We start from the raw sequence: 60,948 nt of genomic DNA, 5'->3' as shown, positions 1-60,948 counted from the left end.
TTGAGTATTGCCAAACAGATAAATAAGTCAAAATCAGCTTTTAAGTCAGTTTGACCAGCTTTTAAGCTGAGCCAAACAGGCTTTTAAAAGTGTTCCTTTATTAGCTTGACAAATGGGTCCCATCTATATTCATTTGTCAATCAAACAATGTCTTATACAAGTATGACATGACGTGCCTCATACATAATAAAATATTTCTCATGCTTTGGAGAAGATCAAGCTAATAAAAGTGTAACTAAAAAGTAATTAGAGTCATTATAAGAGCTTGTTTGGATGGACTTAGAGCCTGTTTGGCTCAGCTTAAAAGCTGGTCAAACTGACTTAAAAGTTGGTTTTTGACTTATTTAGCTGTTTGTCAATACTCAAAATAACTTATTTTAAGTTAAAAAAAAATTATTTTAAGCCAAAAGTTAAAAGCTGGGTTAGGGGTGCTTTTTTTTTTTTCCAGCTTATAAGTTGTTTTAAGTTGACCACATTTTTATCTTTTTGCCCTTAATATTTTTATACAATCTCCAAATTACCCACATAACCTTAACATCTCTTTCTTCTATTTTTCCTTTTTCACGTGTGGATGATAGACAACTACTATTACTAATGAATGAAAATAAAATAAATCATAAATCTTTCAAATGATCTATTCAAATTATATATTAATAAAATGTAAAATTAGTTGCACATATAACTTGAATAAAAATTTATATTCCTCTTATAAATAATTTGTGATAATAAAGAAATATGTGAATGATAAACAATTATTATTACCTATGGATGAAACTAAAATAAAATCTTAAATCGTTCTTTAATCTATTCAAATTATATATCTTTAAAATCTATAATAAGTTTATATTCCTCTTATAAATAATTTGTGATGAGAAAGAAATATGTGAATGATAGCAAAATATAATTATTGATGGCTGTAAAATATAAATTAATTAACTTTTATTATGTTAACAATTTTTAAGGGTATTTCAGACATTTTGATTTAAAAAGCTGTTTGTCAGCACTTATTTGCCAAACACATCAACAATTTTTTTTTTAACTTCAGCACTTTTATCCAAACGCATAACTGCTTATTTTAAAAATAAGTTTCAGCACTTTCAAAAGTACTTTTTTAAAGTTGTTTTTATTAAGCCCATCCAAACTGGCCCTTAAAAGCTGATTAAACTGACTTGATTTTTAACTTATTAGATTGTGCAGCAATTATTTCATTTGATTTATTTATTTAAGCCAAAAGTTAAAAGCTAGATGAGGAGTTTTTTTTTTCCAACTTAATATTCATTTTATGTTGACCAAGTATATTACATTTTTGTCCTTAATTCTTTTATTATTGTTATAATTTTTTTTTTATTGTTACATTATTTTTATTTTTATTATTATTATTAAAATTTGTGATGATAAAGAAATATGTGAATGATAGAGAAATATTATTACTTATGAATGTAAATACTTTTTAAAAGTTGTTTTTTTAAGTTCATTCAAACAGGTTTGCGCAATAATTTAGAATCTGATGCGAGTCTAAGCTACGTTAGTTCTTATAGGATTTAACACAAAATTAGATTAATGAATTATGAAGTTGAATTATCTGCAGAACTGCCTCTGATTCATTCAAAATTTCATATATTAGTGTTGTGAAAAATTCTTCCATGGCTGTGTTATTGATGAAATCAGAAAAAAGAATTTGTTTATGTACTATACTAACTATTGAGAGGATGATTATATAAACCTAACTACCGAGTGGATGATAGCCTCCACATGGGGTGTAGAATTCAACAAAGTTTCTTTAATTGAACAATCTCATAATTCTCAAATATCCCATAAATATATACACAAACCTCATGACATTGCAATACTCATAGTATAACAAAAATAACAATTTTCATGATTTTGTACTGAACATGATCTCCATGTTCAATCAATGAATTTTTTCCAATTTGAGCCTCCAAATACATAATAAACATTTCCAATTAAATGAAGGTATTAATTTTATTTAATCTGAAATTGTTAGATTAGTATTAAAAAAAAAAAGAAAAAAAAAAAGGAAAGAGAAGGGGTTATAAAGGTAATTAAAATGAGTAAGGAAGGAGAGGTGCGGAAATTGGAGAGGTTGGTTCACGAGCGGAAGCTAAACCCAACTTGGTTTGGTTAGATATGGGCTTTGAGTTTGAAAAGAAGTGTATTATTACAACAACAACAATAACAACTACTACTCTGTAAGTCGGGTTCAATTACGAATTGATTTTGTTTCTTACAATTCCCTTCGCCGCTACTCACTTCTGCTGCATTCTGGTTTGTCTTTCTTCTTCCTTTTTTTGCCCCCACCTTATTCTGATTCTAGGGTTATATATATTTTTTTAATTCTTGATTTTTCTTGTTTGCGAGCTTCTTTAACCCTAGAAACCTAGGAATTGAACTCACATGCCAATTCTGATATGTTAGTTTTTTTTGTTTTTTTTTAAAAAAACTTTTCCTTCTGTTCTTTTTTTTTTGTTTAGACTTTAGAGAGAAACTTATAAGTAAACATAAGTAATCCAATGTTCAAAGGCTAAACATCCAATCTTTTCTTAACTGGGGCAGCAAATAGACCCTATCTGTTTTTTCAAAATTCCAAAAGGTAGGATTGGGATGGCTGGTGATTAATTCTAACTTTTAGAAAGGGTACAATTGGACATTAAATGTTATTTCAACTATTAAGTTGATCAAAAGAATGGTATTTTAATTGTTAAAGCTTGTCTAAATTACAATTTTGATTTTTCAAAGATTCTTTGCAAGTTATGGGAGTGAATGTGTGTTAAATTGGTTCAGTTTGCTATATTTGCTCTAGTTAAACAGAGATGCACACAATGTGTGTATGGTATCTTTTTATCCTCGAAAAAAGCGTTAATGGTATAATAGAATGAATTGCAACTGCAAGCATGGAATATATTAGAGGGCAAACATTATAATACGTTTTACATCTATGTATCCTTTATGAGATCTGAAGAGCTATTCGGTAAATGAATCTTAGGGGAAATATTCAGCTGCCAGAAATCCAGAAATCATCCCCATACTCCGTTGGGAGATCCCCTTTTTTTTAAAAAAAATTTGGTAGCTTTTTAGGAACTACTTGTAAGGACTCATTTTTCAGGAGCTATCCTTAAGTGGTCAGGACACATAACAGGCATCCTGGAATGCAATTTGTGGACTATTCTATATTGTTAAGAGACTAACTGTAAACATAGACTACTTATTTGCTTCGAAACATTCTTGTCCGCTTCTTCAACATGGATCCTTTGACCCATAAAAGTGCTTCCTTTTTCTAAATTTGGCATCATTCTCATGTCTATACTTGTGATTTGACAGGATTTGTCCTACTAAATTATTATTATCTAGTCAAATTCTTTTTCTTCGCTCCCACAAAAGTGATATTGTGCTTATTTAGTTTGTTTATGGCAGAGTGTTCTTTTCTCATAAAGGTCTGCTTGCGGCTTACTAGTTGATGAATATTGCTTCCGAAACAATGGGGAGCACATTCAATACGCAAATTTTGGTGGATAAGCTGGAAATGCTTAATAGTTCACAGCAAAGCATTGAAAGTATCCATTAACTTCTACATGCTACTTAGATAATTGTTTGATCTTAAATTTTTTCTTTTTAAGTAAAATAATAATTTGATCTTATGGTATCCCCTCGATCCAGTTTTTCAGGAAACAAATTGGTGGGGCATGGAAATTAACTCCATGTTTGAAAACTAGGGAGAAACAAAGGAGATTATAATGAACAAAAAATAAGTTATTTTCTTTTTGTTTAATTTGGTGGATAAGAAAAAGATTGAGGACTAGTGTTGGACTTTCGTCATCCCTTCGGGGTGTCCTAGTGGTTTGGGCTTGGGACATACATGTTGGAGGGCTCAAGTTCGAAAACCCTTGCCGGCGAAAACATGGGGTTGTTTGTGTTTTGGGTTGAGCTCGTTGCATCAGACTTGCCTAGTACGGGTAACATCTCCTGTGTGGTTTGCGAGCTATTACATAGAACCAGAGGTTTTACCCTGTGCGCACCCAAAGGGTAGCGGCTGTGACTTTTCCTTATCATAGAATATTGGACTTCCGTTCTCTTGAATTTGAATTTGTGGGTACAGTAGGAAAAAATATTCTCTCATTTATTTCTTTAGCAATTATTTATTTAACTAATGCTTGCTTTTGTAATCCTCAACTCCAACTAGCTTTATCACATTGGTGTATTTTTCACATGACCAAAGCAAAACAAGTTGTGGAAACCTGGGCCCAGCAATTCCATTGCTCACCACGTGAACAGAGATTGTCATTTCTTTACCTTGCAAATGACATCCTTCAGAATAGTCGGAGAAAGGGTGCAGAATTTGTTGCTGAATTTTGGAAGGTTCTTCCAGATGCTCTTCGTGATGTTATTGAAAATGGAAATGAGTTTGGAAGAAACGCTGCTTTGCGGCTGGTATGTTTCTCTAGCTCCTTATTTTTAGCTCCACTATGTAGCCATAAGGGGGTAAATGAGTTTGATTAGTTTTAGTTCACCCATTTGTGTGTAGCATTTGAGACACATATTTGTGGATGATTAGTATTCCGAGAGGAAGACCTATGCATCTAATTCTGAATTTCCTGACAAATCTCTTCTTTGAGTTGTTAAGATTCCCTAAGATTTCCCTATACATGGTGTTCTGATCAAGTAAATAGGTAACATTCAATCAAGAGGGAGGTGTATTTAGTTTCACTATACTAGATTGTAGATTTATCTGAGAGAGAAGCGATGATAGTACGATAGCATCAAATTAAGGAGAATACAAAAGGTGTATTGCTCAAATGATGAGTAATCATGAATATGTCACATGATACCCACAACAAGGTAAGAAAATAAATACAAGTCTACGTCAGACTACTTGCTACTTGAGAGATTGAACTTAGGAGCTTTGAGCCTTGAATCCTCATTGTCAAAGATATGCAAGCCCATTATTGAAGTGAAAAGCCTTATTACCCAGTTTGCAAGATATGAAACTAGAAAACTTCGGCTAAAAAAACTTAACCGAGTCTCCTATTTATTTTGTGATTTTTTTTCATTCTGAAATTGGCAACTGTTTCTATTTCTGTAAATCAGTACATGGTTGTATTGATATTTACACAAGGAACTCTGAGAGAACTGCCCTATCCCTATAATGAGTGTAAAACATCAATGATAGAGACCGTTTCATTAGAGTAAACCTGATTACACCAAAAATGCGAAGTCAGATTACAATTACCCTCACTCTCAGAAACTCTAAGCTAGCATTTGACCATAGATTTCCAAATATTTTTGGGAAATATTATTTGGGTGAAATTTCACTACGTATTTGGCCTATATTTCACCTTTTTAAGAAATATAATTTCTACTCATAAGTTTTAAAAACTACCAAAACTAACCATATGTTTGTATAACATAGCACATGACTTTGCTACCCTAAATGGATTGTTCATCATTTTCATCAACAACCACATCATCACTTTTATATTTACGGTATATTCCATCACTACTTTGATGTTCACGTAAAAGAATTATGTAAAACAACGAAAACAACTACTATAAAGGGTATTCTTGTAAAAGATAAAAGTCTGGTGTAGAATATGAATTATTAAAAGTTCCCAAATAATGAAACTTGACCCAAATACTAATTTTTTCTAGTATTTGGGAATTTGGGTTATTTGCCAAATAATGGTAAATTTTATGGACAAACACTATTTGCCAAATTTTCCCTCCAAATTTTATTTGGGAAGCCTATGGACAAACGGGCCCTAAGATTCCTCTCTGTCCATATAGTCCACCAAGTGTGCTTGGATTGTTTTTGTTGTAAGAAGTGGGACGAACCTTCATTTTTCTACAGATCTACGTGCAACAAAAATAACAACTACTTCTCAACTCCAAGCTAGTTGTGGTTGGCTACAGAAATCCTCTCTATCCATTTCACTCAATTGGGCCTTTCACTCCGATGATCAATAATTTGTTGTACTTTAATAATTATTGGTTTTCAGACTTTATTGGGATACAAATATCCAAACAGACTAATTCTTAGCATTTATTGAACTTAAGCTTAAATCACAACTAATTGGTATCGCCTATATGAATCTTATGTTCCCATTGTGTTAACTTCTTGAAAAGTTCACATGGAATTTAATAGATTATAGGTCTTTTTGGACAACTTCCTTTCCTTGTGATTTCAAGATTTATGTATCAACCTTTTATTTTATAAGCTGCTGGTCAAGTCTTAGCCATGAATAAGCAGGAATATGGTCAATGCTTTCTGATCATATGACATTGTCCTATCATATTGAGTGTCCTGCACGGTTTTGCACTAAGTTTTAGTAGTTCGATTTCTTTTTGGAGTAACATTTGTAAGAACAGTAGTTGTGGAAAATGGAAATTGAGTATGATTCTTATTACTGTTGTGTATCTAGGCAATGCGGCTGGGCTGCTCCTTTCAAAACAGTTATTGCCGGCTAAAAATGTGTGGAGTCGAAACAACACCTTTTTGTGCTTTATGATTGTTGGTCAGAGATGAAATAACAATTATTAGTAGATTTATCTGTTCTGGTAATTCGACAAATAAAGTAATTGTTCCCTGCATTCACATCTCTTACCCTTGAAATACTTGCGTTCAGGATGAAAGTTTCTTCAGGATAAACACGAACACTATTGTATGGATATGAGTTACACATCGAACGCCCTCCTGGTTTATCTTAGTTGACCTTGTTCTAGATCATAGATATAAGATGTTTGATTCCAGCACTTAGCTAAACTACATTTTCAAGGTGATTCCTATTGCATTTTCATCTTCAAGAGCCTACAAATATATTGAGGACTGACAAGATGTTCTTGAACTTATGATATGTACATGCATTGCGAGGCCTATACTATGGTTATACTGATTGCAATTCTTGTAGCCATGAGTTTTAATTTTGATTAGCCACTTATTTTGTAATTTGACCTGAATAGCATGAATAAATTAGATGCAAATTTTCTTTGATATCAAATCTTTTATCCTGGGTAGAGTTTATTCTGACTTGGCATTGTGGGACTGACATGCTGCCCGTCTTAATGCTCCATTTTATTCCTGATAACCACAGATCAGTATCTGGGACGAGAGAAAAGTCTTTGGTTCTCGAGGGCAGATCCTGAAGGAAGAGTTTGCTGGAAAGCATGTTGGGAATGGAAAGCATAGTGGAGGCAAAGTGGTAGATCTCGCTTTTCATCCTGGTCTTTTGTTCCTGATTTTTTTTAGCTGTTCATTCTATTTTCTATATATTTGAAGATGATAGTACCTTCTCATTGAACTCTTTGGTATGCAGAGAAACTCAGCTGGAGATGCCCTTGACAAAATAGTTTCAAGCTATCAGATATTGTATGGTGGTCAAATTGATGAAGATGCGATATTGAGCAGAGCTAAAAATGCTATTAGCTGTGTTGCAAAAATAGATAAGAAGATTGGGAGTGATTTAAATCCAGGTGCCCTTTCTTTTCCACTTGTAATATGTGCCTAACATAGTTTGGCTTGTCCAGTTCATGTTGCAGTGGCCCAAAGAAACAACTCATTCCTTTTGCGAGGGTTTCCCTAGTTGCCAGACAATTGTCTTCCAATTGATCCATACAACTCTGTTTTGTTTAAATGAATAATTTCTGGGGTTAATTACTTGGATTCCCTTTAATTCCACAAAACTAAAGTGACCTCACTAATATATGGTAGTTTTCTGTCTAAATATTCGAATTGGATGTTTATAGCATTTGCTGGCCGGCGAGTGAAATTTTTATGCCTAGCTTAAACAAAAGTAGGAAGAAGGGGCTTCCTTCTTCCAAGAGTGTGTGCATGTCTGTGATATTTTACTTCTTTATTTATTTGGCTTATCATCATTTGTTGGCTTCCTTTATCCCCAATTGAAGTTTCCTTTTTTCATTGCCATTCTGCTTCTTCCGATTTCTTAATTTTACCAATCAAAAAGCTACATTCAATTGTTTTGCTTACATGTCTAGTTTCAAATTATTTGTTTTGCTTCTATATCTGGCTGATTAAGAAGTTCCATAGAGAAAAAAGCCTTGGGATACCTTATCAGGAAAGGGATGACTGAGAGTCTGAGCCGAAATACTTTTTTGATTTCAGTACAAGGACTTGAATCTTTTCATGGAAAAAGAGTTATTAGAAAAAAGATCCTCATTTGAATTTTCATGGAAAAAGACTTATTAGAAAAAAGATCCTCACCAGAGAAGTAAAACTTACTCGAAAAAATATTTAAAAGGTTAAACATGCTTGAATATGTAATCTCACAGACAGAGGTTGGCACTCGAGTACTACGTGGCAGACCAGAGGGTTGTAGGTACGACTGCTGAAATAGAAATGGAAAGAGGAGATTTTTTTTTTTTTTGTAATAATGATGTCCGGTTTAGCTTGTGTGTTCCTCGACTATTTCACTGGGTACCTACTACTTCCATTCAGCACAGGCACCAGGTAGCTTTGCCCACCAAGGCTTAGGCAGATTGGTAGAAACCAGTGTTTTTCTTCATCAGAAAAAAAAAAAGAAACCAGTTTTTTGGGCGGCTGCTGGAATTTAAACTTGATACCTCATGGTTCTGTACCTTCTTTTTTTGACACTTCTTTTAGGTCTGGACAAAGATAACTGAGGACCAAGTTTTACTTCTTCAAATAAATAATGTAATCCTAGACTGGTTTGGCAGATATTTTCCTATTTCTCAAAATTCCAACATCTTTCACTCTTCTCTTTTATTCTAATACAATAACATATAAGTTGACTTATACAACCCGGTATGTGATCAAGGCGGAGATAGAATGTGATTACTAAATGTTGGAAATTTCCTGTTTTGGATTCTTGCGTCAAAATTATTCTGCTGGGAGCATCATATATGCATTGCTTATTATGACAAAATAGCAAATGAAACAGAAAAATTTGGTATCAATTTTAGCTAAAAGTGCTCAAACACTCAAATCTCTTGAAGTTACTTGTTGTGAGGACAGTAGTTGTTTAAAATTTGCTTAGGCTCATGCTCTGTATAATCTTTTTGAAAATAAAAATGTGTTGCCTACTGTTTGCTGTAATGGTAACCAATTCAATTAGTCTTCAACTCTGGGGAATTAAGGAAACTGTATGTGTTTTATTATTGTAGAGGAGGACATGACTGCATATAGGATAATTATCTGCAAAAATTATTATTCCTTTCCTCTACAGAGAAACTTTTCTTCCCAGTCAATTCACCATTAGAGCCATTTATCATCTTTTGCAGTCTTACTTGGAGAAAAAGAGAAAGTTATAAAGCTTTATTTAAATCGTGTTTCTTAGGTAAATGTATAGGGATTATTTCTAGTCAGAGGAGCCGATTTTCATGGGCATGATTGAATGTAATACTTAACCACACAGTATTATGGTCTTTAGTTTTCAACTATCTAATCCATATTATGATACCTTATATTTCCTCTGTTAAAATGTAGTTTGATTTGTTTCTATTTGATACTTGTTATTTGTCACACTAGACTTTCTATTGACCTCCTCCCTTTCCCTTCAGGCCATCTTAATGGATCTGGTATAGTGGATGAGCTCAAGGGGCAGCACACAATATTGAAGGACTGTGTTGAGCAGCTAACAACTGTTGAGTCATCCAGGGTAAACCTCATCTCTCATCTCAGAGAGGTCCTCCAGGAGCAGGTTAGTCATCCCATTGTTGTGCATCATTTCCATCTTTCTGTTTGTTTTTGTGTTTTTGCTCCTGATTAAGTGGTCCGTGGGTTTTTCCTCAGGAATATAAGTTGGATCAAGTACGCAATCATCTTCAGGTAAATAATGTGCTTATTTATATCTGTTGAAATGGTCATTGCTAAATTCATGATATACGTCTTTGTGGGATGGCCAGTTGTGTCATTTTTTGAGTTCTGTAAATGTCTGTGATGCACCTCCTCTTTGATGTGTTATGATATTTTGGTGAACTTTTGATTTTGCTCTGTCATAGATTACATGATATTGGTTTCAAAGAGAATCAAATATAGTTGAGTAGACGATGAGAGATATACCTCATGCTTACTTGCAGAGTTATTTTCCTTTTTTATTTGATAAGAAAAAAATTGTAGGGAAGGGAAATCCTATTGGAGCTACCAGCTTTCCTATTCATCAAAAGTCACAATTTAGAGAAGGAATAGCCAGTGCATTTTTTTTTTACTTTCCCAGTAAAGAAGTGATACTTCTCACATTAGTATATAATGCTATCCTGCTAGCTTTTCTGGGTCACACATATTCCTAATAAACAGTGTAGTGACGTTTCATTACTTGGATTTTAGGCTGCTCAGTCCCACGCAGATCAGGTTGGGAGTATTTGCGGACAGTTGCTGAATTTTGATGGCAATGGGCAAATCTTGGCTGAGCAGAATATAAAGGAAGCTAACACCTCCCAAGCTCCACATTCGTTCATATCTGGAAATCGCGAACAATCTGCTCCAGTGATGTACACTCGACAGGTATCTTATGAAAAATCTGGCAACCTTGAGGAAGATATGAAGTCTGCGGCTGCTGCAGTGGCAGCAAAGCTGACTGCATCAACATCTTCAGCCCAGATGCTGTCTTATGTCCTCTCATCCTTGGCATCGGAGGGTGTCATAGGCAACTCAACTAAAGAATCTTTGCATGATAATCAACCGGAGAAAAGGATGAAGCTTGAAAATGATGGCTCTTGTTATGCTCCCTCTCAGAATCCTCAAGAAGCGGTTACATTTTTCTCTCAGCCAAACTCAGTACAACACAATCTTGCAAGCACTGGGCGGGAATCAACTCCAACTGAACCACCTCCTCTACCATCATCGCCTCCACCATTGGCACCGTTGCCTCCTATGCAGCCATATCCAGCAGGTCAGATCATTCAGACATCTGGGCAGTTGCCTAGTTCAACGTTTGTTTACGCAACAAGCCAGCAAGTGCAACCAGCTTCAACATTGGGTGGTTTTGTCCCTCCAGTGAATGGGATTTCTCCTTTCACATATCCGGCGACAATTGGTTATCAAGGTTATTCAAGTGATAGTAGTTTATATAGCCACCAGTCTTCATCCCTGCCGATGGCACCAGTTAGCCGTCCGTAGGTTGTTATTTTAGAGCTATACATAGCTTGTGTTGGTTAACTGGTCTGATGTACAAGAAAGATTAGGCTGTAACTATGTAACTTTATATTGTGTTTTTGTTTCTAGATTGGAGGTTGTTGTTGGTGTTATTGCACTAGAAAGAAGTCGGTGTGGAAATATTAGTAAAATGTTCAATTGCTAATTAATTCTCCAGTTTATTATAAAGGGAGATTCAATGAATGTTGATTTTGGTTTTTTTCCCCATATCTCGGGAGAAGAAGGTAATTATTCCGCTGTCCTGCTGCTGTTGGTACTAGGAAGAAATCAGACACCATTTTTGCTGCTCTGCTCTAGTATTATAAAAAAAAAAAACCCACAAATGCCATACCCGTTTTTCTCCAAAAGCAAAAGTAAGTAGTAGAAGAAATGGCTTCAAAGAATGCAGTGGTTGTATTACATGTTGTATGTGTCATGCCATAAAGAGACTCTTGTACAATTACGCGGTAGAATTGTGAAAACTGCCCTCCCGCATTCATATTCCTATCAGGCAGACTTTTCAGATTCTTCTTCTTGTCCTCGCCATCCGTCAAATTTCATTATTAAGGTGAGAACAAGGAAGCCTTATTTCAACTTTATAATGATGACCAATAATTTGCAAATTAATTGTGTAGCGACATAGATGGAGACATATCTCTTCGTTAGATTTTTAAATTTATTTGGTTGACAGTGTACTTGTGAGCGTAAGAAACTACAGTTTAGTCGAACCTGCAATTTGGGAATAACATTCACGGCTAAAGTTGCATAGTCTAATACTGCTGACCTATCTTTTCCCTTTGATTTAGGTGATCCAAAATTAGTGTATTGATATTAAAGGGTTAGTAGAGTCCCCATTTTCATGTGTGGGGGTTGTTGGGTCACTAATCACGTGAGCAAATGTCCAAAAGGGTTACTTTAACATGGCTCTATAATTAACATTTAATTCATTTTATCAAACCACAATGTACAAAATACTACTAACTCATCCAAACTTAAAGTTATACCTTCCTCCGCTAAAAAGTTTAGTCGGTGAACCCCATAACATGTTGGAAATTGGAGAATTAAAGGGGAGACACAGTAAGTAAGTTAGACGCGATTGATCGAGCACCTATTAACTTTAATTTTTTTTTATATATGTAGAAAATATGATACATACGTTGTTAAAATTTGAATGAGCACCCTTAAAATAAAAGTAGTTATTGGTCTGCTGATTTATACCCTAAAGTAAAAGACGTGCGAAGCCAATGACAAGGGTTCGATTCCCACCAGCCACATTCCTTTTTCTTAAATTTTTTCTAGCGAATTGTACACCTTTTTTATTTTTTTTAATTAAGAGCTTATTTAACTTCGAATTTTGTACTTTTTTTTGCTATTCTTTTTTTTAAAAAAAAATTTCCAACGAATTTTACACCTTTTTTTAATTTTTTTTCTAATTAAGGGCTTATTTAACTCTGAATTTTGTACTTGTTTTGACCTTATCAATTCTTACTTGTTTTGACTTAAATGTAAGTAATGATGCTATTATTTATCGTTTTGAAACATGAAAAGTCGTCGAAAACAATTATGACTTGATAATTAGTAATAGATCATTGTGACTTATCAATAAAGGTTATTTCTTTATGATGATAATATTGATGAATTGTTTTATTTATTTATTTTACTTTTTTTTTTATTAAAGAGTTTGAGTTAATATACATTTATTTTTTTATTAAAGAGTTTGAGTTAGTATACATTTACCATAGGTAATTGCTAACATGTTTATGTTAATTTACCCTATGTGTTTGCTAACGTATTTATATGTTAAAGAAAGTGAACACCACAACCTTTAAATCGTGGATTCGCCACTGGACAAAATTACTTAAAAGATATAAACAACATAGCAATATGCAGAGTGCTTATTTGAGCATGAAGCAATGCTATTGTTTTATGTAAGTGAGTGTTAATTTAAGGTTTTCAGATTGCAAGTGAATAATGAGCGTTGGTTATACAGATTTGTTTACTTCCATTCGTGTGATACCCTTAAGTCACTATCATCAGGAAAATGCTGAAAGTTCCAATCATGTCAAAGAAATTAAGGAGGAAGAGAGAGTTGTGAAATACATGTGAAGTTGCCACACAGTTAGGAGCTAGCACAACTCAAATAAACAGGGAAATGACCTTGGATGAAACAGGCATGAGCCGTATGCTTCAACAGAATATATAGATATATTAATGGCACACTTTAAAATAAAAGACGCTGGTGCTTTAATTTCATCACCCAACTTCACACTATTCAAATCTAACCTTTTTCCGTCTCTTTTCTTATTCTACTAACTAATTTAAAAGTAATACACCAACATACCTATGTTATTATGAAATAGAGATGCAAAAATAATGCCCATCTCATCACTACTAATTACCAGAGAACCTATTCTACTTTTTAAAATGCAAGTAACATGTTATTTATTATTGTAATTTTTTTTTAATAGAAAAAAATTCAGATGTTAGCAAATTCAAATACGTACAGTCTTTTTTGCTCAACTGTAAAATAGTGTCTGGTTCTCACAAGTCACAATCTACAATTACAAAGAAACCTCATCCATTGATTATTTATCAAACTCAATTTCAGATGTTATAAAAATAAAAAAGGGAAATTTATAACTGCTGGTATGTATGTATATATTATTTTATTAAAAGAAAACGAAAAAGGAAAAAGAAGTCGTCGCGTTCTCTTTTTCCTTGATAAATTTGATTGGGTTCTAGGGTTCCTCCCTCTCTTTTACTGTCTAATTATTTATACTTGGTAGTAGCTTAGAAAAATAATAGGGAGTCAAGAGGTTGGAGGTTCGTTTGTTAAACAGAGTGCTGGGGATTTCAAATGCCGGAGGAGGACTTAATTGAACTCAAATTTCGGTTGTATGATGGATCAGATATTGGTCCTTTTCAATACGCACCCACTTCCACCATAGCTATCCTCAAAGAGAGGATTGTCGCCGACTGGCCCAAAGGTTCTTTTTCTGCTTTCCTTTACTCTTTTATCTTCGCATCGCTGACCTTTCTCTTCATCTTCCCCTATTTATACAATGTTTCCTCTCATCCCTCTGCTTTGAAAATTTGTTTGTAAGTTGACTTTTGGTATACACTCTTTTTGACTAACTCTCTTGTCATAATTTCTAAGTTACAAGTAGAGAACCCAAAAGTGCTAATGCCTGATTCTGAAGTAATGAGAGAAAGTATCTTTCCCCGGAATTTTATGAGGCAAGAATTGTAGTGAGGTATTCTCTGTTTTAAGTTAAATTATGATGAAGTAGAATCTCATGCTATGTATTGCTAGTTTCTTTATCCAAACCAGTAGCTCATGCAGGCATATGCCTTCCATGATAGAACCTTATCTAGCATACCCTTAGTTAACTATTCATATAAGCCAAACATTCTTGCACCTATGATTGCTCGCTCGTACATATTATCTGTGGAAAAATCACATGAAGGCAATGCATTCATACATACTACTACAGTTATATATTCCAGTGTTTAGATAATCAACCGGCAGCAGGGATATATTGGTTATCCATCTTTAAGATCAAAATCAACACCATCACTGGAGTGACTCAAATGTAGATCTAATGAGACCAAAGACATTTAAAATTGCATGACTGATATTGTCTTACGTGAAAAGTGGCACATGTATGCCAAGTGTAAGATATGTACTGAATTCTACAAGTGTATTATACTCATACAATGTGTACCATTGGAGGCTATCCAGGGGTACTTATGACAGCCTTGCTAAGTATTTGTTGAGAGTACCAACAAATATGAAGAGAGTATTTGTAGAAAGGGGACTTATTCAAGGTAATGACATAGAAATGATTCTTATTGAAGATTGACAAGCACTTTGGTCCCTACTTATTTTTCCTGGGAAATCATGAAGAAGAACCCACAGACCTTTGGAGTTATTGTTCGTGGGTAAGCGCATTGTTGTCAGTGGCCAGAAGCGTAGAAAAGCACCATGGTCTATTGGTTCTTAGCTAAGCACAATCCAAGTACATTGCTCAATAGGTGCTGACCAGCAGCAAAAACAAACAATTTATATCTAATACCAGGAAAATAACTCTAACTATGATAAATAACTATATGGATGATAACATAGGAAAGAATGCTATGTTAAATGATGTCAAAAATTTGTTCAAATACCGTAGGGTAAGTCTCCCCATTTGTGGGATTACACTGGGTTTGTTGTTTTTGTAGGGTGAGCCTAAGTGAATCTTTTGATGAGGGACTTGGATTTGAAGATCCTGGACAAATATGTCCCTTCCCTCCCGCACACTCAAATACAAAAGTAAAGAAAAAAGATCACCCAAAAATTAAAAGCTCTCTGTATTAGCTATAGGTAAAGTTCTTCTAGAGCCAAAGTCAGGGACACAAGATCCTTCCGAATTAGAAGAGACAGTTTTAGGTTTCTATACTTAACGAATGAACCTTCAATATGTCTTAAATTAACTCCTATCTAACTGGCGGTAAACCCAAGACCATATATTTTCAAACTATAAACATATATTGGTAGAAGAGATTTAATTTTGATCCTGGTTAAAACCACCTTAATGTTTGCTCTGATACCGTGCAAGATTGTGAATAGACATCTGAATTTTGACATTTGACATCTTCCTCTATAGTCTATATTATGCTTTGTTGCTTTATGCACGGTCCATTTTTTCTGCAGCGATTTGTGAAAACAGGTCTTCATCCGAGCTGGTTTATTATATGGTTACTAGGCTATGTTTTGATAATATTCAACTGCTTTTGTTGCAGATAAAAAAGTTGCACCTAAGGTGGCAAATGATGTAAAATTGATATGTGCTGGTAAAATTTTGGAAAACAGCAGGACTGTTGGTCAATGCAAGACACCTTTTGGTGAGCTACCAAATGGAATAATTACCATGCATGCTGTTGTACAACCATCTTTAGCTAAAGCAAAGTCAGGTAGATTCCCTTTACTACGCAATATGTTTTCATTCTATGTCTGTTTTGAGCAACAGTGTTGCAAGTGCAAATCTTATTTCTGACATAATATGTGCCTAACATAGTTATGCTGGAGATGTCGATTGTCTCTGATAAGATTTTCTGAAGATTGGCATTTCTCTCAAGGCAAGAGTATAAGTTGTTCAGATATTGTTTAGTTGCATTTTTTCATGTGGTATGGAAAAATGTGTATAGTTATGAGAAGAAAGAAGGGGGTTGTGATGATTTGTCATTTTTTGGATCCCATCCATAATTTTCTTTTCTACTTTGAACATTATACTTGTTTAACAGATTCAATGAACTTATGTCCACTAAATTATCAACTATCCTTCACATGTAACACTTGTATCTATCTCTGAAGATACAAGTATACACCTAAGGGCAGGGGCGGACCCATGTTGGGTCCAGGGTGTTCACCCGAACACCCTCGGCAAAAAAATACACGATATATATAAGGTAATTTTTCTGTATTTCTGTAGATGGATATATTTTGAACCCCCTCAATAACAAATAAAAATAGATGGCTCAATGGTAAGACCTTTGAATATTAAGGTGCACGCCCCAGGTTTGAATCCCTGCAACAACATTTACTTATTTTCCTTTATAGTTTCAGTTTATTTTTGTTTAATAAAATCAGTTCTGTTTTTCAAGCATTTTTTTATTTTAAAAACGTGCCAAAAGTGTGGTTTTAAACCCAAAAAAATTCAAAGGGCCCATTTCGAAAGGCTTATTTACACGTTTATATTTTTATTTTTCGAACCTCCTGAACGAAAATCGGTCCGCCACTGCCTAAGGGTGTGACCTAGTGGTCAATGAAGTGGAATTAGAACCAGGGGTCTCAGGTTCATATTCTAGTGGAGGCGAAAATACTAGGTGATCATATTCGGTATGGGGTGCAAGTGACACATTTGGAGGATAAAATGAGAAGAAGTCGCTTGATTGAATTTTATGATGTCCCATATCGACTCCCTGATGCACCGGTCACTAACGGAAAGTATTAGAAAAAGATGAGGTAGACCTAAAGTCATACAGAAGAAGTTATCTTGAACTACTGTCTCTCAGGATCCATGTAGACTCTGCAAATTATGGCAGAGTGGAAGAAAAATATCGACATACGATTTTGATTATGGTTTTGTACACTGGTATAAATGTTGTGAATCTAAATCTTCAAAAACTGGATCGATGCTGGTCTAAATGGGAACAACATGGTTACGGGGATCCATATAGCAGACTGTAGCTAGCTTGAGATTGAGGTGCAATTGATGATGTTGCATCTTTTTCATCACGTCTATTTGGTCTATCTTTTCTTTGTTGTTATTTTCTAAGTTGCTCGGACTCTCCAAAAATGTTGCCTCTCACGTGTCGGATCCTTCCGGATACACTATTTTTGGAGGATCCAACATGCAGCGGTCGACATTTTTGAAGAGTCCGAGCAGCATAGGTTATTATAACTTCTTCACCTGCAAGTAGTGCTACTTTTTGCTTTCTTTTTTATGGAATTATCTGAAGACCTGTGCGGGCTATGTTACAATTGTGTGCATAATTTCTTTTTTTTTTTTTTTGCTACAATTGAAATAATCTTCCACTTATAGTGTGACCTGAGATTACCACAGACACTTAACTTGTAGAGGAGCTACAAAATGTGGGCTTTTAAGTTCTTAGGAGTTTTGTTCTACTTGTTGAAGTTGGAAATACTCAAAGCTGGATTATTTATATCAATGTGCTTATCTTAAAACTAATAGAGAGCTCTGTATTTGAAGATCTTTGGTGGCCCTGTTACACCCTATTCCCTACTCTCGCCCCCGGTTTCTGATCTTCAGTCCAAGCATTGTGTTGTTGAGCCATTGATGTCTTTAATCATTTCCTTTCTTGTTTCTGAGACTTGTATTTGTCAACAGAAAAGAAGATTGACGAGAACCAAAATCAAAGCATCTGTTCGTGCTCCATATTGTGAGATTGCAAGTGATTCAGTTTGATCTTGTGGTATCCTTGGGTTACCTGCTCTGTGAAGTTAAGTCTGGACTCTGGAGCAATAATTTGTATGATACCTCATTATTACATGTTTGTTGAAAAGCATTTGTAACTATTGCATGCTCGTATAATCACGTTTGTTGTATAAAGTTTGTATCTTTATACTTGTAGTCACAGATTTCTCATATAAAAATTACAGAGAAGGCTGGAGATATGCAGAAGGATATTTAGCTGTAACTATTTTTTTTATAATATACTAATCCGTTTACTCTGGTCATCACATGTGTATGTACTTGGACCATCTTGTGAAGAAGATGTATGATTAAATATATATTTATGGATTCATGTTTTAGTCAGTAACTGGCAAATTAGTGTGAAATATTGCATGGCTTGTCGATGGAGATTACAATATGTTAAGGGGGTACAAAGTAAAAGAGAAGAAGCTGATTCTTTGCAGGCATCTAATCTTGTTGTGTATTCCAATCAGTGCAGCTTCTCTGTTTGTGGCTCTATCTCAGCTACAACTTAACTTTTGACACCAAAAAGGTATCTGATCTTGAGAGTAACCACGTTGTTGGTTCTGATAGAAAATGACAGTAGCGCAAAGAAACTGGCAAAAATCTTTTATTCATTGTGACACTTGCCAGACTCTACTTTTGGGGACCAATTTCGAAAATTATTAGTATATTGATGATGGAAATAAGTCATAATTGAAAGAAATGAACACTTTTTCGTAATTCTTCAAGAAGGAAAGTGAAAGTAGAGTATTGAGAAAAGTAATGAAATGAATCAGCATCGCCATGCAGAGGCAGCAAGAATGGCCCTATCTTGCCATCCCAAAAGCAAGCAACCATTGTCCTCTGTCAATTTATAACCATCACAGGAGTAGAGACCCAGTAATATTTTGGATTGTGTGACTGCATTTGCACTCAGTGCTACTCCTTTAAAACCTTTTCCTTCCATCACCCTCCTCCACTTTTCTAACCTCTCGTGCCGCACCATTCTCTCCATTCCCTCACACGAAACTATGTTCATTATCTCAGGTCCAAATATGTACTGTTCCAATTTTGCCCTCTGTGATGAATCCCCTGGAAATGTAGCGTCCAGGGAATCAAAGATGGCCGAATAGTAGTGCAGTGCCTCCAGGAACCGACCCAGGAAATACGGTCCGTTATGGCTCGCCTCTTGCTCCACGATCGTTACTATATTTGGAGCTTGGTCTCTGATCATGCCTAACAAGTTCCCAATACAATTCCCTGGGACTCGATGGAGTCTATTCACCGAATTCACCGCCAAAGCCTCACCTATCCTTCTGTTGAACATGTGCGGTTTCAAATCCTCAAGCTGCTCCCCCACCGGGTGAAATTCAAAAGGAACGTGGAGGGACTGCGCCAGTTCTGTCAAACATCGACCTGTTTCCCTGACCGCTTCCGGATACGAACCCACTCCTGTGATACGAAGGAAAGGAGCACCGCCAGGTCGGGCTGCTAAGGCCTGCATAAAAGCCGGCCACTGATAACCTTGAAGGATGTCTAAATCAATAACATGAACGCGCTCCTCTGCTTCAAATGCTTCAAATATGGCTTGATTAGCTGTGAAATGAGCAAATTTGACATAAGGGCAGGCTTGGTAAAGAATCTGATAGATCTTGAGGATTTCAAGGGAATTAGGAGGAAAAGGATTGAAAGGTTTTGGGACAGAGGTGCTGGGTTTAGTGGCTAATGTTGCGGCAAGTCTAGCAGTAAGAGCTTCCGTGAAGCAAGAAGCCACTCGTTGCATTGAGTCACCGATTGGGGTGACTACTCGATTCAGGTGGTGGAGATACCTTCTTGCCAACATATAGTCCTCTTTGGAGACTGCTTCAGCACAGGCAAGGAGAAGGTGCACCAATTGTAAGCCACTGTCCTGTTCCTGCATCTGCACAATTTAATTAGCACTTAATTCCTATGTATCTGGCGACATGCGCAATAGTTTATATTTGTCCAGTGTAGTAGATGTCCAATTCCTTTCATATATAATAAAACTTTTGTCTAGGACAAATTGCATGGTGATATATGAGTTCACTGTAGACACATGTTGCAATTTAAGCTGCATTTACTAAAGTAAAACAACTGTTGTGAAGCTGGAACATTCAACACTAAAACAGAAGCATTGGAATTTTGAAAAGGCACTACTTTTTTTTTTAACATATATATATATATATATATATATAACTGTATTCTCTAGTTCTCATGCAAATATAACATATATATATATATATATGTTATATTTGCATGAGAACTAGAGGATACAGTTTCACAGTTAATGTGGTAAAACCCTTGATAAGTGTCGTTCAGAAAGGAGAAACAGAAAATTATAGATGGAAGTATACCTGATCAGGTGCAGCAACAACCAAATTGTGATTGATCATTTGCGTATATTGTTGTTGTGTTGATGGTAGTTGAACATGTGTTGGTATTTGTTTTTGTTGCTTCTCATGGTGTCGTTCTTGATGTAGCTGTTGTGACAGAGGTGCAATAGACCCCGTCTGGAAAATCTCATCGTCTACTTGTCCGACAGATGTGTTGCTGAGTAATGATCCCATAAAGCTAGCGGACGTATTGGATGATGAATTTGGCAACGCCAGGCACTCTAAAAAATCAGGAATTACTGAGAGAGACTCGGAAGAGGATCCAACATCTGAAACTTTGAGTGTGGAATATTCGGATGCCAAATCATCATCTAAGAAACTCTCAAGAGCTGGCAGGTTAAAGCTCTCAATTTGCATGAACTGGTTATTAGGAGAGTTGAAAACTTTTTGGAAGGGGCTAAGTCCCTTGCCTTTATTAGTGGAGTTGTAATTATTAGGTCTCAAGGGAGAGCGAGGAGGGGAGCACATCATCATGCTCTGCCCATGAATTCCCTGATTATGATGTGTGTATGTGTTGTTATTGTGAGTAGTAGTAGTAGTACAGAAAGTCGAAGTCGAGGAAAGGTTCCTGACGGGGGAAGAGATCATGAAATCTGCCTCCAGCTGATCAGCAAAGAAGGACTCCCAGATTGAGTTATCAGGAGATTGGATTTCAACATCATCATCGTCGCCACCTCCGGGAGGGAAAGTGAGGCTGGTAGGTATTAAGCTGCCACAATCGAGTTCAAAGTCCGAGGAGATAGGAGTGACTTTCTTGGATTCAGAAGAGGCAAGAGAGTCCTCTGGAAGCAGTTTGATGTAAGAATTCTGGTCCTTAAAACTTGTTATTTCACTGCCAACCTCATTTTTTATTATGTCGTTCTTTAAACTCCCCATGTTACCACACACCTGCTTTTTGCGATCAACTTTTATTATTATGATTTGATGTCATATTAGAAATGTAAGTTGCAAAATCAGGCGAAAAGGAAAAGAAAAGAGATTTTTATAGTTGAGAGTTGAGAGGTTGTCATTCGTCGGCTTGTCCAGACTGTAGCATCTGAGGCTTTTTCATTTTGCATGTTTGGGAGTTTGTGAGTTTTATAATGGGATTTGGAATTATACCTTCCTTTATTACTAAAACTAAAATTTTCACCTCTTAAACTAAGGTCCAGTTGTACGAAGTTTCGTGGAGTGGGTGGGCCGGCCCAGCTGACGGATATATAATAATAACTAAAAATAAAGTATAGTGAAATCCGCAAGAGGGGATTGGTCGAAGCGGAATGAAAAGGATATTAGATAAATGCAATGCGTCTTTCTAGGTTACAATCAACTCACTTTCCCACTTAACAAATTTATGATCAATTCTACCCATACTTACTTTTAACAGTATTATCAAATCTATCCACTTCCTATGACATCACAAAACATATATAGTGAAGAAATGAACAAATATGGAGTGAAATTGATAAAACCTAAATTCTTGCTATGTAATGTCATTTGTTTCAAATTTAATACAGGGTATGCATGTCTTTGATCAGATAATCTTCTATTTTTCTGAACTATTTTCTATTGTTTTTAGGTAGCATTAATGTGAAAAGAGTATGATTACACTCGTAGATTATATTTTTATTAGAAAATTAAATAAATACATTAACTTGTAAACCATTAAAACAGCTCAGCGAGGAAAAGGTCGTGTAAATGCTTTCCATGCGTTTGAAACCAAAAACTCCAAACTCCTAATCCTAATTCACGAATTAATTTGAGTCACATATACATTGTTAACACTATTGGCGCTTACGATACCAAGCTTGATCTTAAGAGTTGTCTGTTATGTTATTGTGGTAAACTTAACTTGATAATGTAGTTTTTTAACACTATCAATGCATGGAAATATATAGTAAGTGCATCAATCTGCAAGATACAATTTCACTTAGTCTAGTCTTTTGTGTGTAAGGAAGAAAATAGACTCTCAACGCATTTGGATATGAAGAGTTTCTTTTCATTTTCAGTAGCATCTACATGTTCTTCAGGCCAACGGCGGAGTCACAATCACGCTCCGTACATACTTTAAAATTGTGGCTCAAAATTGCACAAAATTACTATTTTCTCTATGAATTTCCCACTAAAAATATTCACAGGTTATTCTCACAAATTAGTGAGAAAAAAATAGTAATGTTTACATCCATAAAATTAAAAAGTTACCTACTATTTCAGTGAAAACCTATTTTAATTGTATTTTTTTCTAGTGAGCTGATTTGACGGAAATGAATAAAAAAAGTCAATGTTGTATATAAAATTTTCTATTGATTTAGGACTAACAGTAAAAAGTCAATAAATAAAAAATAAAACTGTGCAAAGAGGCCACTCTTGTATGATAGGGGATATTGGGATAATCGCTAGGCTACTGCAAACTCCTAGGTTTTGCATTTTAATTTCATATACTATATATATTTTTGGGAAGAAAACAATACTAAATCACAGATGATTACTATGCTGTTCAAAGAAAGAATTGTACAAGTCCTCCTGCTACCTTCATTTTTCTAAAAAAATTGAACTAAACATTTAATTTAACCTCAAAAGCTATCACTTTGTCTATTGTATTATAAAATAAAGTATCTTGGCATGTGTGGAGCATAACATTTATAACACATGTTTCTATGACAATGGTAAAAATGGTATCTTAGGCTAATAATTGGCGCCGTTGAGTTGTAACCTTTTAGGTTTAATTTCCACTTGCTCTTGTTGAAAATTATTACAGTAAAGAAAATGTACTTGTTGATGAAATTGAAAGACAATTGTTTCTGCTGTTAAAAGACAAACTATATATATATGTAAGATAGGAAGCTAAGGCCGGAATTAAACATTTTAAGGAAGGTGACAAATTAAATGTGGAAGAGGAATTAGAGAGGATACGTAAATTTGTTATATATATATATATATAGCATAATGTTTGTTGAATTAATCGTATATATAAGAGGAAATTAAAGTAAAACAAGGGTGGAGAAATTGACAGCATCGTCTCATGTGGCGTCGAGTTTGGAATGCTTTTTCTCTTTTTTGTGAAGTCGGCATTTTTCTATTCACTAATTTCCCATCGATCTCCACCTTATTTTGATTAAAAAAAAAAATACTTAATAAAATTTATTATTATTCCTCAGCCATACATAATTCCAATATATATTACCAACAGTGAAAAGTATATAAACTGTTGCTAATTAATGAATGTTGCATAGTTTTTTATTTGTAAATTAATAGTAATGGATACTAAAAAATGAAAAATATAAATTATTTTCCCCATCACAGAAACACTAAATATATAGATGGAGCGGCAAGAAAGTTAGGGTCACGTGTAATAATATAACAAAAAAAAAGGCGTTTGAGCTCGTCTACTTCATCTTTTAATGGACAACGATAGGTATTTAATGATGCTGCTACTATTTGTTTTGAGATCCACATATATTTACGACGCTTTCACGCAATCATAAGAATTGGACTACTCGAATATAGTAATATCCATAAAAGAAAATAATCATATGTGAATTTGAAAAAGAAAGACAAATAATAACGAACCAAAACCATGAATACACCAAGGACCAAACAACATATATAGAAAAAATTATTTTATTACTATATCATACACAAACATTTTGCACCCTCTCAACTTCTTATATACCTAACTTTACAATCAGTTATGTAATTGTATCAATGCTTCATTTCAACTTGGAAACAAATTAAATTCATTTGCTTGCTTAATCATAATACTCCATAAAACCATAAAGGTGCAATGTTTAATATGCATTTGCCATTTTTCACCTGTGACCAGATAAAAATTCACAATCAGAAAATTATGATAGATGTCAAAATTTACAAGTAACATATTATTTGGGAGTTATATATGGACTTGAAAAGACATACAAGTAATGAAGATTAGTAAGAGTAGAAGTTATGAAGATGTAAATGTGTGATTAGTTAAAGAGATTAATGATTATTAGTAATAGAGTAGGTTTTTTTTTTTTTTATATATATATATAGAGAGAGTGAAATGGAGAGAAAAATGCCATAAAATGAGAAAAAAAAATTCAAGACCATAGAGAAGTGTTATATCACATAACTTTTAATACTGTATATGAATAGAGTGGTATATATAGTAAAAAAAATAAAATCATATTTAGTACTCTGTTGTTTTTAGTAAAAGAAGTAGACTATAATTTTGTGATATACAGAAACACTAGGATCAATGAGCACTTGAGTGAAACAAGAATGATATATGTACACACAACTAATTTACAGGATTTCAATTGAATATTTATTCATCTGCAAAGAGAAAAAAGAAAGATAAATAATTTGTCTTTCTCCATTTTCGCATACATTTGTTATCTCTAGCTACTACAAGAAGAAGAAAAAGATAAAAATGATTTCTGCAAAAATATGTATAGTTATATATCATAATGATCTGAAGTCTGTTGATTGGTATGCTAGCTAACATACAAATGGAAAATCCACATTTCTGACTTTTTCCCTTTATATTCTTTTTGGATACACATAATGAACAATTAAATCGTATGCTAGTTATTGATTAGGGGCAGCTAGCTAGCTTAAAGGAAGTAACATTGCTTAAATTATAACCGATGTGAAGTGAAAATTCATTTCATTCATCATCACATGCATAGTTATTTAGGAGATTCTGGAAGAAATAAATACTGATTTTATTTTTGTTACAAGTATAATGTGGAATGCGCACAGGTTGGTTGTGAATCATATATTACAAGTGATGCTTTTATAATTTCCCTCCTCTATCACGAAACGTGAACGTTCAAGACCAACAAATCAAAATCCTAATATAACGTACACACACAAAAAGAGATTTTCCCACCAATTATTTTCATACACGTGACATGCCAGCTTAATCCCATTCTATTCTTCCCTCTATTTTGGCTGGTAATATGATTTGTCCAATTTAATAAATAAATTAGCTCCCACTCGTTAATTCAACTAGTCTAAAATTGGGGTTTATTTTTACAATATATATAATTCAAATTGATCCATGAGAAGATCTCTTTTTGTGAGTATGGTTTATAGTCACATAAAGAATAAAAAACTTTGTTAGTTTCAACAAATTATTAGCAAACAAACAAAGAGTAGTTTTTTCTTTTTTGGGTTAGAGTTGAGTTATGACCAGCTAGTTGTTGGCCCAATCCATCTCTGTCCAAATAACTGTTTTTTCTTTTTTTGGGTTAGAGTTGGATGAGTTGAGTTATGACCAGCTAGTTGTTGGCCCAATCCATCTCTGTCCAAATAACTTTTGAATGAGTTAAATGACAAAAGTATTCATTAGTTGGGGTAATCCATTTTAATCCACTTAAATTCAATCTAACTGGCTTATTTGAAAATTTCAATTTGGGAAAATTATGCAAAATAACAAACAATTAGTCTATATTAGGTACTATAACTACAATTTAAAAACAGTATAATTCGGGACTTACAACAGTTTCCCCAATTCTTGTTATTCGTCTGATTCTTGATTTGTCTAAATCCAAAATTAGTATAATTCGATTCCTGATTGTAAAAATCCACAATTTGTACTCCCTCCGTCCCATTTTATATGACAACATTTGACGCGCACGAAGTTTAAGAAATAATTAAGACTTTGAAATGTTTACCAAATAACTCACTTTTCTCTCTCCTCATAAATGTATTAGAGTTATTATCTTTAAAATTAAATGGAACCAACAAGGATAAAAGAGGAATTGTACTTTTAAATATTTATCATATAAGAAAATGTGATATTCTTTTTGGGACTGATAAAAAAGAAAATGGTGCTACATAAAATGGGATGGAGAGAGTATATACTTACTTTTTATTTGTTTACTAGCAAGAGAAATGTACAACATCGTTTTGAAATTCCTGAATGTATATACAAAATTTGTATATACTTGTGATATTTGTATACTTGCAAGTGAAATATACAAACGGACAGAAATATACAAACCAAAGCCTCCATAGCAAACAAAACTATAGCTATGAAGCGCAATTATTGAAACTATAGTTACCTTATTAATTTTGAAATTTTCTCTTCCTGTTTTAACTAAAAGCCCAAGAACGTAGTCTTACCATTAGGCTGGCATGTGAGAGTGGCCTCCATAGTGTGTATATATATATATATATATATATATATATATACAAGGATAAAAATAACACCCTATACATCCCCATTTAAGTCATAAACGGAAGCCTAAATTTTTTGCAAGTTTATCTGCTTTTTAAATTTAGTTTATCAAAGCCTAATGTGAGAGAATTTAGAAGCAAACAACTTCCATCCATTTTGGATAATGTTCAGACCGTAGATAGCTGAAGTTTAGTCATTTTGCATGAAGTTCAGGCTATATATGTGACCGAACTTGAACAATTTTTTTCTATATGACTTAACTCACTTGGTGTTAAAGTTGCAAGTGATACTCTCTCTCAGTGCGCTATTGCTTGTAACATTGTAATTCATAAGAAACACGATTTGACACCTTTACTAATAAAATGGAAGTAGAAGAATGAAAAAGAGAATGAGAAGTGAACTTACAATAAATGTGAGTGAAGTAATGGTTGGCTGAATTCTTTGCCTCTATGATATTGATATATCACATGATTCTGAGTAGGAACAATCCTTCTCTGTGGCCAGACCAAATTTATAATAGATATGGGGAGAGTGGCAAGTCCGTGACTGGCTCCTTGGGGTAAGGTCAAATAATAAGTACTCTATTTATTTATAGTATCACGTTAAGAAGCAAGGCCACCATAAATTACAACAAACATGTATGAATGAAAAGGAAGGTCTATTTATTCCTCTATGTAAATGAATTTGTCTACTTCCCACTATACTCTCTTTCCTACACATCCACCCTTACAAAACTCCAAACAAAGTTCACATGATTTGTTTGTTTCTGAATTCTGACTAGCAATAAGGTTCGATCCCTGTCTCCCTCTTTCTAACTTTGATCTCTTCTTTTTCATTTCTGTCATCACTTATACTCTCATTATCCATACACACATTCTAGCTCATTTCTTCTTAAAAAAACATAAAATTCTTTTCTTCAACTAGTCTTTTTGTGTAATATATCAATCTCACATATAATTAGTTGTTTTTATCTCAATTCCTTTTCAAGTCTCACCTCAGTTTGCCATGACTACTACTACACTTGTCCTGTTGGTGGTCTCATGCTGCTTCTTGTGGTTGAGTCTATCGTCAGCAGCAAAAGTGGTTAATCCACAGATCACTGTCATGGGTATGGTTTACTGTGACATTTGTTCCAATAATTCCTTCTCCAGGCACAGCTACTTCATGCCAGGTAAGTTTTTGAGGCAAATTAAACATTTTTCATCTTTTGCATAAAGCTATCTAAAATAGTTAAAGTCCTATACACGGGAGGTGGCAAATGAACAGGTTGAACGGCTCAAAGCTCATAAATGGGTCACGGGTCAATACTCTAACCACCCCCAAATAATCAAATGCTAAATGCTTCAAGTTCTTCCAAATTTACAATATCCCCAATCTTGAATTTTATATATTTGGGTTTGAGTTGAATTTTGACCCCTTAGGTTAATCATCTGGGTTCAACCCAACAAATAGGTCATAATCCAAACCCATTAAAACTTGGTCGATTAATTGGAATTGATGGCTGAACAGGTGTAGAAGTGAAAATAGAATGCACCTTCAAGGCAATGGCGACAAGGACGGCAGAACTAGTATCAGTGTCAGTGAACAGAACTACTAACAAATATGGAGTTTACAGGTTGGAGATACCTTCTGTGGATGGAATAGAGTGTGCTGCTGAGAAAGCAGTGGGCAATTCCTGCAGGGCTAGCCTTATTGGAAGCTCATCTTCGTTCTGTAATGTACCTGGCTCTACAAGAACCACTACTGATGAGATTACAATCAAATCTAAACAAGCAAACATGTGCATCTATAGTCTCACTGCTTTGAATTTCAGACCTTCTAAGAGAAATGTTGCTCTCTGTGGAAATTAGAACTCCAACTATCTTATTTCCTTTTTATATGTCTTCTCTCATTCCCATTTATAGGGAATATAATATGTATAATTCATGTCCCTTTTATTTCCAGTAATCAAAAGCTATGCTGTTAAATACAAGGATATGTATTAGAAACAGGCACCAAGTCCTCATCCTTGCCAGAGGAACTGTTCTTAGATGCTTAATTGTTCTTGATGGAAAACAAAGAAAGAAGGTTCAAATTTGTGTCTTATAGCTCTTTGGAAATAAGAATCTCATTTTACCTTTTACTGATATGACAACTCTATATTCTCATCACTTGACTCCAACACTAGAGCTCAGATGCTAGCTGAGTTTTTACTGACATGCAAATAGTGAAAATAATACTATGCCTTGATCAACTGCAATAACACAAAAAAAAACTTACAAGCCTAAGCATGGCATAATGATTCCTTTGACTCATTGTTACAAGAGACTTTCCAATTTAACTCCATCTCATATCATGAATGATTTAAGCAGCAATTTCATCGCAAATCCAAACCTGTAAGCCATTTTCAACCATGGAGGTGGATAGACAAGGAATATAAAGTTAATATCTGGATAGAAAGTTAACAAACATCAAATGTAGCTCAAGCTTGTTATACATTTGTGAGAATTAGTTTACGATCTCTTTTGCCTGCACCAGATTACGGAATAAGCTGCTTATGTTTCAGCACACATTTTAATACTTCACAGAAGAGTAGGAACGGAAAGCAGTTCCAATTAGCAATGTTTTACTTCAATACGGACTGTACAAGTTCAAAATCAAGCCTTAAACAACTCATGGAAAGCAGATGCAGTAAAAACATTCAAGTATGACACGTCCTGTCTCTTTGAGAATTTTTTGGCAAAATACAGTACAAGAACTTCTATTTGAATGGTAAAGAGTCATTTCCAGCACGTCTTGATCTGTACATTTCCAAGCTTTTCTTTGAAAAGATAGCCAGAGCTTAAACAATTCATGGACATGTAGAAATCATGCCTGACCACACTTGCTTAGGCATGCAACTCCCTCTTCTAAATAATCTTGTCTATTGATCCAAAACTCAGGGGCATCCTGCAGAAATTATTCAATTATCTACTTATTTCTGTTAACATAATAATGTTGCTTTCAAATTGTATGCTCTTCAATTAGGGTGTGCATTGATTCATTGCAATCCTTTTCCTTTTTGGCATAATGAAAAGAAAAAACTTAAGAACGCTCAAGGAGAAGAATGACGAGAATTTATTTTTTTAGGTGAATGAGCTTCCTGACTGGAAGAATAGGACAGCAAGAATAATTTAAACATGGAAATATACCAGCCACTATGATTTCAGCATAATATTAAACATTTAAGTTACGGCATAAAATTCTTTTACTTGCTCTACTAAGTGGACTTTATTTAATTTAGTTGCATTCAGCCACAGGAACATCTCTCATACACAGATTATTTGATCAATTGCAGAGGAAGAACAAGAAAAAGAGAAGGATCGGAGGGATGTGAAACACAAATTTCCTTGTGCCTGAATCTGATGATTGCACGGGCCTAAATCATATCAAAATAGTATAATCCAACATGTGCCACAACCACTTCAATGGAGGACAGAAATAGAATATTCAAATCCAGAAAATTATGAAAAAGTGTACACAGATTAGAAAAGGATGTATCTTATTAGCTTTCTTTTTGTTTCTCCTGGGAATAAATTCTTTTTTATATGCATGAAAAAGCAAGGAGCAGAGATGGGGCTACAGAGAGGAAATCGATACCACCATACCTTCATAATTCCGGCCAGAACTGCACCACCGAGATACACCATATGCTTTCTTCTGGGTGGATCTTCTATTCGTAAGCGCAATTTCTATTGCAGAAAACATATAAAATAAAATTTTCAAAAATAGAGAAAATTTCAACAACTTAAAGAAAACCAAGAAATGCATCATAAAAGACAGCAATTGTAGGCAATGCAATCCAACTCCCTAGATATGTTAAACCCTACTCGTACTTTTCCAACTACTTTCTTATCTCCATCTCTTGATTGACTTGACCTCATATAGAGCCGAAATCACCATAAGCTGCAGCTACCAGTGAGATTGAGGTATTTTATTGTGGTTTGTGGGTAAGACTATTTGAATAAATGCAACTTAGTTGCATAAACCTTATTCATAAACCAAAAACCTCAAGAAATTGTGAAAAGAACAAATAAGAGTCACACAGTACCTTCAAACCATCTTTGTTCCCCTTCAGAACAACATCAAGATAGCGGTCCAAAATTTCTTTCTCAAGGCTGTCAATGTTTAAAAAGAAGGGAAAATAGCTGTTATTAAAGGAAACAAGAATATGATGAGTGTGGTCATGAGGTGGGTAAGAAAGAGTTTCGTTCCTTATATTCCCACAGTAAACCAAAAGAAATGTTAACTGCAAAAGTAAAGTTCAAAGGAATAAATCACAAAGAGATGAAAGTCCTTCTTGATGACAGCTCACGGATATTCTTAACAGAAATTCTTCATGCATTAAAGTGTATACCTAAATTTCCTAATATAGCACATTTCTAAACAATACTCATATCCTCTCGAATAGAATTTCATACTCTAATTTATGATACGTAACAAGATGAGAGTTAAAATAGTATGTAGTGAAAATGAATATATATTTCACGTTGATTTGCATTTTTAGATATGCCTTCATGCATTTCATGGTCGTTATGATACTAACAATTTCAGAAGGGTACTTATGAGCAGGAGAAAAATAGAACAACTATGAGGAATAAGTCATCAGTCAGATATACCAAAGCTGACTGCTACCAGGAGGAGGGAATCAGCAAAATTTTGATACCGTAAGAGGAGAATCATAAAATTCAAAATCCACAGGGAGGTGAATTAGAGTTCTTCGCACAATAAAAGAGTGTTATCAAAGTTATAGCATAACAGTTTTACAGTTCAAATTTCTCTGCCAGATTGATTAAACATTAGTCCTGAGGAAAAAATAATTCAAGGATATACTTTGGTTCATAAACTCAAAGCAAACTGTCACACCCGTTAAAACTTCCTAGTCTGTATGACAATAATGTAGCATTTAGAATCAACCACGCACAATTGCACTACTCAGCTCCAAGTTCTCAAAGCTTTATAATAAGGAAGAGTATTTTGAGTAAGTTACCGACTAGGTAAGCCAGGATACATGGTACTTCCACCACTCAAAACAATATGCTGGTAGAGCTGCAAGTGAAAATTTAAACATATGATGGATGGCAAATGACAACACTATGGCAAAGAATACAGAAGAAATTTCAAAGTTGAAGTACCATCATCCTGTTGTCAATATCCATCTCCTGAATGCAGCGAAATACCATGTCAGCCATGCCATCACCTTCAACATCAATAAGATCCTGAAATGGACAGAAAAAGTGACACTTAGCTTCCTTCCACATACAGCAACCCATCAATAAATATATTGCAGAAGCGTGAAATAATATTTAAAATTCCTTGCACATACATCAACCCTTCAATTAGAATTTTGGAGAAACGTGGAATAATATTTCAATTTAGCTTTCTTTCACATACATCAACCCATAAAGTAGAAGTTTGGAGAAGCATATAATAGCATTTCAAACAATGCAGTTCAAAGTTCAAACAATGTGTTCTTGCTTCAATTTTTTCACAAGGACTTAATTGACACTTCATCTGAAACAAATTGGTTCAAAGATAACACTCTATTGCTTTGCTATTGAATAGTTGAGAGGTAAAAGAACTACCAAATTTAAAAAGCTGTACGACAAAAGATGGTCATGGTATTAGATAACAAGTGTCACATTGACATTTGGTGTTACATGGGATTTGCAGGATTAGATTGCTTTATGGGAATACATCAATTGCCTTTCATCTTTACCACTACGAGGAAAGCAAATCTGGTGCATTTTTATGTAAAAGGTATGTTCTTGATTTGTGAAAGAGGAAAATAAAAATGGGAATGCATGCTCACTGGAGTAAAAAGAGCCTCAGGTGCCTGGAACCTCTCTGTGCCAACTTTAAGTACCCTCCCATCTGGAAGCTGTTGAAAAACAAGTGAAATAATGAGTTACAGATGACCAAGTTTCTTATGGGAGAAAAAAGGATCTTTGCTTCCAAGAGCAAAGTACCATACCTAATTGCAGTTCAAGGTAGTAGAAAAGCTTAAAGAATAGTAGTGCCTTTGTTTTTTCCAATTAAAAGCTTATTATGGATGGAGCCTACTCACAGTATAATTCTTAACAAGAATTGTCGTTTCAAGCCCCAACTGATACTCTCTCTTGTAATCATAACTGCAGTAAAGAAAATATCATTACTCGCCAGAAGAATTAGTAAAGGGATTAATTTACAACGCAAGTAATTCACCTAATGTAGCAGAGCTTTTCTTTAATATCCCTGACAGTCTCAAAATCGGCACTTCTATTCATTGCATACCTTCAGATATGACTGACCATCAAAACTCCAGTAATGGTTTAAAATAATCAAATTAGCATGAATGACCCTATTTAGTTTATTTCAAACATATGTTGGCAATTACCCTCTCCGAAGTAGCAGATCAACCATATAAGACGTTATATGCCGTCCAGCTACATTCATTCTTTTCGTGAGGTGAGGAAATGAGTATCCATCTACAACAGGAACCTGCACCAACATATTTCTGAATAACATACAGAAGAAAAAATATCCCCACGGTTCATAGCAAGTATTACCATGTGCCACCAAAAGAACAGAGAGCTGAAAAAACACTGCCTTTATGACCAGCTTGAAGGAGCAATCTTATTAGACAGGGAGCCCAATGGACTATGCAGGAAAAAAGTTCTAGTTTTGGGAGTAGCAACTCCTAGTTTGATTACCTCAAACTTTATGAGAATTAACCTTCTCTTTTGAATCAATGTTGAACCGAGACAAACTATAGATCATGAAACAGCTATGCTTATGGAAAAACTTACAACATGTGTAACTCCATCACCTGAGTCGATGACAAGCCCAGTCAACAAACCTGCATATTGGAACATAAAAAATGAGCAAATCCATCATCAGATAGGGCCCAAGTAGAAGCAAAATATGACTTAGCCCCACCCTTGTAACAAATACCCGCTACAAAATTGCAATATCAAGACTTATGATGGTCCTTCTCGCAACAACAACATACCCAGTGTAATCCTCCCACCAAGTGGGGTTTGAGGGTAGAGTGTACGCAAACCTTACCCATAGATTTAGAGAGGTTGTTCCCGTTAGACCCTCAGCTTAAATAAGCATGCCAAACAGTTTGAAAAAAGGGGATACAAATATGAGAGCAATAACTACAATGAAATAATGCGAAACGGAGAGCATTACACAACAAAGTGCAGAAAGAACAGTAACGATGATGAAGTAATGCAATATTCTGAGCACAAACTAAATCCAAGAACAAGAAACTACGAGAATAGTGCTAATATTACTGGTAAGAAGGAAGGTCCAAGTATTACCACCAACCGTATCTATTGAGAATAATAGTAGTTAGCATAAAATTATTTAATTTGCACATTAGTTAGTTAGTTAAACATTTTACATTCCATTAGTTAGTTAAGTAGTTAGTTAGTGGAGAGAGAGTTAACAGCTGGCTTAACAGCCATGATAGCTGGCTAACACACTTGTATATATGTATGGATTCATTCTCATTTTACAGTTTAACAGAATATAGAGAAAATTTTCCCAATTAATTCTCTCACTAAAATTTTCATGTATCAGAGCTGTGAATCCACAAGATTCAGATTCACAATCAATTCAATTTGAAGACTTCGAAGCATCCATTGAGTGAGTTCAAAGAAGATGATATTGACATCAGAGGATAGTGCAGCAGCTACAGTTTCAGGAGTTTCAGCTGATACTCTTGATGGAATTGAGAAAAATCGAAATCATCCACTATATCTTCATCCCTCTGAAACTCCTGGGAGTGTATTGACATCAGTACAACTCACAGGGGCTGAAAATTACTCATTGTGGAGCAGATCGTTAATGATTAACCTTCGTGCTAAGAGCAAGCTGGGATTCGTACTTGGAACTTGTCGCAAATCTGATCACAAACCTGAATTGGAGGAGCAATGGGAGAAATGCAACGCATTCGCGTTAGTATGGATCATGAACACGGTGCCTAAAGAGTTATTGTGTGGAATCGTATATGCATCAGATGCAACAATGGTTTGGGAAGATTTGAATGAGCCCTTCAACAAGGTTGATGGATCTAGAAGCTATCAGCTTCATCGTGAAATTAGTACAATTAGTCAAGGTAATTTGACAGTTTCTGGGTACTTTACTAAATTGCTACTTCTATGCAATGAGTTTGACGCACTTGTTCCGCCTACTGCTTGTAACTGTGATAAGTCCAAAGTGTATGTTGATCATCTGCAATTTCTGCGATAATTTGTTTCTTTGATGGGTTTGAATTAGGTGTACAGTCATGCGAGGAGTCAGATTTTAATGATGAATCCATTACCTAGTGTGAGTCGAACTTATGCTATGATAACATCTGATGAAAGTCAGCGTATGACAGCTGATTCCAAAATTAGTAGAGATATGCATGAATCTATGGCTCTATATGCAGGAAGGGGAAATAATCTAATGATGCATTCTGGAAAAGGAAAATTTGGTAGTTCTTCACAGGAATCTTTAGCTTTGTATGCTGGAAGAGGAGGCCACACAAATTATGCTAACTTCTATTGTTCTCAATACCGCAAGAAGCGAGAGAATGCGCAACTACCAAACTAACCTTCTACCCAAATCCGCCACCTCTAAACTCTCCTATCGAAGGTCCTTCTCACATATAATTGAAGATGATTATGCCCCAAGAACTCATACATGTATAATGGTACCTTGAGCATACAATGTTAGAACGGCTTGAATTTGGATGAAGACACCAGCAAAGTTGTACTTCTCGAACATGGTTTCTACCTGTAATTCAAGTAAATCAGAGTATAAGTTAAGAATCATTGAAGCAGTAAAGAGAGAGAATGCTTTTCTCGAAAAAGTAAGACATTAACACAAACCATCATTTCACGATTTTTAGATGGATTGAGAGGTGGATCTGTCAGGAGAATTTTGCATTCTGTTGGATCTATCTTCACAAGCAGAATGAAAGGAAAGTTTAGTTAGTTAACCATGAACTTATCATACAATAAGCATTTCAAAGAAAAATTAGCAAGCAAAAGTTTAAACCAATCAGAAATCTTCACAGGGAAGTTAGCAGTAGAAAAATCTACCTTCAGTTCGTTGAAAAATGCATGGTCCCACACATTCCCCATATCATCCCAGTTTTGTACAATTCCATTGTTGACGGGATAAGATAAATCCAACTGATGGCGCAACTTCAAGCATTCATCTCCCACAATAATATCCTAGAGGAAGAATGTAATGAGTTAAACATTAGTCAACAAGCCTATGAGTACACTTACTTATGAAGCTCAACAGTCAGATAAAAGTGATGATGGGAAGAATCCCAATGTCCTAGTTACAAGCTATAAGTTTAAACAAAGAATCCAGAAGAATACTACGTAAGCAGAACTCAAAAAATCCTGAGGTGTATCAGAAAACAAAATAGAGTTAAAACTTCATTTCACAAGAAGTAGCTATAACATCTAGTTTAGCAAGCAACTGTAGAACTAATGAAGTTTCAACCCAGATTTTCTTTCTCTAAGAAGAGCTTACTAGTTTTTGATAAATACAAGAGAACCCTAACATTTCCAATGTAGGGTAAGCATGAAGTGAGAGATATTTACCTTCAAGTCTTGTTCCATAAGGGACTCTTCATATCTTAGCATTGGCCTCCCCACAACACAAGGGAATACAGATGTGGGAAAATTCTCACCCGCAAAGCCACACTTGACATACTGCATTAGTTCATCAAAACATTGAGAATTGACACACCATTTTACTGTCCATATAGACGTCAAAATAGTTCAAAAAGTATATCCCCATGACTGGCCCCAAAAGGAAATGCTAAACAAGAAAAGAAAGCAAATACTCTGTACAAAACAGTCTCTCACTTCATAAAACTGAATAGCAAGCTCCACTAGGAAAGGAATAGCATCATGATTGAGTCGTTAGGATGATGATCTTCATAACCAGAACTGAATTCAAAGTTTGCATCATGCGAAGGAAAACTGACTTAAGGAGATTTGGTTTCCAGGATTGAGTAGTTCCAAAGGAGAAATAAAACTAAAAGTAGCTACAACAATTCCACCTCAACTCCAAACCAGTTTGGATCGGCTATATGAATAACTGACCATGTTTCTCCATTCAAATTCATCTCACACCAACATCATACAAAATATAAAGCAGTATAGCGGCATATGTACAAGTTGAATGAAGTAATGTGATCATGCTAGACACACACCAACTTTTTTTCTTGTGATAAATGAAAACTGTACTTTAAATTGCCGGAACGGAATGTGTCCAACTAGAAAAATCGATATAGAGGAGTACTGCACCCCCATTAGTTTCTGATTGATGCATAGTTGACAGACTTAATTTGAAAAAATCCATTACCACAAGGATAGTGTAATCTTCAAAAAAAAAGAATGGCATCAACTCAAGTTAGCAGATCGTGATTCAAGCATCGAAATTGAGAAATTTCTACTCAAGGTGGCGTCTTTAGCTGCTTCTCCGGAAGTATATATACTACAATTCATTAATGCCCATTTTCTCTAATATATTAAGTAACATTTCAGGTATTAAGACCTTAATAAAATCAATTTTGATTGACAATTGCTCAATCTTCAGATGAAGTTCCTCTATCATCGAATCTAAACTCAAACAACACCAATTCGAAAGAGAGAACAAAGAGAATACCCCAGTGCCGTTGTCGCAAACGACAACGTTTCGATTATCCATCTTGTAGCTACTCAGCTGGATCAATCATGAATTCCACTTTTGTTAAACTTTGAGATTTTTTTTGCTTGCGGAATCAGCAAGGATCGAAGCTTTTAGTTGGTAATGGGTATGGCCATGGACTAGCTCCGGTTACCGGAAGTTAAAAAAACATTTTTCGTTTGAGTCCTTCCAATTTCGTAAATTTTTTCATCCTCTGCTTTTTGCTATAAATATTTACTCCCTTCAAAAATAATGTAACTTGAAATAAAATTTAAGAAAATAAAGTAAAATTTTAATTTTTTAATTTTAAATTAAAATTATATTAAATATATAAAATTATTTTTTAATTTTATAATTTTACACATGTCATATAAAAGAAATTTATCAAAACAAAGAAAAAAATAATTTTTTTTAAACATATTAAAAATAGAAGGTTTTTTTTTTTTTAAAACGACACGATTGTTAACTATCGAAAAAGATCTAAAATTGAAATAGACGGAAAACTGATGCCAAATACCAGTAGCCGGTATTTGTGTTACACCAAAGTAAACTTGTCTTTGGCATCATATTTGCGGCTGTTTTTTATACTCTAAAAATAAAAATTAAGTCATGGAGCTGAGATATTATTTCAGACAGGATAAATTATATGTATAGTATTAAAGATCTAATCAAAAGTGAGGTTTTGTTTCGCCCAATAAAAAAATGATACATAATAAATATATATTTTTAAAAATAAATATGGGATATACTAATGACAAATTAGTTAAACGGTGAAAGACATTTTAGTAAATGCTTTAGAGGACCCGAATAGATGAGCAAATCATAAATGGTCCATCAAGCATGATCGGAAAGCACTAAATTGTTCGGGAGATATGGTTCAAGTCCGATGAAAGAATGAAATTAAAAAAAATAAGGATAATGCATTAATACATCCTCAATTTATGCTCGAAATTTTGGAGATACATTTATAAAATACTAAGATCTTATTAGCCTCTGAACTTATTTTATTAATAATATTTTACTTTTTTTTGGCCTACGTGGCACTATCTTATGGAACTAATGCTGATTGATAAAATAAGTTCAGGGGTAATAGGACCTAGTACAGTATAAGTGTGTATCTGAGATTTTAGGCATACTTGTGCATTTTTTCAAAAAAATAGAGTGTCAGTTGAATATTCATTGATGTCGAAATGGAGCACTAAGAGTGGTTGGACATCTATGATAATTAATGGTAAAATTAATTATCGATATACTTTTGCAATTTCCAATCATCAACTAACTAATTTACGAGTAAATTCAAAATTATTATCATTCACAAAATAGAAGAAAAAACTATGGTTGTTATGTATGACCAAAAATAAAACAGATCCTCTATGTATTATGGTTGCTGGTTTTGTATGTTAATATGTCTGTTGTCTCCCGCATTAAAGCGTATGGAGATTATGAACATCTGTAAGCCATTTCTTTCCCCAACTCATTAGTACAAGTGAGAAGGTTTTGTTGCATCACTTGAAATAACTTGAAGATTGGATCTGGTTTTGAAGAAGATGATATTGATGCCAATATTTCATTGCTTACTGCTAGATGCATCAAAGGGGATTTGCCTTGAATCCACTTCAAATGTTCAACAGCCAAACTTATCTCTTCAGCATCTGCTAAAAATTTGAGAAAAATCAGATGGGAGTCTAAAAATGCTGTATCAGTGCTTTGGTCATGGAGTAACTCCATTGCTGGAACCAAATAACCTGCAATTGTAAAAGGTAAAAATGAGAGAGATTCAACCAAATATAAAAACTTCCTTTGCAGTTAATATAAATCACAAGTAAAACATCATTATCACATATATGGAGTAAGTAATACCTTCCTTGCAGAGGCTGAGTATGAATGTACACAAGACGGAACATGCAAGGATTTTATCTTGTATAGCACATTTGCTGAAGACTTGAAAAGACATTTTGAGATCTTTTGCTTGACAAAGCCCTTTAAGGACTGAAGTGTATGTAATAGTATCAGGTACTACTCCTTTCTCAATCATGTCATGGAAAAGCCTACAAGCATCTTCAATTTCACTTTCTTCTGAACATTTCTGAATAAGAATATTGTAAGACTCTAAATTGCCAGGGCACCCATTTGTGAACATCTCATCCCATAACCGTTTTGCTGGTCGCAGTAGATCTTCTCTACAGCAAGCTTCTAACAGGAGATTGTAAGATTGTATATCAGGAACTGCACCTTTTCTTCTCATGTCACGGAGAACTTCGTAAGCTTCTCTCACTTTGCCGGCCTTGCACAAAAACGAAACCATAATATTATAGCTATGTGTGTCAGTAAAATAGTTTCTGGAAGACAATTTTTGAAAAACTTCAAGCAATTCATCTAGCTTCCCATGCTTACAAAGGTTTACACTTAAACTTGTCACAGTAACAAGATTAGGAGACCTTTCTCTATCTAGCATGAAGTTGAAGAAGAAGATGGCAAGTAAAGGATCAATGTCTGAAACTGATCCTGTCAAAGCATTGAGCAAATCATCATCCATAGGAAAGTTACCAGACGCAATTACTTTGCCCAAATCTTTAGCTTCGGAAATCAGCCTCTCCGAAATCAACTCAAAGATGTAGTCTTTATAATCGTTATTCCTTGGTGCCACCCCTAGTTTCCTCTTCTTCTTCAAAACCAAATCTTTGTCAACTACATTTTGCATATTCGCAACAATACTATAAGCAATAAAATCAGGTTTACATTCCCTTATCCTCAATTGATCAAAAGCAGAAACAGCTTCTGGTATCCTAGAGTGAGAACATAACCCGTGCACGACTAGAACTGCCAAAAGGGATCCATTAATTCCGGAAAAGTCAATCTTCCTAACCTCATCTAACAAATTCAAAGTCTTTTCCAACCCATTAAATCCACAGAATCTCCACAAAAACACACCAAAACCAAGAGTGTTCAAGCGAACACCTCTGTGATTCATTTCGTCGAACACCTGAAAAGCACATTTATAGTTCCCTTGTGATGATAAAGCAGCGAGAAGTGAATTACAAGTTTGGGATCCAATGTCGGATGCGAAGGAAGGGAAGTCACTGAAAATGGAAAAAGCTAAATTGGATTTCTTAGCAATGATGTGGGAAGCAATGAGAGAGCGAACTAGAGAAGGATGGAGGGGGATTTTCTGGGCTTTTACCTGTTTAAGGAGGTTATCAAGGGGGTTGAAGTGGCGAGTAAGGCAGAGAGAGTTGAGAATTGAATGGTAAGTGGAGGAGTCATGAGAGAATCCAGGTTGCTGAGAGGCCCAGTTGAAGAAACCGAGTGCAAGAGAATGGTGGTGGACAAGAAAAGGGTCGATGACTCTGGCGACGAGTGTCGGGCTGAGTGATTCCCGGCATCCGAGGCGATACAACGTTTGCTCTAGCGCTGGCGTCCATGTTTGCCTTCTTTTCTTTGATGCGTGGATCAGAGCTCGGCTTATTACACTTGCAAACTCCCCCACTGATCGCCTCATCCTCCCTATTTTACAAATAAAGGAGCTAAACTTGTTCTATCCAAAAAGCTATTCATTTGAAGGAAAAAAATATTACCAAGCGCATGCTACTTGTAGCCATGAACAGCAGACTAAAGGGGAAAAAAGGATACGTTAGGGGACTGAGGACATTTTCATTTTAGCCAAAATGTCACACTAAAACTTTTTTTTTTTTTTACAGTATAAATATTTGTACAAGTTATACAGTTTGGTTCTTCCATTTTATAGTGAACACTGTCCAGAGTATATATGCACATCCATGTATATACAGACAACCCCTGGCAATATCTGCTGCTACTGATGTTTCTTCTATATCTCTCATCACACTATCTAATGGTTACAATTTACATGAAACTAAAGAATTCTTCACCAATGGGTAGGATATCTATCTACACTTTTTGTTACTTGAAATCTGACATATCTACAATGTTTTCCAGTCTTACAGAGAACCACTCAAGTGTAGGATCCAATCAGCTTCAGACTTTGGAGGGTTCGAACTTTGAAGAGACTCCCAAAGAGGTAACTAATTGTTCCTTCTTCAGGTAGCTTTTCGGAATGACAACGACTCCACTTAACATGCAGCATATTTGGGCCAACTTCCTCACAAATTGAATCAACTGTCTTTTGGTCAACTGGATTCCCAGTCACATCTGTGACATAAAAGATATCTTTTGCCTTTCCCCCTTGTGTTGAGATTTCTGCTCTTTTAATGCACAAACTATTTTCCCTGAATATCCTAGTGATATCTGAAAGTAGTCCTGGCCGATCTTCTGTACACAATTCTAGCTCCAGACCCTGCAGAAAGCTAGCATATATTAGTGCCCCATGCTAGAGAAAGCTTTGGAAACTAAAATCTTGTTGTCTCGGACTAAATCACTTCACCTCAGAGGTTCTTCTCTCAATAGCTGCTTCAAGACACAAAATCACCCGTTCTCTCTCAGCCTCTGAGCTTATTGGAAGCCCATCAACATGTCGAATGTAGAATTCCTGCAGCAGGCCATAGATTGACATTATTAGACATACAAAGCAGCAGAGATAAAGGAAGTGACTGCTAGCTAATATACCATCACAAACCAAAACTAATTCACTACTTCAATTGAACTAAGCTTGTCCTGAATCAGTACAATGGGTTAGAAAAACTATCAAGTACTGTCAACGTAGAAACTAACATTACCTGATAAGCTTCGTTCTTTCCTGTGTGAACAACTCCATGAAAGACCACATACTGCATGTCAGTCAGAGTGCAGACAATATCGAACAACAGCTTAGGTCGATCCCTTGACCTCATAGTGATCACAGTATAATCCTTTTCACTGCAATAATAAACAGTTACACAAGGCCCGGACTTCAAATCCTCAATGTTGCCCTGTTCTGTCTTTCTAACTTTTACGTAATCCCTATCATCAAACATTATCTGGTGTAATCTTCTCTCCCTATGTGTAAATCCAGGCGGTGAAAGTGTCATCTTTGCAGTCTTCAAATCATTGTTCCCCTTGAGGACGTTACGAAGAAGTTTCTTGATTGTAGCAAGGCGTTTTGGATCTTCAATTGCACAATCAGTAACGTCGTCCACAACATGAACCACAGCTGCAGCCCTCGCATTATGCGTCCAGATTGCAGCGTTCACCACATTACAGTGAAGGTCAGCAAGAACTGCGCACACTTCAGACAATAAGCCAGGTCTGTCTGTACCACTAAGTTCAATGGACGTGTGCTCTTCAGAAGGTATCAAGCCAACAGTTCCCCTTAAAGAGGGTAACAGAACCTCATCATTTTCAAGAGTCTGTATAAGAAGAAACTAAAAGAGTTTAGGATCCATGCACATCTTTGAGCTAAGTGTGGAAAAAGAAATCAATCTACACATTTGCAAATACGATTCTTCTTGCCTACAGCCTATTGATTTTGTTGGGGGCAAAAGAAAACTTTAAACGGCTGTTTAGTAGGATGTATTAGAGAAAATAATGCATGTACTAATCATGGTATTATTAAATCTTTTGTTTGGAAGGATTTTCAACCTATGTATAACTAACACATGTATTAGTAATACTATCATATTCAATATTATAACAATAACCATGGTATAACTAGGTTTATTAATACATGGATAGGTATAGTTAAAGACAAAACTGCCCTTAATACACCAAAACAAAGCGTGGATGAGAAATAATCCTAGCATAACTTATCTCAGCATTAACAATCTAGTCCCAATCCATTGAGTAACTTCGTCTATCCCATTTCCATACCAAACAACCCCTAAAAATATTAAAGACTGACTGGTTTGCTGATGGACCATAAAACTATACTGCAATGAAAATGTGAAATACCTTTTGGATATAGCTGATGATTTGTTCATCTCTTACTTTATTTCCAACTTGATCAGTCACATTAAACACTGAAGAAATAATGAAGAGAATAATTAGTGGCAAGTAATGAATTTTTTGGTGTTGAGTAAATAATAAGAAGTTACCGTCCATAAACCATCCCCCGTCAGAGGAAATGTATGCTTTGGTGATAACAAGGTTTAAATCCGTCAGAACCTGCACAACTTGAAGAAGAATCCCATGCTTGTTGACACTGTCAACCTGCGCAAGGGTTGAGATTGAGCATAACATAAATAGTTAGGGCACAGAAAGTGCACTTGATACAGAGAAACAGAACCTGGATAATGGTTGCATTCTCACAAGAGTCATTGTCAATCACCACTCTGTAAGAAGAAACAAGGGTTAAAGATGTATTTGTCAAAATATGCCCTAACTATACAAACCATTTGATCAGTTAGAAGTTGAAAAAGAAGTGATTTGTAAGGACACAAGAGAAGAAAGAAAATTAATCAAATTAGGTGGTGTTGATTGATGAAAAAATAGGAAGGAGAGAGAGAGAGAAGTACCTGGGAGGATTCATCCTCCTGATAAGCTTAGCATACTCGTCATCCATGTCAATTTTTGTAAAGAAGAATAGTGAGATGGGATGAATGAAGAAGAAGATATGAAAGGGTTAAAAGTAGAACGAGTCTCCAATGTCTGTGGAAGAAAGGCAAAAGCTCATCATCTTTCCAGACGACGCTTTAATGAACGCAAAAGCCATCCATTTTATCACACTACTAACTACGACTACTCATTTTATACTATTCTATCTCTATTTAATAATATTATCTTCATATTTGTATTCTCTTTTAAAGTAGCCCTCAGAAAATTAAGTGCCTCCTTTCTTTTTCTCCCAAGGGGAAGGAGATTACGAATTTAATGGACTTGTTCCAAAATTGACTGCTAAAATTTTATTATTTTTTTTTTTTTGTATTTTAAACAAAAGACTATCTCAAAGTGCAATGTTGATTTATGCCTTTAGTAGAATCATTTTTGACTAATTTGATCGTTACCATCCGAAGTTTCAAGTATTAAAATTAGTACAATTATTATTATTACATTTGATATAATATTTAACACATTATAATCAAATTACAAAAATCATCCATAATGATAATTAAAGTTATATTTATATATTATTTTAGATAAAATAAAAAATGAAATAACTAAATCTTGCTCCTACAAATATTCATGTAACAAGTTGGGCGGTGAATGGATTAATTTGGGCAACCCTAAATCATCTTCATACTCTACTCTAGCCCTCCAATTTTCAACTTTCCGGACTCCATCATTTCTTGTAATTCCATGTTTACCCACTTGTTCATTCATTCATACAAATACTTGTATTCTCCATTTTAAAATCCAAACAAAAACATTAACATGATAGGTAAGTGACAAAATTTGACTCTTATCATTTATCAATATCGACGTGTTATTAAAAAAAAAAAAGGAGAAGAAGAAGATAACATAATCACTAATCATGTGTTGATTTAAGAAGGTCCACGTTGATGTTTTGTGAATCGCTCCAATCAGATAATATTCCTAATTATCAACAGTATGGCAATGTAGATATGGAAAAGAACATTATTTTAGCAAGTAGCCCAGGTACCGTCTCTATCGATGCCCAACAAGGAGTGTGGGTACCAAATTGTTTTGGAGTTTGGACTATTCAACCCGTAAGGATGAAGATAGAGCATGGACCACAAACAATATACCACTAATGGATGCCTTTTCCAAGTTGCTCCCAAAGATTTGGGAATCCATCACCTATATTTTCTCCATCTTTCAAAGGAAAAGGAATTCAAATGATTGACTGGAGTGATGGGGTAGCTAGAGAAGGAAGTTGCCTTCTTAATTTTTAAGAAACTTGAAGAAAATTTCATAATATTTTAATCATCAAATATAAAAAAGATATTTTTACAAAATATGGCAAACACACCCTTTTTCTTATCCTTTTCATTTTGCTTGTCGGTCCTTGAGTAAAAAAAATTACTCCTATTTTAAAAAAATAAGTGGAAGCAGAAAAAGAGGACAGAATGAAATGCTCTAGCTGGTTATTCCTGGGAACAAGCAACACTAGGAGATAGTTAGTAGCCACATTAACATCTAAAAATAAAAAAGGAAATGATCCAGTTGTGTTTACTACTTGATTGAATGACAGCCTCTTCCATTCATGCCTTTACAGATTTGAATATATTTCATGTCAACTGATTCTACTGTTGATCATACTTCCTTACAGTTTTTTTCTTTTTTAACATTTTCAGACTGAAAAATTCTAGTGTTTATGTTTATACATGTATATTTGCAAAATCTGAGCATGTTAAAGGTGCAAAGGTCAATTGGAGTCTTCAACACTAATGCATCTTTCAACAGGAACAAGGCTAAGTAAAGTTTTGCCACATTAATAAGTAACACTTACATCTTTATTCAGGAAGCTACTAGGACCAGCACGTCTGACTGACTTCATGAATAATCTGGCATCCCATGTCAAGCGTATAACGTACTAGCTCCATGAATAATACACGATGCAATATAGAGATAAACATTATTAAACACCGAAAATGTCAACATCTTGTCAAAAAATTAATGCATTTCTCAAAAAACATTTGTTGGGTTATGAAGCAAAGGGTTATAAATGAAAGGCTGACTTTGATGGACAAACTGTTGAATCCCTGAAAAGCACCGACCTTTTTCACTGAAGGTAGAAGTTCAAGAACATTGAACTGAATAGAGGATGGATCTTCTGAAGAAAGCTAGTTTAGGTAGCAACAGTAAAGAGTCTGAAGAGACCTATTCAATTGAAGATTTTTCCTGCAAGTGATGAAATGAGTTCCCGGTATATACAAATATCTATGTAGAAAGCCTATATTGAGGGTCTGAATTCATCCAGACAACCAGGTGGTTCATGTTGAATTAGCCTAACAAAATTTAGGGTCGTTCAGAATTCAGTGTCTTGCACTGACATATGTTACACAAGAGTTGTATATGTATATTTCAACAAACAGCACTCGAGTAGGATCCAAAGGTCAAAATGAATGATAAAAAGAAAACCCAACACCAAAATCATAATTATATGAAAGCTCTAGTGGCCTGATCCTTGAGAACTATCATCCTCAGGAGAAGGTTAATAGGAGCATCTTGTGATAATCCGAGCTCCAATCCAGATAGGTTAGTGGCACCCAACATAGATGTAAAACTCAAATTGGTGGATGGGAGGTCAAACCCAGGGAAACAAATCTTTTGCAGACTTTCAGTTCCCAAATTACTGATGTCAGGAGGAGATGGAGGCCATATCCCCAACTGGGGTCTCCCAACAACCATAGGCCAACTACTAATACTTCCATCTATTCCCTGTTGCGAAACAGAGGGTCCAGCCGCCGGTAAAGCGATGCCTGAATTGTTCCATGGCCAGTTGCAGCAATTATGGAGGGTTCCGCTTTCTGTAATAGCCACTGGATGGTCTCTCCATCAGATTTATGACCCAATTCGCGCGTGAGTTGGAAAATCCTAGCAGCACAGAGTGCAGGCATGCGAATCCTCCTTCCTCTGCCTTCAACTTTAGTGTGCCTATCTTTATTCGATTTTCTTTTAGGAGCCAATTGATGCTTCTTAGCTTCATCTTTTTCTGCAATTCCAATCTGAAAGTCTTTCATCTCCATGGTATTATTGGTATTCTGACGTTTCATATATACCTCCTCTTGGGATCTATGAACAAATGTGTTTAATTCAATAAACTATGGTTCTCTTGTTTCACAATAGTATTAAAGAATGAATTAATTATAAAACAAGATCAGTACAGGAGGAGGGCTTTAGTACTTCTCTTCTGTGTGGAATTTTGACAAAAGTTTACTGGGTGGAACTCGGTAATTTTTTCTTAAATCACATATTCATATTTTAAAATTCAATTACTAGCGCTTCAAATCTATAATCTATAATTGGTAGATGATGTTAAATAATACTGTAACACAATAACACCTAACGCGCATTGCATGATGATACACAGAAAATTGAAAATAAGTGTAATAATGTCTTTCTTAGAGTCACACCAAAGTTAAATAGTTTCTCACCCTGGAAATGCTCTTCAATCGTATTAATGTCAACGCAATTAATATATTGTGTTGACAAGTAGAGACGGCTAAAAATAAATACAAAGAAAAGGACTTGCCTTGAATATAGAGATGTTTCAACTCTATACTTGTAATGTTAAATTCTTTTTCTCATTAATTATATAAATATATGGTGACCTTTCCAAAAATGTGGTAATACTATTTAGAATTAGATATTGGGTGGTGAGGGAATTTGTTTATCAAAGGTCTCTCAACGTCCTCCTTTTGTCACGTCTCAGGCTGCCGCAATGTTTTCAATTTCTTTCCTCACACAACTCTACAATAAATTTGTATATCAACATAGGCTAACGTAATTATTGCTTTGTTTTTTTGAGAAATGTACAAGTATAGGAGCGGCTATATATACAATCACAAAGCTAGCTTCTGGATATACGACTAGAACCAAATACTCGCACTCGAATTTAGATAGAGAGACAACTTTTGTTATGTGTTCATGTTCGCTAAAGCCTTCCACAATTAAGTAAAAAGAAATGCAATAAAAGTGAGGAGGAGAAAACTTACAGATCTAAGTAGGCGTTGTCCAGGAAACCCTGGTTGCAGTATTTTTCCCAAAACTAGGAAACACAGTAGCAATGTCAAATGCTTGAGAGTGTCCAGTCATTTCCAAAGTGAACTCGGTAACTATATATGCATGCACATTTTCTTTTGAAAGTAAACTAGTAAGATTTCATTTTCATGTGTGAAACTTCCGAGCTTAACATTGGGTACACATTTACAGGTGCAACAGATTGAAGAAATACTTGACAACAGATAATTTACAGTCTGAGTTTTTTTCTAATAAAGAGTAAATAAAGAATTGCAAATACACTTGTTCAGGTGCGCACAGAAGGCCCAAAGTACATGCAGATTGGCGGGTTAATCCTGAAGATAGAGAGTATAGCTGATGGTATGGTCCAAATCCCATCGCCACATATCAACCCAGACGCAACAGCACCAGCAAAATCCTCTGCATCCTTCTTATTTATCTTCTCCCATACAAATAATATCACTGTGCCAACAAACATGTCAATTGCAAAGTAGGCCCCAATATAGAATGGTACAGCCATCGCCATTGGAATTGGAATGAATTGGGAAACTTTCGCTGGAGTGACATCCCTCAAGAGGTTAATGGCCAGTGCTGCCACAAAGAACCCACAACACAATGCAAGACAATGCTTTGGAAGTTCGGAGAATCCCTCAATACCCAGAATGGCCATCTCTCGGTAAATAACAGCATATGGTGCTTTGTATGGACTATCAGGAGATCCAATGTCAAAAGCATTCCAATACATCCAGAATGTGAGGGGCGCAATAATGCAACCCATAGCTGTTCCCACCAACTGACTCACAAACATCGATTTAGCTGATGAAAGTGTAAGATACCCCGTTTTGAAGTCTTGCATTAAATCAGCTGCAGTGGAGACTATGGACATCATAACTCCACATGCTGCCAATCCTGCAACGACCCCACCATTGCTTCCAACCAGTGACGCAATAATAAAGAGACCAATCTTACCATAAGTTGAAGCCAAGCTCCAGTCTGTAAGTCCTGTACCATAGGAGTTGCAGAAAGCAAGGGCAGGGGCAATTAAGTATGAGCAAAGGACCAAATACCACTTCAGAGGAGGAAAGATAATTGGCATTGTGGCTGTAGATATTGCAGCCAGGGCAACATATCCAGATCCAGCAAACCAGAATGGTATCCTATCTTTCAGGAAAACTTCATCGCGCTTCTTCTTTTCCAATTCTAGTCTGGAACTCTCACCACCTGTAAGAATATGAAAAGAAAAATCAAGAAACATCATCTGACATAAAGTAGCAATCTCTCAAGACTATTTTAAAGCGAGAATCAAAAAGTGCACGTCAACTGAAAGATTAATATAATTTCAGATTCCCATTCCGCCCTTCCAATAGTGCATTAACAGAATATTTCTGAATGATTAATTGGTTCACAAAGCAATTGCAGAAACGAGGAATAAGTCAACGCAAAAGTTGCCCATCAACTTTTTCCGCTGCTTGATCATTGATCCCAATTGAATTGACATTATAACCAAGCAGAAAGAAACCATCTTTTTAGCAATTTGGAGTTTTAATGTAGCAATTGGTAATTTTATCAATTTGGTGCTCAGTCGAATACGCAATGTTTTTCTCAGCACTTAAAAACCAAATACTTGGTCAATTAAGACCTACCTATGACCTCCATGACCAAGGGAATATTATTCTCCATGCTGCTATTTCTAAAAATTTCCATTACGGAGATTGATACTATCTTAATCAAATTGTAAAGCCCATCCCCAAGTATAAGAGAGATGGCTATGAAGACCTGCAAACAAAGGAAAGAAAAAAAGGATTACGATAACACCAACTTAGAGTATAAGGGAAGATTTTAGAGCACCAATAATGTACATGGCCAGTTCTCTGGGGGAAAGAATAATAGCACGAGCATACTTGTGACGCTGCAAATGCACCTTTACATAGATGGTTAAAGACAACATGATATATGAGGTTAGAAATCTGACTCTAATGGCTGCAACAGTCAAAATAATAAATCTCTAAAGTGTGTGTGTGTGGGGGGGGGGGGGGTATATGCTGAAGATTATCATTTCCTCAAGGTCTGTTTCACTATTAAGAGGTGACACCTGAGGACAATTCTCATATCTTTAGCTATAACAACTAGAAAGCTTTAGATAAAACCTTGGAAGCATATAAAAAACATGCTTCTCACGAGGCCTTGGGATTCTTAATTTGGGGAAAAAGGAACTCATAAATTGCTGACAACTGAAAGGCAATCTTCTGTTGATGGTGCATTATCATCCGACATGTAGAATTGTTCGAGAAAAATAAATATACAGCAATACTCTTTACGTTTATAATTTGAGAAGTGTGTATCTTCAGTGATGTTAGCATAGATGTCAAGGGTGTGCTGTAATTGCTTCTGGCCGGCAGCTTTCGAGTAGGCAAATAGATACCTCCTAAATCAAGCACCTAGTCCCCAGGGAGAAGCACCCCTGTTGTTGGCCATTCACCAAAATGCCTAGGATCTTCAACCGATTGACTTCTTGTGTATAACAATTTCTAACTATACCTACCAACAATCTTAAGCAGACTTATGAAATACGGTTATTAAACTGGAATTCAAGAAATTGAACATTGTGCATTCAAAACCTACTGCGAGGAAAATTGCAGCTGCTATGTGATAAGGCACGTATCTTCCATTCTTATTCAAGGAGGAAGAAGTGAAGAAAGATAGGAGAAGATATTGATTTGCAAGTAATTTGGCAGTTTCTTATGGTTACTAGAAGTTATATATTCTTATCCTAAATAGTTATAAAGTAGTTATCAGTTATCTATTATATAATAGGAGATCCAGCAAATAAGTAGACATATGGTAATATATATTTTATATGGACAAAAGGTTGTTCTCAGAGATACGAGATACTTGTCTCTCACTCTCTCTTTGTATTTTCTATTTTTCTTCGAGATACGAGATACTTGTGTCTTTCTTTGTATTTTCTGTTGTTTTTATTTAGTTAAAACCTCGGTTTCTATCATTGGTATCAGAGCAATAAGATCTGTCATGGTTAACACACGAACCAACACTTCCCACGGCGAATCTATCATGTCAACTCTTGTCAGATTGACCAGCAATTAACTACTATAGCAGCGAAATTGGGAGTCATTGACGCTTTGGCTGCTGATGTGGCTGCATTAAAAGCACAAAACCTGCAAAATCAGCATGGAGAATCTAAAGCTTTGTTGGAAGAGGGTGAGGTTGATAGCACTTGGAGGCATCAAGAAACATATCGACGTTCGCACACAAAGATGGAATTTCCCAAGTATGAGGGAAGAGATCCTCGAGGTTGGATTTTGAAAGCAGAGAAGTATTTTCAAAATTATCAAACACCTAATGATTGCAAGGGTGATGTGGCTTCAATGTATTTGGAAGGAGATGCATTGGATCTTTTTGCTTGGATCAACTTTGAAAGAACCATTTATTACTGGGATGAGTTGGTGAAAGTTATGCAGGAAAATTACGGACCCGCTGAGTTTCAAAATCCAAATGAACATCTGTGTAGTATCCACAACAGACTGAATTAATATTTGAGTATAGACAGGAATTTGAAAAACGGGTAGCACGTGTGCAAACTTAGCCTAACATTGTTTGCTAGGAATTTTCCTTAGTGGACTCAAAGAAGACCTTCGTGTGGACGTTAGGATTCACAAGCCTCGATCAGTGTATAAGACAATGTGTTTGGCCTTAGAGTATCAAGGAAAACAAGGACTAAATCAGTCAAGACCTTCATCAATTGGGACTTCCTCTCCAACGGCTCGAGAATCCTTTAATTTTCTATCATCTCGCCAACCAATTACACGCCCTTTTCAACCGTCATCTCTTCCAAACACTCGCCCACTGAATTTTGAACAACAAATTCGGCGAGAAAAAGGCCTATGCTATCGTTGTGGAGACAAGTTTACCCTGGCCATCGCTGCAGATCTGGGACTTTTGCACATTTGAAGAATTGAAGTTAATGCAAGAGGAAAACCATGTACAAAGTGTTGAGGGTAATCAGAATGAAAACATACCCCCTACTGATTTGGGGGAAATCTTTTTTCATGCAATTTTGGGCAAAGAATCTGCTTCAACTTTAAACGTCAAGGCACTCTTTGCGGGCATAAAGTGTTGATGTTGGTAGATAGGTTCGACACGTAATTTTGTAACAATTGTCACGAAACTTGGATTGGCAGTAGAATATATCCCTACTTTAGGTGTCCAGATAGGCAATGCTAAAATTATCAAATGCAACAAAGTTTGTCAGGACCTGTCAGTAGAGGTTTCTAACTTGGTCATAAAGCACGATTTCTTCCCTTTTTCCTTTAGTGGTGCATACATGGTGTTGGGTATACAATGGCTAGCATCCCGGAACACAACCAATTGGAACGAGATGTTCATAATCTTCCAATCGGATGAAAAAACTTATAAACTGCGAGGTGTTCCTCAGAAAACACTTACACTAACATCTTTCCAATCAGACCTTGAAGAACAAATGTTGCCTAGAGATGCAATGTTAAACCTTATGAAGGCAGATTATAAGCACATAGACCTCTCTTCTAATGTTGGTGATGCTTCTGTTTTACGTCTTTCCTCATATGGCCAAAAAATCTTTGTTAACTGCAATGTTTCGAAATAAAGCCTTGAGGACAAGTCGTCTTTCCAGGAGGGGTGTACTGATACGGCGCGTATCTTCCATACTTATTCAAGGAGGAAGAAGCGAAGAAAGATAGGAGAAGATACTGATTTGCATCTTCTCAAATTACTGGACGCTTCTCCCATGGAGCAATGAGCAGTCTCTTACCGTTATTAGGAGTTATTTGGCAATTTCTTATGGTTACTAGTAGTTATCTATTCTTATCCTAAATAGTTATAAAGTAGTTATCAGATATCTATTATATATTAGAAGATCTAGTAAATAAGTAGACATATGGTAATATATCTTTTATATGAACAAAAGGTTGTTCTAAAAGATACGAGATACGTGTCTCTCTTTGTATTTTCTCAGTTAAAACCTCGGTTTCTATCACTATGCTTGAGAAGTATTTTGGCAAATTAGAAGTACCGTAAATTTGAAAATGTCTCTCATTGGTATATAGTCAACTACAAATATCAATCTTTACACCCTAGGCTGACAAGAAAATATAAATTCTCTTTATCTTTCTCTTCATCCCATGTTTTAAATCATTTTCTGCCAAAATGAAGTACAGGATTAGCTTGGGAATGTCTGCACAATCTTTCTTGAAGTACAGTACTTTTAGGATTGCAGATTAAGACCACATTACTGAGTTGTCATGTTTTAGTATGTCAATCAACTAAAATTAGTATCAGTAATTACATACCTTATATCCGTAAAGCCCTTTGAAATCATTGCTTCCAAGGTCTGCTGGGTACCAGTCACCAGCACGCTGAGAGATCAATGGCCACAGGATACCCCATGATATAATAGCTCCAAAAAGAACTGAGCAGTTGACTATGTGAGGACAGATAAGACCACATCCAACATAAGTCGGACTAAAATCAAAATAGAACCTGCAGGATGAAGACTGTAAGAATCAAAACATCAATAGTCAATCCATACTTTAACAAGAAATTATAGATTTTTCTCATTCCAGCAGGTAGGGGAAGAGGGAGAAAACGGGTATAAAGAATTCATACTACAAAGCTACGAGACATGTTTCTCTCTAGGCCTCAATTTACTATAACAAAAACAAGAGACAAAAAATAAAAGAGGTTTCACAGTCACTAATTTAGCAATAGCACCAGAATTTTGGCATCTATACAACAGCTACGCCTCGGTCCCAAACAAGTTGGGGTTGGCTATATGAATCCCCATTACATGTTTGCTGGTGTTCTAACAGTGTAGCACATATTTGCTCGAGGAACTGGTTTCCTCCTCTTGAAAATGAACAATTGTCCACAAAAACATAAATCTAGCATTCTCATTCTCATCTAAAGCTACAATTTTTCTCCTCCTTCCCATCTAGCCCATGAAAATTATGAGCTTAAGCATAACAAATAATCATATGAATAGAAAAAAAGTTCAATATGAATGGAGGGGGAAAAAGAGGAAGAAAAAGAGTTTTACCTTACACATATAGCAAGGAATATAAGAATTGCAGATATTAGAAGGATATGCTTACGTGTTCTTGAATAGGGTGAGCCCTAGAGTGGGAAAATTGTCAAAGCCACATGCATCCCCAATACCACTGAAAAACCATTTAAAACAGCTCCAGCAGAAACTTATGCTCAAATATTTTCCAAGACGACCAACTTGATTCCTGTAAGAACAAATGATGCTTGTGATATTCATAGAGCTAGAAGATGTTTCATAGTAAGTTCTCCCTAAGAACATGAAAATGATCGAATAGTTGAAGCCCCCCACCCCCGACTGCAGAAAAAGGATAACATGAGAACTTATATATTCATAAAGTTCTGGAGAATAAAAGGAAGAAAAGGAACCGACTACAAAAGCCAGAGAAGAAAAAGGGAAAACTAATTATTTGGTGATGCTTAGTCAAACAGGCAAAGTGCACAACTTTATTCTTCTAGCAAATCAATCACCAAGAATCTATGTTGCCGATAAGGACCATTAAGTGTAAAATTAACTAAACCTCTTACTAGGCACCTTTGCATTTTTATCGTCAATCACATAGCTAGCTCAAAAGGGTGGCATCTTTATAAACTTAGATAAAGAAATGAACATAATAATGGATATCTTGCCTTGCAAGTTCAGCGCCGGTATTTGTATGGAAGCTATTAATTAACATGGCAGTTGCAGTTCCACTAGGGTATGTGAGCTTATAACCCATTACCATAACCTGAAATTACATTTAAAAGAGAAAACACAATTTATCAAATTGATATTTGAATCCCACTCAACACAAAAGATGTCGGAGTGGCAAGGCTGTGGTACATATTCCCAGAACTCAATAAATTAGTACAATGTAGCTGCTGAGAACTTTCAAAATTAAGGAAGCATTTCGCAGAATAGCATATGTAAATTAAGAGAAAGGACGCCGCTGGCCAGTGGCTGCTCTAACTGTTCAAGCACAATGCAGAGGTGTTGATTCCTGATTCGACCAAGGTTTTCTTTTAACTTTTGTTATATGCCTTCTTCACCTCTTAAATTAAATTTCTAACAATATTTCTTACACGAAACATTGTGGGGAGATGGAATCAAAACCATGCAAACCTTGACATTATATTGAACTACAATCAGAGATGATCAGAATCAGACAGTACCTTACGGAGAGGCACAAGACTAAAAAGTCCAAGGAAACTAACTACAAATATAAATCCCATCATCCATAATAACCCTGGATTCTTAACATCCTCTGCACGGTTTCCAGGATAATCAGGACCTATAAGGTTGTATGTTTTCTCATCCATTGCTAGCAAGTATGATCCAAAACCACCTGTGGTAACAAGAGTATGCATCATGAATCAGACATATGATAAACATATATTTGTTTGGTTGCTTCGCTAAGCTATGTAAATACTATAGTAAAAAAGAGCTTAAATTTCACATTAGGACCCACTTTAAGTGTATATATAAAAAACTTTAGTCATTTGAATCTCAGCAAATGAAATCTGGTATATAAAGGAATAATAGTAGCAATGAGCGAGTTGATCAATAACAAAGAGTTGCTTTGTTTACTCCTGGATGAAGGCAAAAAGGGGGCATACCACTAAAAGCGAGGCCATAGCAAGCAACAACACAGGTCTGAATAACGGTATTCTCTTGCTTAGTAAATGGTTTAACAGAAAATCCGAGCTGGGACATAAAACCGGTCCATGATTTGACGAAGAAAAACCCGAGGAGACCAGCAGCGACATTAAGGGAAGGAATGATACCAACAGTGAGATTGAGCTTGTGGGTGATGATACAAAACAGAGTACCAAGCACAGCACTCACCACTAGACCTCTAATGGTGATCTGCTCCTTCCAATCGGGTATATTTTCCGAATCGGATTCGACGATTTTGGAGGTTTCCTCTAATAATGGCTCCGATATCTCTACAGTTCCAGAATTTTCTGTCCCCATTGAAACTTTTCACGATTTGGATTAGGTTTGGTTTGGTGAAAGAAAAGATGCACAAAATGGTTCAAAGTCAAGAAGCAAATAACATGACTTTGGTTAGGTTGGTAGGTAACTGATTTATTTTCATTTCTAAACATGTGCTTTTTTAAAAAATCAATTAAATTAATCTTAAAATCAAATTAAATTAAATATTAAATTATAAATTTTTTAATCTGTTTGAAAATATATATCTAAATCAAAATTTTTATAATTTAACTTTAAAATAAAAATTACAACAAATAATAATAAACGGAGAAAGTAATACTAGCTAATTTTAAAAATATTTTGTACCGTCCGCCTAACATATACTCTCTTTTTTTTGTTTCTTTTAATCCACATTGCTCCATTATTAACTCCACGTGATTCAAATGGAGATGATAATGCTGACCACTAACTAAGTTTATCATCATTATTATATGTCCAAATCTTGAATGATACTTTGTATTAAGGAAAAAAGATAACAATATTGGATGCAGCAATTAAGAGTCAAGCTAACCTCCAAACAAAATTGTGATTAAAAGGAAAAAAGTAAATCCTATCATCAATTTGATTCCTTAAGTATGCTGAGAGCAAATAACACGACGTTACCTTTGGCTCTCCAAATTAAGGCCCTTTTGATTTGGTGTGGAAGGAGATCCTTTTAATGTAGATTTGATATGTTAAATAATAAATAAGTGGCCGGAAATAATTTTGATACTAAAATAACAAATAACTTTTATAAGGCATAAGTTAATATATTTTGACGTAACGATTTGAGACTTATGTATTTATTTTTATTTCTCGTCTCAATTCTATTGTATTTGGTGTTGAAGTTGGAATTTTCAATGAAAAGTTTAAAATTTTAAAATAAATCTGAAAAAATAACCAAATAAAAAAAACAAAAAGAATTCAACATTTATTTATATAAATAATATAATCTTTGGCTAAATAGAATCTCGAATACTCAAATTAAATCTTGTTTTGATTGAAAGCCAAAAATATTTAAAATTGAGATTTTCTTTTATAAATATAATGTCAGAGGGAAGGAGTAACATGGTGATTCAGATTGAGTATGGAGCTGCAGCATCAACCATAACTTATCAATTTCCAAGAACCATTTGTGTTTATTAGGCGTTTTTGTCTGTTAGGAAATGCTTTGTTAGTTGTTACGATTCTTTTTGACTTGTAAAAGTCGTAACGTATCATCCCCTCATACTTGATGGATTATGTCAAAATTCTCAGCTCCGACCATCAATATTATGCAACCGACCCTTCTTATCCAACTATTTCTGTTTGGTAACACATAAAAATACGATATTATATCTTAGAACATCAATAGAGATTAAAAAAAATATCTAATTACTATATTCTTAAAGATCGTATAATGAAAAGGCAACTTTTACATATAATAAACACAAAATTCATATTTGTATACTATAGCAAAGTTTGCATAATATATATATATATATATAATTCGCTATACATATACAATTGAAGCGAATTGTATAAAACGAGAAAGAGAGAAATTATATACAATTTAAATTTGTATAAAATGATAAAGAGAGAAAAGCAAAAGAGACTTGGGCAAGGAAATATTTGTATTGTATAATTATAAGTGTATAGGACGATTATATATAATTTGAGTTTGTATAAGATGAAAAAAAGAGAAAGGCAAAAGAGGTTTGGACAGGGAATATACAATTGAATCGAATTGTATAAAACGAGAAAGAGAGAAATTATATACAATTTTAATTTGTATAAAACAAGAAAGAGAGAAAGACAAAAGAAAGTGGGCAGGGAAGTATTTTTATTGTATAATTATAAGTGTATAGGATGAAGATATATGTATTTGCAAGTGTATATACAATTTTCTCTTATTTTATACAAACTGTAACACAATTTATAATTTATACAATTTGTTTCTGTTTGTATAGCGATAGAGGTGAAGGTGGCGAGCGAGATCTGGGAGAGTGGCGAACGAGATCTAGGAGAGGGGAGAGAAGGGAACCAAAGTATATGTAGATATACAATTTTTTCTCGCTGTATACAAATAGAAACACATTTTATACACTTGTGTTTGTATAAAAGTGAGAGGAAGCAAGCGAGAGTTTGAGGGAGAGAACTGATTGACAAACAGTTTTTTACGGGATACAATTAAATTAAAATGTAATTATAACATTTAATTTAATTTATTAATTTATCGTTATATATAATTTTCCCTAAATAAAAAACAAAGCTCATATAGTCGTGATCAAGTACCATGTCAACTTAGGCTTTGGGGGAGAATCATAGGGATGATGCATTAGGGCTTAACGGCCCAAAATCACGTCTTGGAGGCCTATACTACACAGTGAATAATTTGGGCTTTGTTGATAAATTTAGGGAAACTTTCACATATAGCCACTTAAAAATAATAAATTATTTTTTCCATAGCTATAGTTTGATAATTATAATTTCTATCTACATGTTACATGAAGAGGAGAGGCGAGTGAGACTGGGGGAGAGAGTAGAGAAGCGAGAGAGAGCGGGAAAAGAGTGGGAGAAAGGTGAATTATATATGTATATTGGTTAGATAACTGTATATTACACATACATATTTGTATATATGGAAAGATAGATTGGGAGAGGGAGGAGAGAGAAAAGCGAGAGCGAAATAGGGAGGAGAGAGGCGAGCGAGCGAGGGCAGAGAGTGGGAGAGAGGTGAATTGTATCTGTATATAATTGTATATTATACATATACATTTGTATATAGGACAAGCGAGATTGGAGAGGGAGGAGAGAGGTGAGCGAGATTTGGGAGAGGGAAGAGAGAGGCGAACGAGAGAGGGCAAAGAGTGGGAGAGAGATAAATTGTATATGTATATAGGTTAAATAATTGCATATTATACATATGTATTTGTATATTCTGGGAATTATACATATACAAACATGACTAATTATACAAATTTGAAGTCAGCCTATGTAATTAATGTATGATGTTAGTCGTGAGTGATAGTTATAACAAACTATAACTATGATGAGTAATTAAATAGTATAAATTTGCTTTATTACGTAATTTTCCCATAAATTTAAGAACATGGATCACTTCAATAGCCCAATGCTCCCAAAATCATGGGAAAATGGATATAAGTAGAGAATCCATTGTTAATTCTAAAATCACTCATCCTTTTAAAAAACTAATTAAATTTAAGTTATTTTTCAATAAGAAAATAAATTTTAAATAATAATACTTCTGGTCAAAATCTCAAAAAACTCCAGAAAATTTGATCATGCTACATACATTTATAAGTTCAAATTCAAAATATTGTCTGAAATTTAATTTTTATAAGTTAAAATTCCTGAAATTTTACTTTTATAAAAACTTAAACCCAATTTATATTTTGTATTAATGACTTAGAATTCACTCCTATGCCAATGCCAATAATTGATCCTAGTACGTCCTACATAGATATAACCAATGATGTTGTAGTAAAGTGATGTGGTTGGTTAGATTTCTTATAATAATAGTGATAATAAATTAAAATCATTTCATGCATTTAATAAATTATTTGGCTTTTAAATATATTTCATATCAAATTTTGCAACATAATTTTCTTAAAAGTCATTATTCAATCTTTCTTTAAAACTTTGGATTGATTACGACATTGTTTATTTTGAAAATAAATTATAAGCACTATTTCCTAACCTATCGTTAGTGGGAAAGTCAAAGGAACTACGAGGTCTAGTTTCAATTTTTAAACCCGACGCGTCTCCGAAAGTACCATCTACCCTTGAGTTTCAAAAGGAATTATGTGTATCACATGTAAATGTTTATGTGCCTATATGCAAACTAAATCTTTTAAATCATTTTTTCAAAAAAATAAACTTTTTTTTTAAAAAATCGACCTCAAATCAAAATTATTTCTATGGTGGAGGAGCGCGATCAACAATATCGTGACATCATCCCTGTAAAGAAACAAACATTTTTTTAAAAATAAAAATTCCTACTCAAAACTCATCAATTTTCAAACTTTACTTTCGCACATATTAATTGTTTGATATTTATAAATTCTGTTTATAACATAGTCTCACATGCTTAATAAAAATAAAACTTAATTGTTTATTGCTATCACCTAGCCTTGCATGCTCAAATTAATGAAAAATAGTATTAATTGTTTTGTATTTGTTATCACTTAGCAAGATTAAATAAATCAATAAAATGAAGTGACCTTGATTGATAATTGTAACCCCCACATAGATTGCATGAGATACGGCCGGGACCCACACTTGTGGACCTCGAGGGATGCCTAACACCTTCCCCTCGAGGTAATTTGAACTCTTACCCTAATCTCTGGCTCATTGACTTTAGTTAGACTTAGTTAGGTTAGATAGGTGCCCTGCCTTAATTCGTTAGGTGGCGACTCCAAACTCAAAATCCCAAAAGAGTTGTTAGGTCGTACACAAAACCTGTTTTCTGCGAAAATGGGGCGCGACAGATTCTAATCGGGTATAGTCAAAATAATTAACAACAATTATTGTTCACTAACTAATTAAGAGTCCGGAGCCTAAATGGTACAAAATATTAATAAAAGTTTCAAAACGATATATAAAATTTTATATTAACCAAAACGGTAAAATCGCTGCATCAACAACGACTTACCCCACCGGAAAAAGAAAAATCGCTGCCTCTGCGGTGATTTTGTAAAATATGATTTTTATTTAAAAAAAAAATGAAATTGCTGCCTAGGCAGCGATTTTAATTTATTTTTTTTAAATAAGGTAAATCGCTGCCTATTTTTTAAAAAAAATATGGATTTTTTTTAATTTTTTTAAATGTTAAATCGCTGCAGCGATTTTCATATATATTTTTTTTAAAATCGCTGCCCCCAACAACGATTTCCATACTTTTTTTTAAAAAAAATTTAAAAAAAATCGCTGCCTAGGCAGCGATTTTGTAAATTTTTTTTTTATAAATCGGTGCCTCGACCAGTTTTTTTTTAAAAAAATAATTTAAAATCGCAGCCTTG

The 60,948-nt window shown here is 34.9% G+C and overlaps 8 protein-coding genes and 2 long non-coding RNA genes across 12 annotated transcripts; 4 read left to right on the top strand and 6 right to left on the bottom strand.

Moving 5' to 3' along the window:
• The first annotated feature begins 1,814 nt into the window (after positions 1–1,814).
• LOC101261976 (uncharacterized) lies at positions 1,815–11,347 on the top strand. Of its 2 annotated transcripts, none has more exons than XM_004231709.5 (8): positions 1,815–2,210; positions 3,433–3,572; positions 4,199–4,446; positions 7,104–7,211; positions 7,326–7,482; positions 9,547–9,686; positions 9,779–9,814; positions 10,313–11,347. In XM_004231709.5, the coding sequence occupies exons 2-8, from the start codon at positions 3,476–3,478 to the stop codon at positions 11,102–11,104; spliced, it is 1,578 nt and encodes a 525-aa protein (XP_004231757.1). In that variant the 5' UTR covers positions 1,815–2,210; positions 3,433–3,475; the 3' UTR covers positions 11,105–11,347. The 2 variants fall into 2 exon arrangements, with proteins under 2 accessions (XP_004231757.1, XP_004231758.1); XM_004231710.5 differs by having other exon boundaries at positions 2,154–2,286.
• A 2,298-nt stretch (positions 11,348–13,645) lies between these two features.
• LOC101262467 (membrane-anchored ubiquitin-fold protein 4) lies at positions 13,646–18,445 on the top strand. Its single transcript, XM_004231712.4, has 3 exons — positions 13,646–14,106; positions 15,905–16,075; positions 18,013–18,445. The coding sequence occupies exons 1-3, from the start codon at positions 13,977–13,979 to the stop codon at positions 18,066–18,068; spliced, it is 357 nt and encodes a 118-aa protein (XP_004231760.1). The 5' UTR covers positions 13,646–13,976; the 3' UTR covers positions 18,069–18,445.
• A 307-nt stretch (positions 18,446–18,752) lies between these two features.
• LOC101261388 (GRAS family protein RAM1-like) lies at positions 18,753–21,542 on the bottom strand. Its single transcript, XM_069294621.1, has 2 exons — positions 20,457–21,542; positions 18,753–20,002 (listed from the first exon to the last, which is right to left on the bottom strand). Exons 1-2 carry the CDS (start codon positions 21,369–21,371, stop codon positions 18,875–18,877), a joined length of 2,043 nt encoding a protein of 680 aa, XP_069150722.1. The 5' UTR covers positions 21,372–21,542; the 3' UTR covers positions 18,753–18,874.
• A 2,539-nt stretch (positions 21,543–24,081) lies between these two features.
• LOC104645664 (uncharacterized) lies at positions 24,082–27,190 on the bottom strand. Its single transcript, XR_739489.4, has 2 exons — positions 27,046–27,190; positions 24,082–24,287 (listed from the first exon to the last, which is right to left on the bottom strand). It is a non-coding gene; the product is annotated as an uncharacterized lncRNA (long non-coding RNA).
• Positions 27,191–27,257: 67 nt separating this feature from the next.
• On the top strand, positions 27,258–28,766 carry LOC101262972 (pollen allergen Che a 1). Its single transcript, XM_004231713.5, has 2 exons — positions 27,258–27,811; positions 28,150–28,766. The coding sequence occupies exons 1-2, from the start codon at positions 27,646–27,648 to the stop codon at positions 28,488–28,490; spliced, it is 507 nt and encodes a 168-aa protein (XP_004231761.1). The 5' UTR covers positions 27,258–27,645; the 3' UTR covers positions 28,491–28,766.
• A 446-nt stretch (positions 28,767–29,212) lies between these two features.
• Positions 29,213–37,930, bottom strand: LOC101263559 (actin-related protein 2). The gene is made up of 15 exons (XM_004231715.5): positions 37,324–37,930; positions 36,252–36,362; positions 35,736–35,870; positions 35,523–35,594; positions 35,349–35,427; positions 33,447–33,496; positions 33,035–33,138; positions 32,863–32,931; positions 32,726–32,789; positions 32,471–32,539; positions 31,794–31,877; positions 31,649–31,707; positions 30,710–30,776; positions 30,267–30,350; positions 29,213–29,568 (listed from the first exon to the last, which is right to left on the bottom strand). Exons 1-15 carry the CDS (start codon positions 37,363–37,365, stop codon positions 29,488–29,490), a joined length of 1,170 nt encoding a protein of 389 aa, XP_004231763.1. The 5' UTR covers positions 37,366–37,930; the 3' UTR covers positions 29,213–29,487.
• Positions 37,931–38,605: 675 nt separating this feature from the next.
• Positions 38,606–40,978, bottom strand: LOC101261686 (pentatricopeptide repeat-containing protein At5g14080). The gene is made up of 2 exons (XM_004233536.5): positions 39,205–40,978; positions 38,606–39,089 (listed from the first exon to the last, which is right to left on the bottom strand). Exons 1-2 carry the CDS (start codon positions 40,841–40,843, stop codon positions 38,785–38,787), a joined length of 1,944 nt encoding a protein of 647 aa, XP_004233584.2. The 5' UTR covers positions 40,844–40,978; the 3' UTR covers positions 38,606–38,784.
• A 20-nt stretch (positions 40,979–40,998) lies between these two features.
• LOC101263860 (ACT domain-containing protein ACR6) lies at positions 40,999–47,115 on the bottom strand. Of its 2 annotated transcripts, XM_069294620.1 has the most exons (9): positions 45,912–47,115; positions 45,644–45,727; positions 43,749–43,881; positions 43,520–43,565; positions 43,329–43,443; positions 43,186–43,253; positions 42,036–42,644; positions 41,744–41,848; positions 40,999–41,656 (listed from the first exon to the last, which is right to left on the bottom strand). In XM_069294620.1, exons 3-9 carry the CDS (start codon positions 43,793–43,795, stop codon positions 41,315–41,317), a joined length of 1,332 nt encoding a protein of 443 aa, XP_069150721.1. In that variant the 5' UTR covers positions 43,796–43,881; positions 45,644–45,727; positions 45,912–47,115; the 3' UTR covers positions 40,999–41,314. The 2 variants fall into 2 exon arrangements, with proteins under 2 accessions (XP_069150721.1, XP_069150720.1); XM_069294619.1 differs by lacking the exons at positions 45,644–45,727; positions 45,912–47,115 and having other exon boundaries at positions 43,749–44,689.
• LOC138342268 (uncharacterized) lies at positions 41,240–42,931 on the top strand. Its single transcript, XR_011215125.1, has 2 exons — positions 41,240–41,380; positions 42,311–42,931. It is a non-coding gene; the product is annotated as an uncharacterized lncRNA (long non-coding RNA).
• An 874-nt stretch (positions 47,116–47,989) lies between the features above and the next one.
• On the bottom strand, positions 47,990–56,038 carry LOC101263262 (probable metal-nicotianamine transporter YSL6). Its single transcript, XM_004231714.3, has 7 exons — positions 55,570–56,038; positions 55,126–55,298; positions 54,604–54,701; positions 54,024–54,161; positions 53,223–53,412; positions 49,521–49,653; positions 47,990–49,098 (listed from the first exon to the last, which is right to left on the bottom strand). The coding sequence occupies exons 1-7, from the start codon at positions 55,925–55,927 to the stop codon at positions 48,164–48,166; spliced, it is 2,025 nt and encodes a 674-aa protein (XP_004231762.1). The 5' UTR covers positions 55,928–56,038; the 3' UTR covers positions 47,990–48,163.
• Between the last annotated feature and the right edge of the window lie 4,910 nt (positions 56,039–60,948).

This window comes from Solanum lycopersicum, chromosome 2, assembly GCF_036512215.1.
Source record: "Solanum lycopersicum chromosome 2, SLM_r2.1".
NCBI classification, from domain to species: Eukaryota; Viridiplantae; Streptophyta; class Magnoliopsida; order Solanales; family Solanaceae; genus Solanum; species Solanum lycopersicum.
Note: the sequence above shows the minus strand (reverse complement) of the source record. Positions and strands in the feature narration are given on the sequence as shown.

What these genes read in the sequence shown, in the direction of transcription:
- LOC101261976 (XM_004231709.5), top strand. Translation starts at nt 3,476, where the DNA reads ATGAATATTGCTTCCGAAACAATGGGGAGCACATTCAATACGCAAATT. An exon ending in GAAACGCTGCTTTGCGGCTG is followed by an intron (nt 4,447 to 7,103) that starts GTATGTTTCTCT and finishes TGATAACCACAG; the next exon opens with ATCAGTATCTGGGACGAGAG. An exon ending in TGGGAGTGATTTAAATCCAG is followed by an intron (nt 7,483 to 9,546) that starts GTGCCCTTTCTT and finishes CTTTCCCTTCAG; the next exon opens with GCCATCTTAATGGATCTGGT.
- LOC101262467 (XM_004231712.4), top strand. Translation starts at nt 13,977, where the DNA reads ATGCCGGAGGAGGACTTAATTGAACTCAAATTTCGGTTGTATGATGGA. An exon ending in TGTCGCCGACTGGCCCAAAG is followed by an intron (nt 14,107 to 15,904) that starts GTTCTTTTTCTG and finishes CTTTTGTTGCAG; the next exon opens with ATAAAAAAGTTGCACCTAAG. An exon ending in TTTAGCTAAAGCAAAGTCAG is followed by an intron (nt 16,076 to 18,012) that starts GTAGATTCCCTT and finishes ATTTGTCAACAG; the next exon opens with AAAAGAAGATTGACGAGAAC.
- LOC101261388 (XM_069294621.1), bottom strand. Translation starts at nt 21,371, where the DNA reads ATGGGGAGTTTAAAGAACGACATAATAAAAAATGAGGTTGGCAGTGAA. An exon ending in TTGTTGCTGCACCTGATCAG is followed by an intron (nt 20,003 to 20,456) that starts GTATACTTCCAT and finishes TAAATTGTGCAG; the next exon opens with ATGCAGGAACAGGACAGTGG.
- LOC101262972 (XM_004231713.5), top strand. Translation starts at nt 27,646, where the DNA reads ATGACTACTACTACACTTGTCCTGTTGGTGGTCTCATGCTGCTTCTTG. An exon ending in GCACAGCTACTTCATGCCAG is followed by an intron (nt 27,812 to 28,149) that starts GTAAGTTTTTGA and finishes ATGGCTGAACAG; the next exon opens with GTGTAGAAGTGAAAATAGAA.
- LOC101263559 (XM_004231715.5), bottom strand. Translation starts at nt 37,365, where the DNA reads ATGGATAATCGAAACGTTGTCGTTTGCGACAACGGCACTGGG. An exon ending in TTATGGAACAAGACTTGAAG is followed by an intron (nt 35,871 to 36,251) that starts GTAAATATCTCT and finishes TTCTTCCTCTAG; the next exon opens with GATATTATTGTGGGAGATGA. An exon ending in ATATTGACAACAGGATGATG is followed by an intron (nt 31,708 to 31,793) that starts GTACTTCAACTT and finishes TTTCACTTGCAG; the next exon opens with CTCTACCAGCATATTGTTTT.
- LOC101261686 (XM_004233536.5), bottom strand. Translation starts at nt 40,843, where the DNA reads ATGAGGCGATCAGTGGGGGAGTTTGCAAGTGTAATAAGCCGAGCTCTG. An exon ending in ACTCAGCCTCTGCAAGGAAG is followed by an intron (nt 39,090 to 39,204) that starts GTATTACTTACT and finishes TTACAATTGCAG; the next exon opens with GTTATTTGGTTCCAGCAATG.
- LOC101263860 (XM_069294620.1), bottom strand. Translation starts at nt 43,795, where the DNA reads ATGGATGACGAGTATGCTAAGCTTATCAGGAGGATGAATCCTCCCAG. An exon ending in GAAAGAACGAAGCTTATCAG is followed by an intron (nt 41,849 to 42,035) that starts GTAATGTTAGTT and finishes GGCCTGCTGCAG; the next exon opens with GAATTCTACATTCGACATGT. An exon ending in TTGAGAGAAGAACCTCTGAG is followed by an intron (nt 41,657 to 41,743) that starts GTGAAGTGATTT and finishes AGCTTTCTGCAG; the next exon opens with GGTCTGGAGCTAGAATTGTG.
- LOC101263262 (XM_004231714.3), bottom strand. Translation starts at nt 55,927, where the DNA reads ATGGGGACAGAAAATTCTGGAACTGTAGAGATATCGGAGCCATTATTA. An exon ending in CTATGGCCTCGCTTTTAGTG is followed by an intron (nt 55,299 to 55,569) that starts GTATGCCCCCTT and finishes TTGTTACCACAG; the next exon opens with GTGGTTTTGGATCATACTTG. An exon ending in GTCTTGTGCCTCTCCGTAAG is followed by an intron (nt 54,702 to 55,125) that starts GTACTGTCTGAT and finishes ATGTAATTTCAG; the next exon opens with GTTATGGTAATGGGTTATAA.